This window comes from Pelecanus crispus, chromosome 3, assembly GCF_030463565.1.
Source record: "Pelecanus crispus isolate bPelCri1 chromosome 3, bPelCri1.pri, whole genome shotgun sequence".
Lineage (NCBI taxonomy): Eukaryota > Metazoa > Chordata > Aves > Pelecaniformes > Pelecanidae > Pelecanus > Pelecanus crispus.
Genome location: NC_134645.1, coordinates 105671547 through 105743485, shown reverse-complemented (window position 1 = coordinate 105743485; position 71939 = coordinate 105671547). Strand labels below are relative to the sequence as shown.

The window sequence follows — 71939 nt, the reverse complement described above, 5'->3', positions numbered from 1 at the left end:
CCTAGAAGGTGCCTAGGATTACAACTCTCATTTCCACCTCTAGTTTCAAGCAGACTTTTGAAAACATTGACTTCTTTTTCTGCTTTAATTGTTTGCAGTCTCTCAAAACCAGACACTTAATACATTTTCTGATTTTATTCTTTTGTGTTTTTTTTTGTTTTTCCCCAAAGGTTTATTTCCCTGCATTAGCTCCTTCTTCTTTGGCTGAATTTGCAAGGAGGAAGAAAACCATGCTGTCAGATCTTATACAACTAGAGCTGAAAGCAAGCAGGTCTACAATAGCATGTATTGACTGAACCTCTCTCAGTTCAATCATTTTTTCTATTTGTCAGTGAAGCCTTAGAGCAAATGAGTGCTGCGACTGGCCCCTGCAAATTGCAGCATGTCCACAGGCGGTGGGAGCGATGGCTCCGCTTCCCAGCGTCTCAGGAATGTCCCTGAAGCTTGTTAGGATGCACAGGGTAAGAGCTCCCAAAGTCACACAGCTATGAAGAACCATCACCTACACTAAAGCTGTCCAGTCCTATGTACTTTGGGAAATTCACATACAGTTGCTGAAATGCCACATATCCAGCTCTATGGATAATATGATATAAAGGAAACATTTCAGTCAGAAGCGTGAAATACTTTTTGAAACCTCTTTAGAAACATATATTTAGAAGAGAGGGAAACTTAACATGATAGGTTTCCTGGGTTTCTTTTTTAAAAAAGAGGAGGACCAAGAGGGAAAGTTCTGGTTTACATTTTCACAGAACCAGGGCCCAGCTTCTTCTTAAACTTAAATTGCCATTGATTTTAACAGCAGAAGGAATGAGCCTCGCATTGATTTAGACAACAAGTAAAAATTGGATTTCATGTGGCAAACTGTCCTTGGATCATGACTAATTACATCACTTTGGGTAAAAGCTATTAAACCCCCTATATTTATCATGCTCCCCTTTTAAATGCCCTTATATCTGAAAAACATCTCTTGTGAAGGGGAAAAAAACAAATTCTGTATTCAATTCAGTTTTATCTACTGGACAACACTTCTGCATTCTGTAAAAACTGTAAGCAGAGGAGTGAAATTGCAACTAGCAGAAACGATGGCTGGAGAGCACGGTCACCCTGGCTTTGTCGGTCAGTGCTCAGCAGCTGAATCGCGAGGCAGGGAGCGGCGCTCCCGTCGCGGTGTCCGCTCGGAGGGCGGCCGCCGCGTCTCAGGTGCGGGCGTTCGGCCCAGCCCTTGCCAGGAACTCGTGTTTTTATTTTCCGTGGCCTTAGTCAGCACTGCCTCTTGGCCTCTTGCCTCAGGATGTGCTGTTGCGGGCCACTCCCTGAGGTACTTCAAGGCATGTTTTTTGGCGGTGAGGCCAAGAGGTTTTGGTTAAATCCAGGGACAAGCTGGGCTTGGCTTGGTTCAAGCTCCCTGCTCTCCTGGGAGTGCCCTGGGGAACAGCTTGAGCTGCTGGTAACATCCCAGGTGGAGGTTACAGCAGATCTGGAGGGACTAATTATTTGTGCCATGCCCTCTTGACATTGCGTTAGCCTTGGCAGAGGTGCAAATGTGCCCTGCCCTGCCTCCGGGCAAGCGGTACCGGGCCACTGCAAGCATCTCTTTGGGGTGCGTGGTGGGGGCGGGAAGGCAGTGCAGGCGTCCCTGAACAAACAGGAGGGGTGAAGTCCTGAACATGGTTTTGCCAAGGGAAATACGGACTGGAAAGGAGGTATCTTATGAGGCTTCTGCTGCAAACCATGGACCTTAAGGAAGGAAATTAATTGGCATTATTCAGAGCCCCCCCTCTGTTGAGCACACTATTTGTACAGTAGGTATCATTAGCAGAAGCTTTGGTTGGTGAGAGCGCTACAGGTCTCTTCTTGTGTTTAAATGGTCCAGATTTTTATTAAAAATTACATTTAATTATTTTAATTCTAGCAGCCAGTGCTAGACGTGGCTGTCCTGATGCCACACCTGGCGCAACATCGCAGCCTGCATCATTACAGAGTCTTGCTCGTACCTGTCGGGAAGGGTAGTGGGCTGGGGATGAATGGAGATGAGCTAAACAGAAGTTTGGGACCCAAATTGCCTCCATCCTTGTCTAGTATCTGATCTGTTGGTCCTCACCCATTTGCAGGGCAGTTTTGTGTTAGTAACATGAATCTCCGCTTGGGATTTTCTACCCGGACTGACTGTCCCACTGACGAATGTCTCTTCCAGGTTGTCAGTCTGTACTCTTCAAACTATGGCTGTTGAGTGCAACCATACAGCCCAGCACGGGGGTATTTGGGCCTCGTTCACCAGAGGAACAAAGAAGTCTCTTTCTTCACACTAAATTTGTGTGGTCATGTTGTCATCTTAAATTAAGAACAGACTGATCCCTGTGGTCAGGACCAAAAGTTCCTCCATCAGGCCAGGATTAATCCCTCAGACAAATCCAGGTCATAAAAGCATTCACCCATTGCATACGCAATTTTTTCAACACTGGTACCAGCATTGCTGGCCTCTCTCTGCAGATACTTTCAGAACATCCTCTTTTTCTTCTAAAAGTATGTGCTTCCTTCCTGTGCCTCCCTCCTCTTTACATTATATAGTATCACTAAAATCACAAATATTTATGGTGGTGGCTGTTCATTTTAGTTAGCTAAGAAGAAGAATCAAAAAAGAAGCTTGGAAAGTAAAACTGAAAGCTGGTGGAAATGATGCAGAACACTGGAAAGAAAATAAAGGGAAGTTATCTTAAGAACAAAGCTGAGGAGCAGAAAGAAATCAGATAAGGTTTGAAGAGATAGTAACAAGGAAATGCTGCCTGGAAAAGAAGATGACATTTGAATAGGCTAACTAAACTGTAAAACTATAAAGAATACACCCATTCATATTAAATCTATTTTAACATTCTCCTTTTGAAATACCAGTGGCAAACCCCAGAACCATAAATACCTTATTTTAAAACAGCAATAGAAACTGTAAGCTTAGCTTTCTTGGAAATATTTACTAGCGCCAGCAGTCCAGCCAGCTGAAGGCAAACGGTCTCCCTGGCTTCACCAAGCACCTGAATCCTCCTCCTCCCAAAGAAAGGCAAAAGACCAGAAGGAAAAGATGCCAGGGACTGTCACCACTTCTGCTCAGCTCTCCAGCTGGTCACAGTGCAAAGGGCAAATGGTGGGAGAGCTGCTGAGCACGGTGGCAAACGCAGTGCCCCGCACTCAGAGCCCAGCTAATCAAATAGCCCTCATCATTACTGATCCCCGGCGACTTTTTTGTAGGGTGCTAATCAGTGGTTTGGCTGTTTTCCAGCCCATGTGATTGCATACTGCCTGCTGAAATTGCCTTCAGCAGTTTGAACCGAATTTGGTATCTTTCTGCATGTCCTAGGTGCTAGGAGTGCTAGGGAGACGTGTTGGTGCCATGGCACGACTGCAGCTCCCGACTGACGGGGTGTAGGCAATGCCCTCCTCCCTCTGTCATTTCTTTGACGTCTTAGAGCAAGGCGGTTAATAATTTTGCAACGGTTTCAGGTCACACAACTGGAAATTGCTCTCAAGGTCCAAAATATGGCCCCAGCCTTATTAGGGCCTACGTGCTTCCAGTCAGAAGAGACATATAAGTGTTACCTAGTATTTAAGGAAGTTTATGTGCAGGCGATCGGACGTAAGTGCCTTGACAGCTTCCCAGGTGACAGCTGTCCCCCATTACCCAGCTGTTTGCTGTCAGCCCATGGGGTGATCATGTAAAACCTGTTAGGTGCAGGGATTTAAATAACAAGTCTTCCCTCACAACTGCTACAGGCTGAGAAGACAAGGCAGAACTTGCCGATGCTACAAGCAGGGTGGGCAGCTGCCCGTGGGAGCAAGCCAGGGGAGCCATGGGCTGTCTGCCTTGGCTGCACTCACTCCCAAAATCCTGGCGCCTGCCTGTGCTGGTCCCACTTTGCTCTTCCACCTCTTCCCAGGACCATAAGCAGAGTGGCTACATACTTGATTTTTCCTTACGCCGCTGAGAAACGTGGAGCCAGCTGTCACGCATCCAGTTACCGCACCTCGGTTGACAAACAGCAACTCATTAATCATGGTAATTTACCCTTAGCACACCACTGCAAGAAAATGGATCGAATTCTTCTCCCAGCTCTGGGCAGTTGCACGACCTGCAGGAGCTTAAGTGAGGGGAGGATCTGGACCCTAACCTCCCAGGGGAGTCACAGTTGCTGCTTGGAGCTCCTCCGCCCAAATCCTCTGAGCTCTTGGGCAGTTTTCCTGTTGCAAATTGCCCTGAAAGTATTAAAAAAAAAAGATCTGTTGAGGCAAGCTTGGCTGAATGTTTCATTGTTCCTTTGTTTCTAAACACGTGGAAGCTGATTTACTTCTGTTGCCGTCCAGTTAGAGAGGAACAACTGCTTTAAAAAAAAAAAAAAACCACCTCTGGAAACACAAGGGAAAACAATTGGGGTTTGAACATGAATGGCCATAAGCCCACAGAGAACCATGTATGACAAAGAAGAAAAACTAAATAGATTTATTCCTGCTATATATAAAACAAACGGTGTGCTTTTAAACCCGTAAGAACAAATACCCTTTGTTTTTAATGCATGTTCGAAAATGGTGGCATCGATAGCAGGGAGAAACAGTTTTAATGCCTTGCTGGGGGAAAATGGCATCAGCGCTTCCCGTCTTTGTCAGTGAAACGTTCCCCAACCTTGGCAAACAGCCAGGCCCCTCCACTGCGTGGCCAGAGCACGCTCGCACTTCTCCCGAAAGCCGTGTTTCCCTCTTTCCCCTCCCAGCTGTTGAGTTCAGCGTTTTCTCCGAGGTCCCCGAATAAACCTGTTCGATAAGCACAAGGTATGATTAACATTGAAATGTTCCTAAGCTGATCTTTTTACAATACTACCAAGGATATGCTAGCACAATATTTCTTGCCAGGCAGCAACTACAAAAGCCAAACATATGACGATAGCTACAAATGTATTTTCGTGGTCCACGGAGGGCTTTACTGGAAGGACAAGAATGAGCTCTAATGTCTGCATGCTACTTTGCTTGATTTCTTACTCATTCTACCAGGATCCACAAGAAATTTAGCTTGCAGCAGGAGACTGTTTTGGTTTTGCTATGAAAACAGCACAAATGAATAGTCTTCACCTTCAAATCTTAAATTGTTTGCTGATTTTAACTACCAAAAGATGAGAATAGTTCAAGAGAAACCACTTAAAGACTTTGCGACGTAATTATGCTTTTGTGTCCTCTGGCAGCAGGAAAAGGCTTTAAAATGGGGATACATTGCAGGCTGTTTTACCTTGCCAGAAAGATGTGTGTAAGTGCATGTGTCAGTAGTGCAATAACCACTGTCTTCTGTTGCAGTAATTTGAAATGATAAGCCATTCTCTTACACCTCCTGCAAAAGGGACAATTAAGGACAAGGTCTAAATGCAGCAAAGTCACCTACCATACCTTCTCGATTTTGTAAAGGATGACACTTTTATCAAAGTTCAGCTTTTTGTGACTTCTGTGTTACTGGCCCTGTTCCTGTAAAATGCGCAATTCAAATGCAACGTTCAAAAGGGGAAAACGCTCCTCAGGAACAGCTTTCTCTACGCATTTGATGCTAATATCTGCTGTAGTGGAAACGACTGGGCAGCAGGCAAGCACGCGGTACTCCTGGTCTCCCTTCCTCGTATAAAAATGTTAATCATTTTTCCCAAAATAAATTCAGTGTATTTGCAAAGGACTTTAAGGATGTTGCCTTTATATGTTTAAACAAACCCTGAGTGCAGGCGTAGGTTATATAACATTACCAGTGAATGGATAAGCAGGCAAGAACAACAAAAGTTAATCTGTTTACCCATTCCAATTGCAAAGCCCTCCTGCTGGATGACTTTCTGCTGTCACTTGTTGTTGTTGTAATGTTGAGGTAATCTCAGTGCTGTAACTCCACATCTATGCCAACACAGGTGAGAAAACCAAAATTTGGCTGCCAACCTCATTTTGATATAAAATGCTCTGGGCATCCATTACCATCAGGCAATGGTTTGCATGGCTGTGCACAGCCTTCACAGGTAACACATCTCCACGTTGAGGTGTGATCTTTTTCAGACAAATGCCATACAACCAATAGAAGTTGAGGAGTGAACCGTGAAGTCAGTAGCATTGGAAACATGACTTGCACTGGAAATCTGTATGAACGATGCGAACTTGAAGGAAGAGGGGACAAGTGTTTGTGCTTAAAAGACCAGGAAAGTTTCTCCAAGCACTGAAAATGGTCTAGGGAAAGGGTACCAAGTTGGAAGGTGAAAGCAAGCATCTGGGAGTATTTGGGAGGGAGGACGTGAAGCCATCATTCGTCACAAGGTGGGCATATAAGGCGATATACTCAGTTCTGAAACGACTAAAACCAAACTGTTGATGTGACTACCTATCTGGCATCTGACACAGGTAAAGGCCCTGCAAATCGTTCATGGATACAATCAGGTTTGTCGCTACAAATTTGAGGAAGTGTGAGAACTCCTATTAAAACTCCTTTGTCTTCTGTCCTTTCTCCTCCCCTCTGTGCTCCTCCCTCTCTCTCTGTTCCTTCTTTCTACCACTCTTTCCATCTCAGGCCTTCAGAGGAAGAAAGATCTTCTTTTCTGCTGCCAGAAGCAGCCTTACCCCTGGGTGCAGGTTGGTACCAGAGGTAAAAGGTGTGAACTGCTCACAGCCCTGCGGCTTTCCAGAGGTGCTGCATTTCTGTATGGGTCCTGGGTATGCCCAGAAACAGAGGAGTGGGGAGTCAGGGAGGAGGGACACCCATGGTATCCAGCTTCTGAAGATCAGGACATGCTCCTTACATTCTGTCCAAACTTCCTGATGCAGTATTTAGGCCCCAACAAAACTTTCTCTTGGAGAAGATCCCTTACTGCTTTGCCTTAAAACATTCTAGTCTGCAATACTCAGAGCAGACCTATGATGTTCCATCACACACAGCAGTGTTCTGGCTGCCTAATCTCAAAAAGCAACATAGAATCATAGAATCGTTTAGGTTGGAAAAGACCTTTAAGATCATCCAGTCCAACCATCAACCTAACACTACCAAGTCCACCACTAAACCAATTAAGGGTAGAGTAGTAATTTCGTGTTTCCTGGCTTGGTGGCTGGATTATTTTTAATGAAAGTAAAAACTAAGAACATCACCCTCTGCACCACCATGAGACACCATTTTCTGCTCTTTTCTTCTCTCTGTTTGGGTGTGTCTCTGCCATAACTCAGTCATAGAATCATAGAATCATAGAATAGAATCATAGAAACGTTTAGGTTGGAAAAGACCTTTAAGATCATCCAGTTCAACCATTAACCTACACTACCAAGTCCACTCTAAACCAGTCAAGGGTAGACTAGACTAAACCATGTCCCAAAGTGCCACATCTACCCATTTTGGTCATTGACCATTTGACTAGATTGGAAGCCTGCATGAAGCTGAATGATCATTTGTTTCATAGTAGTAGACAGACCAACATGGGTTATGTTGTTGTGGGTCTCTTGTACAGATCATCAGATTGGGAAGAAGTAGCAGATGAGGTCTTCTTCAGATAACTAGAAGAAGCCTCATGTGATCAGAGTGATTTGGAGTAGTTAACATGGATTTATGAAGGGAAAATTGTGCTTAACCAACCTGATAGCCTTCTATGATGAGATGAGTGGCTTGGTGGATGAGTGGATGTTTTTTATCTTGACATTAGCTAGGCTTTCAGCACTGTCTCCCATAACATCCTCATAGACAAGCAGAGAAGTATGGGCTCAATAAGCAGAGAGTGAGGTGGACTGAAAACTGGCTGAATTGCAAGGCTCAAAGGGTTGTGCTCAGTGGCACAAAGTCCATCTGGAGGCCAGTCACTAGTGGTGTACCCAGAGGTTGATACTCTGATTGTTGATATTGATAAGGCCAATATGACTTAACATCTTCATTAATAACTTGGATGATGGGACAGAGTGCTCCCCAGCAAGTTTGTAGATGATGAAAAACTGGGAGGAGTGGCTGATGCACCAGATGGTCATGCTGTCATTCAGAGGGACCTGGACAGGCTGGAGAAATGGGCAGAGAGGAATCTCATGAAGCTTGGTAAAGAAAAATACAAAGTCCTGCACCTGGGGAGGAATAAATCCATGCTCCAGTACAGGCTGGGGGCCAACTGGCTGAAAAGCAGATTTGCGGAAAAAGGCCCTGGGTGTCCTGGTGGACAAGTTGACCATGAGCCAGCAATGCTCCCTCATGGTGAAGAAGGCCAGCAGTATCCTGGGCTGCATTAGGCAAAGCATTGCCAGCAGGTCGAAGGAAGTGACCCTTCCCATCCGCTCAGCACTGGTGAGGCCACACCTGGAGTGCTGTGTCCAGTGCTGGGCTCCCCTGTACAAGAAAGATATGAACTTACTGGAGGGGGTCCCACGAACTGTCAGAGAGAAGGGACTGGAGCTTAAGGGAGGTCAGCAACTGTCAGATGAGGAGAGGCTGAGGGAGCTGAGATTGTTCAGGCTGGAGGAGAGGAGGTTCAGGGGGGATCTTGGCAGTGTGTATAAATACCTGATGGGAGGGTGTGAAGAAGGCAGAGCCTCTTCTCAGTGGTGCCCACTGACAGGACGAGAGGCAGTGGGCACAAACTGAAACACAGGAGGTTCTGTCTGAAATAAGAAAACACTTTTTTACTTTGAAGGTGGTCAAACACAGGCACAGGTTGCCTGGAAAGACTGTGGAGTCTCCATCTTTGGAGATATTCAAAAGCTGTCGGGACGCCGTGGTGGTGCAGCCCACCTGTTTGTGTGTGTGCGTGTGCGCGATTTGATTTAGAGCTGTTTGTCGTTCTGTCTGCCTCTGTGTGTGTGATTTGATTTAAACCCCATCTGTGTGTGCAACCCTGCTGTAAGTTTCAGGTGACCCTTGCCATTCTTGAACCTTTAACTAAGTCACTATTTTGATTGTAACAAATTCCGTTGAAGTTGCTCTGTTAAATTGTTTGATGCTTAAGTGCTGTTAAGAGTTATATAACCTAATTTTGTGATCTATCTCAAAAATATTAATAAATCTTAAAATGCTGCTAAGCCAAAGCTGTGTAAAAAATCATATTTGCGACACACACTGTGCTGGGTGACCTGCTCTAGCAGACCCTGCCTTGAGGTCAGGGGGGTTGGACTAAATGATCTCCAGAGGTACCTTCCAACCTCAGCTGTTATGTACTTCTGTTCTGTAATTTCTGAATTGCTATGCAGTTGAACTGCACTTTCTTTTATCAGTAAAGTAAATCAGTTACTGCTTACCCTACAGAGAACAGGCAGTGATATTAGACCCTCTCCATGCATGAGAACATCTGTTTGCTATTTCACACACAAAGTCTGGACGTAGCTTTTCAGATGTTTTACAAAAAGTTGGACTTGAAGACTGTGTAAAAAGAACATTTGTTATATGATACTCAAATGCTGCTTGATTTTCAGAAGGTTGAGTCATAAATATCTGAGGCTTTGCTGTTGCCTGGAGCTGCAGTACTTGACCAGCCTCCTCATCTGTGAAGGACTCCTTGGGTCCTGTATAGTATGTGATGTGCCATCAAGTACTGCTGGATGTAACCACAAAGGCATAACATTCCCCTAGTTCTGTAGAGAGCCTGGTGGCAAAACCAAGAAAAGATTTGGGTACATGAAAGTTAGATGTCATTATGCCTAATTTACAGATACAGCGTGTTCTCAGTGGAAGTTGGTGGGAGGTACATATGCTACATCTGTACTAGCAAATGAAACAGTCTAAGGGGGCTGACTCACCTTGAGGCCAGTGCAACTTGTGTCCATACAGCTAAAATCTCTCCCCCTCTGAGCAGTGTGGCCGCATCCTGCCTGCCTGCGTAACTCCTGAGCCATGCCTGCAGAGTGCTGGGCAGCTCGGGCTAGGACCGTGCAGGGAACAAGCTAACCATATGTTTTCTGTGCATATATGGCCAGCCAGGACTGTTTGCTTTCCTAGGACTGTATATGAGCCCCAAACTCTTTTTCCACCTCATGGGTAGGGTTAGGTATCGCCATGATTCAAAGCACCCAGTACTTCCATCAAAGGGGCTAGTTAATGTTAGTTAACAGGCTGTTAGAGCGGTGTTTCCCAAGATGTGGGCTGTACCCATTAATCAGGTTATAAGACACGATTGGGAAGGTAGTTGGGGCATGAGAAAGAGCAACTAGAGGTAGATTAATACATTACTTGTGTAGTTAGGGAGAAGGGTATGAATGACTAAGTTCACCTAGAGCAGAAGCATGGAGCAAAACAGTTGAAAATGCAGCTGTATAGCAAAGTCAATAGGAAACACTGAGGTTTGCCTCACATCCCACTGAGCCAAGGTTGTTAGAGAGGCAGCCCCACAAGAACCCTGACTCCTTCCAGGAGAGGAAGCACCTACCCGTTCTGTGTGACCGCTGAGAAGGCTGGGCAGGCTTCACCCTTCTCTCAAGGAACATGGCAACATGGCTGCAGCTGGTCTAGTTGTCTCTGTGCAGTACTATTGAGTTTGGAGGGCTCACCCAGAAAGCTGAAGACTTTAACTCGGTTGCATGCTCAGCCACTAACCACCACCTCACAGGAGGAGCCACCAGGCATGGTCAAGGCTCCCACCATAGGAGGGCATGGGTAGGCCTGGTGATTGGGAGTTCACCTGCTAGGGGAGAGGTCTGAGTAGTCCATATTCTCTTTTTGTGTACTCTACTAGTGACTGCTTGAATACTGATCTAGCTCCTAAAACCCAGGACTCCTAACCCAATGCCTGCCTCCTAGGCTTCAGTCCTTCCTTTCTCCTACACCCTCTTCTTAATTAACATTGAATTGTGCAAGAACGTAACTCAGTCAGACCAGACAGCCAATGTTTTCTCCCTGGCAGATGTGGATGATCAGGGAAAGAACATGAGGAGCAGCCAGTACAAAATGATCCTTCCCTGACATGTTTTCCACATTCCAGCAGCCTGTGGCTGGGGGATTTTCTCAGACAGAGATGGCACCCAGACCACGGGAACCAGAATGCTGAATATTAAACGAGATAATAACAATACTAGTAATGACAATGATGATGATGCCACTATCTAGCTACTGTAGCTACATCTTCTCCATTAATTTGGCAAATCACCTGCTGAGCCCTTCCATATTTTGGCCTCCATAACATCTTGCAGTGATCAGTTCCACAATTTACTTAGATGATTTAATTTTATGTACCCCTATCATGTTACGCCCCCCTGGATGCCTATTTTCCAAGAGAACAAGTTCGAACTTACTTTATCTCCCTCGTTATGAAAGACCTTCTGTTTTTTCTGAAAATCCCATTTGGCCTTGGCCATCTCCTGCTCTGTTTTATGCTTTTTGAGATTAGGCAGGAAGAACACTGCACAGTGATCAAGATGTCAGCATACTGCAGATTTATACAGAGGTTTAAAAAAATCTTCTGGTTTGTTCTCTGTGGTAGCAAAGTCCAATAAGGAGGATGGAGAATTTCCATCCTTTCCAGAGACCCCTTAGAAAGTATGTTAAGGAATTGGTTTAGGTACTCTGTGTGGAGATGATGTGTATCGGAACCCTCTGAGGCAGCAAAGCATCTGACCTTCCACTTTCTGAGAAGTGCCTTAACCACAAGGGTCTCATATGAACTTTGAGACAACATCTTTTTCTGCTAAAAAGAAAGTGGTCACTTCATGAAAAAAAGAAAGTGGCCACTATTGCAATTTGTGGCTTGCCATTGCCTGTTGCTTACCTTCCAAACTGAGTCCCTCTGGGACGTGGGCATTGCTGGTTTGAGCAGTGACTGGACCTACACAGGTCTCTTGGTGCTCCCCTCTGTCTGGAGAGGCGTGTGCTGAGACACCTGAGAAATTTGAGGTCAAATGTGAGAGGAGTCTGGAGCTCAGACCCTTGTAGAAGACAAGAAATGAGCAAGGGTCTGACGCCTCAACCCATCTTGGAAAAGAAATGTTGACATAAATGGACTTTTATCACTCCTGATCTAGACAAAAAAACTGCTGTAAGCCTGCAAAAGCCAAAGTTTGTATTAGGATCACTGCCATGAGTGACATAAACCTTCAGCCACTGTCCCATGGCAGCAGGACACAGCTGTTGTCACAGTGCTGCGTCAGTTGTGTTGGACCCAGCTGCTCTCCAGCCTCACCCACAAGAAGCTCCCTCTCCTCAGTGACAAGTCCTGACATTTCGACTGAGGCATGGCCAGCAACCTGGTCTCCCTGTAAAATTACCATTTTACCCCAGAAATGCTTCATTCCTTTTCAGTTTCTGTCTGCCACACAGAAAGAAGCAGAGGGAGGATGGAAACCCCAGCTTTTCTCAGGAGGAAAGGATTGCTAGGATTTCTGGAAAAGAGTTGCCAGTTGCATGTCGAAAACCAGTTCCATGGTAGCCAGACGCAGAGGAGTTCCTGCCTGCCTCACCGTGTGCCAAAGCTAATGAGGTGAGAATACAAAAGCATTCCTTGGCAATCATTTGAGGATGTCTAAGTTGCAAGGAGTGGCTCAAAATTAGAGAAGCTTTTCTTTTCTTTTCTTTTCCTTTAAATTTTCTTTTTAAGGTAAAATTTTGCAAACAAAAAGGCCTTCCATCCCAAATAATATGCCAGCCTTATGCCTCTTGGACCATCAGGCTTCACAGACACTGCTGAACTCTCCCCATGTTCTAATCTTCCCTGCCTTTCTCCTGTTCTGCCCACTCTCGGGTTCCCTCCTGTCTATCTCCTTGCTTTATCAGGTTGCCTTTGGTGGGTTCCCCTCATCTTCTCACCTCTCTTACATGGCCTGCAGGTCTGCATTTCTGCTGTCTGTTCTCCTGTCTCTGGATAAAAGAAGAATTTCATTTGCCTGTCTCCTTGTAGACAATTTACAGCTCACTCTCTATGCCAGACCTGCCTTCTGCCCACACTGAAATCTCGGTTTGTTTCTTTGAGATTAGCTGCCAGATAAGCTGAGCGTGGCCAGACTGGAGCTCTTCAGCATCTCCCTCTTTTCCTTCTTCCTTCTTTTTTTTCTGGTTAACGATGGATAAAAAAGACAGACCGAGGCTTGTAGCCTGCGCACTTGGTCCCCATGTCCAGGCTGCCTAAACCTTGCAGTGTCTTCCTTCGTAATGACAAGTAATGAGGCATTTTAAGAGGACTACTGGGTGGCTCGTGCCTGTGTCTGGCTGCACAGGTTTTTCTGTCTCTTCCACCGCTTGGGCAGTGGGAAGCAGGCAGAGTCTCCCACTTTGCATCCTTAGGGTGGATGCAGCTGCAGAGCGGCAGGCAGCTGCCTTGCTCTGAGGTGCGCGGGCAGGGTAAAATCAGGAGGCAGAGCTTATGCCGGAGCAAAAGAAGCATTTGTACAGCAGACTCAACCATGGAGATGTCCTACCTGGGTAGAGAGAGAGAGATAGAAGGGGGGTGGGGGGGTCCTGAAGGAGAAGGTAAGGCTGGCAAAGAGGGAAGTAATGATGAAACTAGCCTTTTTCCCGGAAAGCCATCTTCACAGTTCCTCTCAACTAGGTTCAACTTTGCTTCTTGAAGAGGGCAGAGCTCATGGGAGAGCTAAGACAAAGCGGCTGGGATTTGCTGCGTACAGAGGAATTCAGATTTTTTCCTCATTCTTATCCAGACAGAAATCATCAAGCAGGTCACAAAACTGGGAACTTTGTGTTATGTCAGTGTTTCCTACCCCATTGAAAGAGCTTTTGAAAGAGACGGCTAAATCACCAGCTCCTCTTGTAGGGCCTGTCATAGCGGCTGATCGCCAGCTGGAGGTATGCCATGAAGACACAGCACTAGTCTTCAGTGATTTCAGCGCTATCTGTAATGTCCCCTGGGAGGCACATGCAGCCTGTGGTGTCCCAGGGCACAGCCTACAGATGCCTTCTCACAGCAGGTATCAGATAAAATCTGACTGATTATGAGTCCTGACTGCCAGTGGGCTCCACCAGTAAAAGTTGTTTGCAAGGAAGTAGCTAGTACAGACCAAATTTATACGCGCTCTGTATTTGTTTGTAATAAAAGATAGGAAATGGGTGTGCGAGGCTGTCACTGTGTCATCTCTCTCAAACTCTGGGCACAGCCAGGAAAATGTAAAGACAGAGAAGTTTGATGATAAAATTGATCATAATGCTTTTCACTTTAATTGCAATTAGAGCATCGGACTCACTATGCTACATCATCCCACGGGCTCTTCTAGACCAGCATCCAGACCACCGCCCGTTAAAATGTGTGGATCTAACTGCGCGGTGCTGTAGCATGTCGTTGCAACAGCAAACGTGTTTGGCACCAAAGTTTTCACGCTACAAAACTCTGTTGGCTGCATTAGGACAAAAGGGAGATAAAACCTCCCTTTCAGGATGGAAGCAGAGCTGGAAACAGAAGACAGCTGTGCTGACGTCCTGACCGGGGATGCCCCTTGGCAGATTGTCCCTCCTCTGGACAGCATAGTCCTGGAGGAAGCGTTCTTCTCCCCCAGAGAACAGCTTGCCCTGGTATATCTTGAAAACCGTGACAAAGCGTTGTAAAAACACACAAGCACAGAAGGCAGCCAGCGAGAAACACAGCAGCCTGCAGACCTTTTCCCTGGATACTCTTGTTGCACAGTTTGAATCTTCCAAGTTTCCTTTCTCTTGTATGGATTTTGCTTTTCCAAGGTAGGATGAGAAATAACATCTTGTCCTAGTGCTGGGTTTGGATTCAGGGCAAGCATCACGTTTTATCAGCTCACGGCAAGGCCAAACACGCTGGAAGCCGGAGTCACAGCCGGAGGGACTGAAGCGGGCTGCGGGGCTGCCCTCTCCCCTCCTGGCCACGCCACGTCTTTGAACCCTTGCAGCCTGAGTGGGAATGGGCAGACACCGACGACACCACGTGCGCTGGGATGACTGGGAAGTGGAAAGTTGGAATGAGTTTCCAGGAACACATGGACACTCCCTTCCGGAGCTCTGCTTTTCACATGTGCCCCTGGAAACGGCCCCGTCCCTCACCCGGGAGAAGCGGTGGGACTTGTGCCAGTCAGGCCGCACCGTAAATAAAGGGGAAAAGACAAAAATCTGAAATACGTTACTTTGTGCCGTTCGCTGAGGAGGCTCAGTGTTTTGTAAAACAGCGAGTGAAGCTTGTCTAGAAGTGACTATTTTAAGACCAAGACCTAACTGCATCTGAAAGGTGAATCCTCCTGTTCACCTCACAGGGCTGGTCAGGGTGCATCATGTCCAGAACCACTTGGACGTTACACATTTTAATTCAGACAGTGGCAATTTTGCTCTCAGCAGTGCAATTGTGCAGCTGAACTGGGTGTCTGGAAGGGACAGGCCGGCCTATTTTCCAGGCTATGCTACAGCATACCCTTTAAAAACACGCACCGGGGCTGCCCTGCTCGTAGGAGATTTACACAGCACGTCTGCCGGGAGGGCTCCTGGCAGCCCCGCCACCAGCCTCAGCTCCGCTCCACCCTTTCCCTGGGGAAAAGAAGCAAAATCCCCGTAGCTGCTCTGACCTCCTGTCAGAGCTCTGACAGCTCTGAGCTGCTCTGACAATCTCCCTGAGCTGTGCCCGGCACACCGGGACGTGAAGAGGTTTGCACCAGGCGTGTGGGCTGGGGCCAAAATCCGCAGAGGATTTGGACCTGAAATACTGTTGTGGCTCTGGCTCCTTTTTTTCTTTATTCCCCAGGAAGAGTTATTTTCTCTCTCTGGCTCGCTGCATTGCCTCTTAACTTAGGAGGCCACCTAGGGCTGGCCCTGGGCTTAGCAATGAGCTTTCTCCCCCTCATCCCTGCCTGCGCCATGAGCACAGCCCAGCGAGGACCCTGGCTGGTTTTCCACTCTCCGTGCCGGCGTTATTTCGCTTTGCTGGCGAGGTTAACGCTGTCGTAGCTCAGGGATCACATCAGAGTTTATATTGCATTGCTCTAGTTCACCCTGCCGGGGTGAGAAATCACAGGCAGAAGTGGTTTGTGTTCAGTAGTCCAGTTTGTGTCTGAGACAAAGTATTATACAGCCGTATCTCCGGCTCACCAAAATCAGAGGGGGTCTGGAGGGCTGGCTGCTGGCTGAGCCTCCCTCCGGTAACACCCCTGGCGATCCTCTGTCCTACTGCTATCTAAAATCAGCCCCGCTGTAGCTGATGCCGGAGGGATGAGTAACGCACAGGAGTGCTGCAGGGTGGGGTGAAGGGTATGAAATGTGGGTGATGCCGAGCCTTGCTTCCCCTCGGTGGAGACGGTTTTTTTCTGGAAGGCTTTCCTGTTTTTCATTAGGCAGCTGTGTCACAGTCTCTGGGCAAGGCGTCCTTTACACCGCCAAGGAAAATACTGCAAGTTCTTGGCCTCTGAATGCCCATGTTGTGAGTAAGCTGGCAGGGATTAGACGTGCAGCGCTGCCTGTGCATGCACGCATGGGAGCGGATGGGAAGGCGTATAGTCCAACCTAGCAAAGGGTTTAAGGGAAAGAAGAAACCTAACTGAAAAATGCTGGAGAGCTCAAGGTCATCTTCGCACAGCTGCTTCCCCAGCACAAATCAAAGAGCGTGGAGAAAGCGGGACGTTTCAGAGACGCCAATGCTAATGGGCCTCACTCCTTTGCACTTTCTTCCCTGCTGCCCCCAGCCTCTTCTTCTGAACATGACCTGCCATAGCAACATGCCCGAAGTGACTCCTTGCTTCCGCACGGACTGGCTCTAGTCAGGTAACAAGGCACTCTTTAAGATGCCTCATCAAAACCTGTACCCTCATCCTCATAAAAACCTGCTTTCTTTTCATCTAATTGCATTCAATAGGCGCTTGGACTTTCTCCAAGGTAAGAACAGTTGTTGTTGCTTAAATATTTTATAAACTAGCATTTTTCCAGCCAGAACACAAACTCTTGGAAGTCAATGACGAGGACCCATCATGCACCGACACTTTCATTTGTGATTTTTGAGCACAACATGTCTCTGGGTATTACCCTCACTTTGCTTCACTGGGGTCAGTTTTACCTTCTCACTGCCAGCGTGATTACAGCTTTCCCTTTAGGTCATGTAACAGGGATAGTTTTTGGAATATCTTTGAGATACTTAACTAAATTCAAGGGCTAAATTAACAGTTAGACTGTTTTCTATGTTAGTCTTAGAAAAGACCATATAGACATTTCTTGATTCACATAAGCCGTAGGATTTCACCCAGTTGTTCAATTTGTAGCCAGCATTTATGGACAGTTACACTTTTCTTCTGGAACGACATTGTGTTGGTTAAAGGCTTTGGGACTGGAGATGCTGTCGCCCCCATCTCTAAGCCCTTGCAGCGGGGATGGCAGGGTGAGCGGTGCAGGCAGCAGGAAACCTCCCTCAGCCGCAGGGCACTCGGTGGGGCTGCTGCCAAGGCTTGTAACCTGTCAGCAGCTCCGGTGAAGTACGATGCTGGTGGATACCACCTTATTTCTGCCCGGAATGGTGGTATCTCAGTGAGGAGAAACACCCAAAAGTGGAGTGTGGCTCAGCAGCACTGCCTGCAGCAAGGTTCACCTTTATGGCTACCCACCTTACAGCCTTTACACTCCCCAAGCTGATTTGGGAGGGTATAAATAATCAGGGACATTTTCAGGAAACAATTTCCATTATAATGTGCCAATATGATTGGAATAAATATTGCATCTGTCAACTCTGATAAAGTCCTACCAGAAACCAGGTGGGCTTCTGCCTGGAAATGTGCTTGCCGACGGGGCGCTGTTAGCTGCACGGCAGGCATCTTTTTAATTTGGGCTGCAGGCAAAGCGGTGGGAGGAGAGCATGTCTGGGACCTACAGCTAGGCAAGCTGTAGAAACTTGCATTTACGTCTCTCATTGCTTTACAGAATGAATCCTCCTACCTGAGAGGGAATAGACAAAGAGCCCTGAAGCCTGCAAAGCCTTCCTGATTTCAGCTTTTTAGGAGAATCTTGTAAGAAGGAGAGTCTCCTGTCTAGGAGAATTTTGTTCCAGGGAACAGTTATTATATGTGGTGTTCCCACTTTAAATACTGGCCTCAAATGTCTTTTTTACTAGGCTCTGCAGAGTGCTGCTAGCTACAAAACTGTGAGTTGGGGGGTCACTCACTGCCCAGTATCCACAGACGTTTATTAGAGCTGCTGTTCTCCTCAAGCTCAGAAGGACCACAGGGATAAACACTAAATATAGTGGCCACCTTAAAGAAACCAAGAAATTGCCCCTGAGATGACAGGAGGTAGGTTCACTAAGGCACAGCAGTGCAAACGTTATATTCCATGCAAATTTATGTAGCAGAAAAGGAGGAAATTTGCATTCACTTCAGTAGATTTTCTAATAAATAATATGAGCAAATTGCAGATTTCTAAATGAAACACGTTTTCCTGTGTAATTTCAATGTTTGTTTATTAGGGATACAATGTGGGAAGCCAGCTCTCTGGGGATGCCTGGGAAACGTTGCTACCTGCGTTTGGAAAAGCTGGGCTGTGCTGCCACCAAATCATAGTGATAGCTGGAAAAGGAGGAGTGTTTGTAAAGTGCGGGGAGCGGCGTCTCAGCCGTGGCTGGTGACACCGCAGCCCTGAGAGAATCACAGCCAAAATGATGCACGGGCACCTGCAGAAGGAGCCCGCGGCGGTGCTCAGCCTGACCCTCCCTGCACAAACAGACCTGCTCTGGGACCGGGGCCTTGGGACATTACAGCTTGATGGCAAACATCACAAGGCGCCTTCAACTTCCAGACTCCTGGGAAGAGCACAGCAGAGCAGAGCTCTGTGGGTTTTAGCACCAGCGGCAGAGGTACGAGCTCTGCTGCTGCCATCTCCAGGGCTTTGCTGAACGGCCACGGGAGCCGCCGCCGAGAGGCACCGAGGGCGTGCACCCACACGCCGAAACCCGGGGAGATCTCACTACCTGCCCGCAGCAGTCAGTAAAAGCAATGCTGTGGCAATCACAAGGATTTGAGAATCACTGAGTTGTTTTATCCAGTACATGCAGGAATTGTTATGGCCTTCAAAAGAAAATACAGTTATTTTTATATACAGTTATTTCTATATACAGAAAATACTAAATTTTTCCTCAATGAAGTGATGGAAAAAAGCGATGGAAATTCCCCTTGCAGTTACGCCTACATACGTGGAGCACTGCACAAAGAGGGAGAAAAGGCTGGATCAAAACCAGAGAAATCCTTAGGTCAGATGCTCTTATTGGAGATTACTGCTCTAAACTTGCCATCCGCAGCCCCTGGAGCTCTAGCTCTGCCTAGGCTTTAAGCAGCCATGGCTCTCCTTGCAGCCCTCCGAAGCCAGTCCCATCCAGCACCAAATCCTTGCACCACCTCTGCCAGTGTCAGCCCCGTGGTTCCAGTATGTTTCCGCAAAGGACAAGATTTTCAGAAGGATTTGCAGAGGGATTTTCACTTCTCTGGTACTGCATAACCTTAAACGAGCTGTTTTATTTCTCTTTGCTTCATTACCCCTTCCTCCTTCCTGATCTCTCTGGGAGAATTCAGAAAGCACTTTGCTATCTCATGATGCTGTGGAGTGGTTCACTTCTTTGGCATCAGTACAGTATTTTGATTATAAGATGTTTTACATAAGAAAATGCTAAGCACCACTTTCCCCTCACCTGAGGAGTGGGGGATGCAGGAGGTGGCCATCCCGGGGGGATACACCCAGGACTGCCAGCATCCTCTCCCACCTGATCTGCATGCCGAGGACACCGCAATTCAGTCCTTAATTTGCAGCTCACTGAATCCTGATAGAGAAAACATTAAGCACACATGGTCAGAGCGGGGAAACCCAGTATCCCATCTTCTTGCTCACAGTGCTGCTGTGCGGGCTGCAGGAGGACAGACGAGGGAACCGGGAAGTAACGTGGCCGCAGAAGACCGCCGCTGGCTGGGACGGCCTTCCCTGTCCTCGCAGCAGCCTGCGCGGTGCTGTGCCTTGCACTTGCGGCTAAACCAGCATCGATAACCCGCCGGGGCTGGGGCTGTTGCTGAGCAGTGCTTGCACAGCATCAAGGCCACCGCTGTTTCCCACTCTGTCCCCCCGCGAGTAGGCTGGGGGTGGGCACGAGGTCAGGAGGGGACACAGCTGGGCCAGCTGACCCCAGCTGGCCCAAGGGATGCCCCGTACCATATGGCGCCCGCGATCCGCTATAAAACTGGGGTAGCAGAGGAAGGTGGGGGTTTTGTCTTCCAGGGCGGCTGTTGCTCAGAGATGGGCTGAGCATCGGGCTGCTGGTGGGTGGTTGCCTTTGCATCACTTGTTCTTTTCCTCTTTCCTTCCCTTGTTAAACCGCCCTTATCCTAACCCACATGCTGTGTTGCTTTTGCTCTTCCTGCTCTCCCCTGTCCCACTGGGAGGAAGCAAGCGAGTGGGTGCCGTGGGTGTCTGGCTGGGGTCAACCCACCACACAGAGAAAGAGAGGAATCAAACCTCATTTATTAATCCCTTCACATCTATCTTTTTTTTTTTTTTCAAGTATTTGAAATGGGGCCCTTGACTCCTTTTGGTGTTAGCGGTTCAGAGTTACAGGTAAGAGACATTGCGGATCAGCTCTCCTTTAATTTAAACCAGACCTCATTCCTGTAAAACACTCCCGATTGCACGCACTCTGGTGCCCTTCAGTGCAAGGGCACGACAAAGAGGGTATAGCAAGACTGACGATGCTGTGAGGACAGGTTTGGTTTAGCTCACATGACGAGAATCACAAAACTTGCTACTCTGCCACCTGCCCACCCCAGGAGCCGCACTGTCCCCCTCCTCCATCAGGGTGCAAGTACGCTCATCGCAAAGGTCACTGTTTGTAAAATGTTGTTTCTGTTTCTCCCCAAAGTGGCTTCAAGAAAACTCCAACGAAGCATCAGGTCTTTCAGACTTTGAGACAGCCAGGGTTTCCGCTCCAATGCTCAAATTGCACGTTCTTGCTTCTATTCTCTCATAAATCACAGGTTCTTGTGCTGCTCAGCATTAGTCAACTGCCATCTTCTGATACCCACTGCAGCAAGGGGAACTATTGCATTGCTGTCTCTTCATCTGCTCTCCTGGAGTAGAGAACATCCTTACTAGCATATTTTTGCATGCACATGTGTTGCTGTTTATCCTTAAGACGCAGTTAGAAGGAAGGGCCTGGCTCTTGGGAAGGGATTGCAGCAATGCTTGTCCTGCTGAAACCCAGCTCCCGCCATCCAGATAGCTGCTGAAAGAACCTCAGCTCTCACCGCTCCTGTGACCAGCTTCCCACGTAGCAGGAGGTCTCTCTCAAATTTGCTGCAAAACCCTATCAGCGCACCGAATATAATCCGCTTAAAAATATTAAACAGAATGACTGCAAGCAAAAGATGAGGTCATTTTTCAAGAAACCTCAGTGCAGCTTCTACAAGCTGCATGCCGCTTGTTTCGCAGAGGTCAGGTTGCTTTTGCAGGATCACAGTGTTGTACCAAGCTGCTGATGCACCACTCCCAGAAAGGCAAACTGCTTGCAGAGCTCTGTGCACACACAAAAGGAGCCACATTTTGAAGATTTAGGCCATGATAAAAGCATAGCTAAAGTAATCCAGAAATAAAGACACTTGTACTCAAGCAGTTTGACTTTCAAGACAAAACTGGGCATCAGGGTATTGTTTATAGCATTGAGACCTCTGGAGCAGGATCTTCTAGCTGAAAACTGAGTGGAAAACGTGAAGCAAACTACTGGGGTTGAACTGGGGCCAACCCATTAGCGATCATGGGAAGTGCCATGACTGACGCATTACTAAGGTCTTTGGGCAAGGAATCAATGACGTTTCACCTCAGGTACTCGGTGCTTTTTCCCCTCCCTTTGCTCAGGTAGCTGTTGGAAAGGTTATTTCCATGAAAGCGCTTCATGACTGCGTGTCCTGGTTTCGGCTGGGATAGAGTTAATTTTCTTCCTAGCAGCAGGCATAGTGCTGTGGTTTGGATTTAGTAGGAGAAGAATGTTGATAACACACTGATGTTTTTAGTTGTTGCTGAGTACTGCTTATGCTAGTCAAGGACTTTTCAGCTTCCCATGCTCTGCCAGGTGCACAAGAAACTGGAAGGGGGCACAGCCAGGATAGTTGATCCAGACTGACCAAAGGGCTATTCCATACCATATGATGTCATGCTCAGTATATAAACTGGGGGGGGTTGGCCGGGGAGCAGCGATCGCTGCTCGGGAACTGTCTGGGTATTGGTTGGCGGGTGGTGAGCAATTGCATTGTGCATCACTTGCTTTGTATATTATTATTACTATTATTATTATATTGTTATTATTATTATTTTACTTTATTTTATTTCAATTATCAAACTGTTCTTATCTCAACCCAAGAGTGTTTCTCACTCTTACTCCTCCAATTCTCTCCCCCATCCCATTGGGGTAGGGGGAGTGAGCGAGCGGCTGCGTGGTGTTTAGTTGCTGGCTGGGGCTAAACCACGACACTGCGAGACCAAAAATCCTGAATACGTAGCCTAAGGGAGTTTCTCATGCTCTCTGCAAAAGGTCAGCCAGAGCTTGAGGCTTGGCCTAGGGCTTGCTTTGGCACCTCAGAGCAGGTGCAGACACCACACAGCCGCCTCTAAGGTATATTCAAAACTAGTGGCAAAGCTTGCCCCCTCCCTGGAGCAACTCTGGTTTACCCTGTGAGAAGCTTTCACCGTGCCACACCATCAAGAACAGGCTGGAGCACATACCTTAACTCTTCATCTAGGGAACGCAAGCTGCTTCGATACCGCAACCATGGACACCTCCACAAACAAGCAGCAGCTTTGTGTTTGACCTTTCTCACCCTTTCTGAAAACATGCATACAAGAACTCACGAGGGAAAGTTCCAGCCACAGCTTGTAGGCATCATGACAAAATTTGCTCTCACTTACAGGAGAGCATCCACCTACTAGGCCAGAAGAGTGATTTAATGTCAACTGAAAGGGAAAAAGGACATGTGTTGATGCAGTACCAGCAGGAAGACATTCCAACTTTTTTTTAGGGGTCTTCCGAGCATAGCACATGATGCTGTGCGGTCAGACAGAGTTTCCTGTTGCAGGGGTGGTAGACCATTTGCCACGAGTCCACAGAAGTTTCATCATGAACAAAGTGAGTCTGGATAAGCAGGTACGCAACTCCTCCTTCTTTGAATCTGAAAATGTGGGTTCAAGTCATGCAAGCGACCAACACGTACCGCAAATTTTATTTTTATGTCTTTATTACGGAAACTAAATTAACGTATGTCTACATCTTGATTAAAACAAATTCACCACTGCAGGAAAAGAAAAACCCATTCTTTTTATTCTCTAAAGCACACCTATGAACACAGAACAAAGTCTAATGTCAGTACATAAAAGCTTCTTCTTAGTGCACCTCTTCATTGCAGTTTCTCCATTAGTTCTTTTTAAAAAAAATCATTACACCTTAGGTATTTATATATGCTTACATTAAGCTTTGCATAATCTACCCATAATGCAATTCACTTCTAGAAGTCAGTTAAGAAGCTAAATCAAAAAGGCCCCTTTAAGTTTGCTTTATTTACAGTTGCAATGGCTAAATTTTAAATACTTTACAGTCACTCCCAGCACTGGCTCCCAATTCAAAGGATTAGTGCATTCCATGATTTCTTTATGACTATTTTCTGGAGGGGATAAAGTTGTCCATACCTACACCTATGTAGGTGCCTCAGCTATCTACATAAAGTACCTTATAAGGAATAAACATGCTGACAAAAATATTTATAATAATGAATGACAAATGAGAAACTCAACCTTTAGGAAGAATGGACAGGTGTTTGGTTTTGCGCCACAGTCACTGTCAACTGTGGGAGCAGCAGCAGCGTGGGAGAAAGAGCAGTTAAGGAGCGCTAAAGTCCAGAGCAGGTCTCTCTTGGTTCCTCTGTGGACAGCACTTTACGTTCAGCTCTCATTTCCTCCTCTCTTTCACCACATCTCCCCCGGTACTGCTTTTTTGTTAAATCATCAGGCAAATTTCTGAACTGCGGTAGCATACAAATTTACTTCAGAGCGGGAAAACCTCCCCCACCAAGATGCACCTGCAGACAGGCAGACTCGCGTTATCTGAATAAAGACAGATCTGTTCCTCTAAGTTTTACAGTTTATGAGAGGATGCAGGTCTTGTGGCAACTGAGAAACTGCTGTAAAGATTAACAAATGCGATGCACATGCATTTATCTGTTCTTACATACTTTCAAAACCCAAATGGAAGGAAGAAGTATCTGTGATTCAGGTAGGTCCAGAAGATTTTTTTTTTTTTTTCTTACACAATAAGGTAAATTACTTAGCACATTCCAGGTTAAAAAAAACATTACAGTAAACATTCAGTAACTGGAATGAATATAATATACAAGTACCATTACATTTACAAAGCTGTTCAGGACGATTTTTCCTTCTAGAATAAGCATAAAAAAGTTACAAGCTAATTCACAATAACTTTAGATACAATGTTATTAAAATACATTGATGTTAATCATAAAAATATTTTACTATTTACATGTACATTGTATAAACCTTAACAATAAGAATATGCCCATTTTAGGATGCCTTAAATGAATATTTAGGCAGATTGGCCCATTTTATAGTGCAGTATCCCTGTTTTGGTCTTCACACCATGAAACTGTACCAGATTCACAGTATCATTACTAGTGCTTTACTAAAAGGCTTAAACTTTCTATTATTTAAGAAACATTCATTCATTACAAAGAGCCAGTTTTATTTCCACTTTGCTTCTTATTAAATCCTACCCCCAATAGTTCAGGACACTCTGCCTGGCCTTGTGCGATTTGGTTGCATTTCCAAATAAGGCTGTAATTCATTTCATCAGTTATCACGCTATCTTGCTTGTAGTCTGGATGCTGTGCGATAAATTCCCTCATCCATCGAGCAACTGTCATTAATTCTCCTGTGGGCAAGGGGAAGTCAAATTTCACAGTTTATACATCTAATTTAACAGTACGACACCTAAAGTTCTATGCATTATATACACAATTAACGAATAGTCCATGCTTTCATGAGAAAGACATTCCTATATGGATATTTTTTGTGTTAAACATGGCTAAACTGCAGGCACAATTAAGCTGACGTATCGCTGATAGTCTAAAACCTACTCATCTGGTGTGATCTTCAAACTCTCAGATGTTGTAACAAGACAGCGCAGAGAGAAGTAGCTACTGGAACAGGAGTTACCAACAGACTGTATAGCAAGAGGTCTTAAACATGTAATTTAACAGAGAATCTGGCTGAAACAAACCAATAGACACCTCTACAACAACTATAAAATAATTTTGTAGTTGATCCATCCAACTCAGCTGCTAGCTTTACTCTGTCTGCCTTGACTTACTATTCTTTCTCCATCTGGCAGCTTCCCTAGCAAAAATAGGCAGGTTCTTCATTGTACCAACTCCTGGTTTGCACACCCTGCCTCTGCCTCACTATGCAGTCCATGGTGCAGTCAGCAGGTGCCTAAGGGTCCCTGACATTTCTATACAGGGTCATCAAATGGCACACACCACTTGCAGGAGAGCTGCATCCCTATAAAGTAGCAGCTGGAGGCCAGCTGGACACCAGTGTTTAGGCCATTGAATCTCACTCCTGAATGCAGCATATGCAAGCAAACCTTAACTAGTACAAGTTTAAGGTAACTCTGACAGTGAGACATTAAGGTAGGCTGATGGGATGCTCAAAGAGCCTAGCAAAACTTTCATTGCTAGCTACTGGAACCTCAGCTTCTTTGTAAGAGTGGGAAGAGTTAAGGGCTTCCACTACAGAAATCTTTGGTTAAGAATAGTATAAAAAGCAAGAGGACTCAAGTTCGGGAAAGCAAGGAGGAACTCGCAAATGAAAAGTAAAAAGCATCCCAGACTGTTTAAAGATCAGTGGTTTTGAACAGAGGTACACGAACACAAATCAGAAAAATTTTGAAAAGTACAGGAAAGAAAAGCAGAATAAAAAAAGGTTATGAGAAATAAAAATGTCCCTCAAAAACCAGAAGTCACGTTTTAAAGAAATGAGGCCAGAGTTTACACTTCCATATAAAAAGAAGGCAGAAAAAAAATACCCAAGAAGAATTATTTGTTGAAAGCACTCAAAACTCACATGAAAACTTTCTTAAACCAACAGGAAGCAGGGGGCCTGCAACAAAATCAGTGGGGCCAGGAGATGAGCAGAGCGGACCATAAAAAAAGACCCATTTTTGGACTAAAAGCCACTGCAGGCCGTCAGTGCAGGAGGAGATGGGAGAGCAGCCCCGCTCGCACGACCACAGACACCGAGAGGTGAGGCAGCCCAGTTGCCCCAAATCCTTTGTACCCGTGTAAGTCTGCAGCCCCTTTGTCATGAACACAGCGTGCAGCTCTCAAAGAACACTGGAGTATCGGGAAAAGGCACCACAGACTGACAAAAGGTGTGAGACAACTTCCAAGCGAGGAGAGACAAGACAAAGGGAATTGCAAGGTCAGAAGCAACAATATACTCAAAAAGTTTGCAAAATTATGAATGTTGATGAGAAGGGAATAGAGAAACGTCATCCTACAACGCAGGAACTAGAGGCCATATCAGGAGATAACTGGGAAGAGCATTTAAACATGCATAACTACAGGAATTACATTTTTCAAAGAACATATAACAGAACTGTGGCATTTCTTATTGTATGACTTTATGGGGACCAAAAGTGTAACTGCTTCAAGAAGGGTAAGGTAACAATCATGGAAATCCTGTTTGCAAATGGTCATCAAGCACCACGATTACTGCACCACCTTTGGCTGAGAAAGCACCTATGCTGCAGACAGCCAGGAACCAGGAGAACACGTCAGGACAAGGATCACTTGATGCTGCTATCTTAATACTGCTTTCATTCAGATTTGGGGGTGGTGAGCAGCTGCTGCCTGCCTAGCAAATCTGTAGCCTCACTGAGCGGCGACAGTCACACACCAGCTGGACGGAGACCGGGAGGGCAATACCTAGCTGTGCTGCAAGAGAAGATGCGACTGAAGCACAGATAAAGTATGTCAGGTCAAGGTTAAAGACACAGCAGCTAAAGGTGCCAGCGTTCAACTCTCATGAGTGCTCAGTGTTCACCATTTGAGGAGAGAAATTTGAAAAACGACCACTCTTTGTGGACACGTCTCATGCTAGACAGGCTGCAGTTCAGGAACATTTGATTCAAGGTTGAGAGTAAACTGGAATAATCCAAAGCTCGCAACCGAGAAACATCATGGCACAGTAATACAGCGCATAATGCTTTCTATTCTGTGAATTCTGGTTCTTAAGACACGCCATTTGTAAAACATTTCCATTCATCAGAGTTAAGATATAAACCCTAAACTATCTACCTCACTCTCACACCTTTTAGGTCTGTGTAAATACATGAGCTGACTTTTGCAATGCCTGCAGCTTCGCACCAGGTAGCAAAGTTACTCTTTGGAAGGGGAACACCTGGCTCCAGGGGCTCAAGCCCAGGTCATTAGCTCTTGGGAAAAAACCTCTAAAAGACTTACACATTCCTTGGTTTTTTTAACAGCATTTTTCTGAAGGGAAAAAGCCCAACAACAAACAATGGGATATTTTGAAAGCATTGCTATTTTGAGGGCTGATGTGCCTCAGACATTTTCTTCCTGCCAGTTTCTCTTCTCTTCTCTCTCTCAGTTAAGCCAAGCATCAAATCCCTGTATGTGTTACCTGAGGGACAGAAGCCTCCTACAAACAAGCAGCCTTAGGAAAGAACATTTACAATGAAAGCTGTAATTAATTAAAACTTGTTACCATTCTGAAGTACTGCCAAAGTACTGAATTACCAGGCAAGAGAAAGTCCTGATATCCACCTCAGCTTTAAAAAGGTCTTTATCTAGAAGCTTCTAGAGCAATTTTCAAGAATTGAAAAGGAATGCAAAACTTTAGTTTAAAATTGGTGAGGGGGGGGGGGGGGGGAAATGTTTTTAGTCATGAGACTAAAATTAACTGTCTAGCTAAATTTACAGCAAGGGAGGCATACAAGGGATTTGCACATAGAAAAGTATAAAGCAGCTGCAGGCTGTGCTACGTGCCCAGTTCTGAATTAAAGTTTAGCCTGCATCTTTTACTCATTACACTGCTGCATTTCAAAAAGGAGCAGAAAGAGTCATTATACTGCGGGTCTTTGAAAACACTACAACATAGGGAAGACAGGGGAAGAGCCTGGTTTGCTCTGCCTTGAAAGAGTTTTGCTACTTACAGAAGGACTTTCTTATCAGGGGCCTAAAGACAAGGTTCCGTGCTCTAGCATACCAGAATTTAGACTTATGAATGCTTTGGAGCAGCACGCTTTGGAGTCACACCAATAACACCAGGCTATCAGGCCCAGCCTCACATATGCTTACAACACTTAAGTGACAGGCAAAGGGGGTTAGTACATGTGCAAACTACTACAAAGTGGACAATACACTGGCAAAAGCAGCAGTTAAGTGGTGCTGAAAAGAGAAATCTTGGCTTGGGGATACAGTTACAGCTTAGGGGGTAGCGTGACTGTACCAACTGCTCCTAATTACAGTTCTAAAATGGATCACGAAACATAATCAGAATTAGACAGGACCAGATTTAAGCCAGAGAACGTACTCTGGTCCTTTGCTCCTATGATTCGACACTTAACCAGACAGCCACAGCTGCCACCAGTTTTACCCAACTGAAAACTAGAGAACAGCCCAATTACTGTCGAAGTAGAAAAATGGCAGGAAAATCAACATTGAAAAGTGTCAAACATACCAGATGCTCTCTTTTTTATTAGCTTCAAGTAGTTTAGGATGGTGCACCTTGTGTCCACATCCACTTCCATGTTTTCAAGATAGGAATTCAAAATTGGGATCAAACCAGGAAAGACTCCTTCCTGTGTAAGAGAACAGAGTCAGCATAAAATACGCTCGATCTGGTTTCTGGGAGGGCGAAATGGAGGGGAAAGTTGCGTGTTCCAGGTAGAAGAGGCTATGACCTTCCCATTGATAATTGTATCAATGCTCATTAAGGTGTACTCTTCCGTGTCGGTGCCTGTCCCGTTCTGTGCAGAGCCACATCCATCCACAACAGCGTTTCCAGCTTCATGGGTGACAAAGGGAAAGGAAGAAACAGTTAGAAGGCAAGAGATGCACTAAATATCCACAACAGCGTTAATCAGATTGCTTGTTGTGATACCTTTGCAAATATCTTTTCTGAAGTAAAACATTCCCTGCCGGACAGCATCTCTTTTCTGGGCCATCTTCATGTTTTCATCCACCTGGCAAAAGAAGCATTTCAGAGATATGCGACATCTTCGAAAATTAGGATTCTCCCAAACCCTCATGTTTTGGTCTCATTAGTTGAAACATCTACCGTGTTTCTTATTATTTCATTACACAAGGCCAAGCCGTGGAGATAAGTTTTATTTCATTCTTCAGGGGTCCCGGGCAAAACCACAGAGATGATGTTCTATGAAATTAGGTCTCCAGCAGAAAATGTAACGGTATTCTGTTAGAACACGCTACGCTAATCTTTTAAGTTTGGATGAAAACACAGGAACAGCTGTGATTAACAGGTTGCATCCCATCTGGAGGACTTTTTTGCATATTTAGATGCAATTTACATGAGTACAGAAGAAGAAAATTGCCATTTCCCTAGCCATAGTTTGCTGCTTTTATTAACAAAATCATTGACATCTTTAGAAGAGTTACCACTGCATTAAACAAACTTTCAGAAACAGAATTCCAGTAACTTCGTATGGGAATTGTATCTATTCCATACCCAAATACGTGTTAAGAGAGTTAGATAAACTTAGACTACTAGCAAAGAAGTTTTAAATTGCAGGCTTCTCAAAGTCTACAAAATACAAAGCTCTGCTCATACACTCTGCAAATGACATAAGCATTGCTCTGTCTTTCTGGATGGGAGATTTGGCCCAAGTTCTTTGGTCAGTATGTTCTCAGGGAATTAACATCACAGCTTTCGGACATTAGCTTTACTGTATTGTCTTCAGAAGAAGGGATATGATTTGCTGAATTCTTTGTTCGACCTTTAATTAAGGGCAATGCAAAATCTTCACTTCTTACCTTTCAAAGCTTTGTTTTCAAAAGTCTGTTTTCGTTCATTTTATATTATGAAACCTATTTACACAACAGGCTGTTTTAAAACTCCAGTCCTAGCTGATGGGAGTGCAACTGCACTCAGACAGCAAAGATTATTGTGAGATTAGCCCCATAAACCTGTATTATTTTACTTGAAAGAGGCAGGCTTACTAATGGTTGTGCAATTCGGTGCTGCATTACCAGCCAAATTGCTTGGGAAGCTCAAGCAATTTTATGCCTCCGCAGCCCCCCAACTCTGTTCAGGTTCTTTCAGCACCTGATCTCTTTTTTTCAGTCTTAACTGGTATTCATTAGTTAAAAATTCTGCACTTTTGAGACATTCCAAAAAACAATGTAATTATGCACTGTAAGTGCTAAATTGCTGCATTATTTATGAATTCTGAACTCCTTGACATCAGGAAGATAATTTCTCCTTTTAAAAATCATACCGAATGTATGGTATGATTACTGTTAATTTACAACTTCAGTGTTTTTCTCCATTTTAATTAAAAACACTAAGAAAAGCCGCAGGATACTACTGCTATGCTGCAGCCAGCGCTGGCAGTATTTTCTAGTATACAGTCTGTCAAAAGCCTTCTGCACTACAAGACCTTTTTTGAAGTTACCTATAACATTGCAAGACTATCCATTTAAAAAGACATTTTCTGGTCAAGCGCCTCAGAAAGAAGATGTGCGAGGACAGTTTCACCCAAAACAGTTCAACAATCTGAGGACAAGATTCAGGAAAAAGCACATTTTGCATGGCTCTTCTGTCTAAAACCAAGTCACAGTTGTGACCAGAATCAGCAGTATTTGTTTTCACTCAAATACTGTGTAACACTAAGCATGCTGAACTCATCCTTTCCCTCTCCACCAGATGCAAACAAAATAGAGAATAAGAACACAAGACATAGGCAACAGCCATATTAAAATAAGTATCTAACATTTTTATTTTGACACAGGTTATTTTCCCCACATGTAAAGTGGTAGAAACATTCCCTTTCCCAGTCTCAAAACAGTCTTGTGACAATGGTATTTCTCAACATTTCTGCAGTAGTCAGACACTGTTAGGCACCACAGAAATTCTCACAGTATTTGTCTGTAAACTTAATTCCATAAGACAACAGTAAAATATTTGTTTAATACTGTACAACTGAAGTTGATTCAAAGTACTGGTATAGATGAAAACTGAAAGAAAGATAAAAATGACCGTTCTGTAAGTGCACAAATGTTAGCTCCTAGCTTGCAGAGGATAAAAATCAGACTTGATGCAAATACGTTGCCTTTGGCTCTAATAGATCTGATCTTTCACACCTACCTTGGACAAAGGAATGAGAAAATCCAGTTTATATGACAGAATCACTCGGGTTAGCAATACCACAAACACAACATATGCAGAGTTTTCAAAGTCTGTTAACTGGACCTAGACATAAAAGGATTAGAGATTAAATTACTTTAGTGGGAACACACTCATGGAAGTAGATCGGTATCTGGGAGAGTTTAAAACAGCCTGACTCGAACGTTCGTGTTGGTACTTGTATTCACACACGCTCTACAAGCAGAGATGTCAATGCACGACCTACAATCATCAGCAGTGACTTCAAATGCACAATGCATGCACACACTTCAAACTCAACCCTTTAATCCAATGCCAAAACACACTTGCGTTTCAAAAGACTATCTAATAACCTGCACCTTCAGGCTCTCTGTGTAATTACAAATGTGTAACAGCTTTTAAATTTCCACTTTAAAGGGATTAAATTCAGAGAGCTCAGAGATAGACAGCTATAAAAGTGCTTGTGAAAAACAAAACAATGACAGTGGAATTGTTCAGTACCAGGAAAAGTACTGGAGAAATACCGTCCCTAGAAGCTAAATGGGGCTTTGTTTACTGTTGCTTTAATACAAGCCTAATTCCTTTCCCATCACCCCAAATCCATTAGCATGCTTTGCTGTGCTGCAGTGGATTCTCCTGTCAGTTACATTCCCACAGTCCATGTCTGATTAAACACTGCTGTCCACTTCACTTGCATCTAGCAATTCAGAGGGGGGAAAACACAGCATCAGTAGTAAGGGTTTGATACTGGATGGCAGCATGACTGGTACTTTTCCACTTAAAAAGGAAACATGCTTTTGTGCACACTGACGCTTTCCTTACCTCCATAGGTCTGAATTCCACTCTCCATCCAATATCTGAATTTGGAGGAGGTGGCTTAAACCTCATTGTCTGCCAGTTTGTAGACTGGATATTCTGCAAAGCACATGAAATAATCTGTCACAATCACGATACGCATCATTCTATAATATAATCAAAGCAGTAGATACTAGAGTCCTAATATTTTCCCTGGAACAGCCCATCAAGTTAGAGAAGCGCTTCCAAACTAAGTGGCATGACTTCCTAAAAACCACAGTATAACAACCCATCCTAGGAGCAAATACTTTACACTTTCTCATGCTATTTTGTTTGAGGATTACGTATAAGATACTCAGGCTGAGATTTAGCTGACTTATTTTTTTATGAGCAGTTGATGCAGCACAAACTAAAAATACCTAATATTACCATAGCTATTATTTCATAAAGCTGTATAAGAGAGACATTTATACCTAAGTGTCATGCAAAACAGTTTGTAGGAAGCCATAAAAATAGACAGTTCCCCATAACACTTATATACATAGCTATACTTTGGGCTCTTCATATTTTATTTGGTTTAAAGTCTAAGCCACCACCTTCTCCTAAAAAAACGATAAAACAAAGAAACAAGCGTGCTTATAACTGCAAAGTCATATGCTACTCAATTTTTCAGTAAGTGAAAAATTCAGGAAAAAAAAGATTCTTAGCTAATATACCCATCCTTCAATTAAGCAGTACTACCGAGAATAAGCAATTTTATGTATATATTTATTAAATTCCTCTAAATCAGACACAACCTCAAAATGGTCGGATTCATTTGCATCATCTAGATGTATTTTCTCCTCAAACAAAGTCAACGGGTCTCGAATGAACAAGTGTGCAATATGCTGTGCCAAAAGGTGGTCAATACCTACAAAATGAAAATTCAAATAAACAATTCACACATAGCAAAGCAGGCTCTAGGAAACGATTTGTTTTACAAAACTGAAAACATCCAACTCTGCAATGCTACCTCAGCCCACCACATCCTGTTAAAGTTTAAATGATGACTTCGGGAAGGAAGCAAATGATTAAAGAGAAGGGGCGGGGGACGGGGACCAAAACCCAAAAAACAACAGGTTCTTGTCTGGAAATGGCAGCTGAATATTGGTGTGGCTGCCATTCTTCCTGTTTTCTGATGCACCTCTGTGCCATGTTTCCTAAAGCAGTTCTGCTCTCTCCACAAAGCTAAAACATTAATGCATCAAACACTGAGCTTCTCAAGCTGGAAGGGACAGTTTCCATTACAAACAAGTACTTTTTAAAAAACTCTCAAGACCACGCTACACAGATACTTCCTGAGTAAGAGCCACTCTGAGGAGTGCACAGTGATTGAAACAAACAAGAACGAAAATGTAAAATAACCCCACACACTGCAAGCATAATTCTTAACCTGCTCGTAATGAAGCAAACACTTACCTTCCTTTATTAGGTGCTCGTAGATATCTTTGTCTATTGTCAAATCAATGTCATTGTATTTCTCACCACATTCAGATAGATAACTGTCTATGGAATCATATCTGGATTTACTGATTCTATAATGGTTGTTCTTCAGTGGCTATATAATTTAAGAATACAATATTTTAACAGCTTGTTAACAATGTTACCTAAGTTTCGCTCACTAATGACACTTATGTGAGAATTATTATCCTGTTTAAAAAACCCTACAGACTCAATTAAAATTATTCAAAGCACGAGTCTTAAATAGGCTTAATAGAAAGCGATCCTGGAATTATGACTATTTTGTTTGCAGATGTATGTATCTGAGTGAAAAAACGGTAATCACACATTGACCAGAATTCTCTAAAAGTGGAAACATTTTCCTGATGTAATATACCATTACCCCAAGTACCTGGAAATCATTATTATACCTATTGCAACACATGCCCAGTACAGTTTCACTATGCACACATTGTTAGAGATGCTCTTAAAATGGGTAGTTCAAGAAATATTTCAAGTAAATTTTTTTAAATTATTTTTTTATTTTCTGTAATTTTCTAAGTGCCTTGAATGCCAATTCCTGCTTAGAGAAACTCCTTAAGTTCAAGTTCTGACAACTGGCTCTTTTCACATAGTTCTAGTTTATACTACTGGATTACTCTGCAGCACCTGCTATTTAATCCAAAGCAATTTTTGCTTTTTGGGCTCAATCACAAGACTGGAAAGTTTCATCGCAGGGTGACCTTTTCAGCAAGCTGTGGAGGAGTGACAAGTTCTACTGGGATTCCATTCCTAACTAAAAAAATGTATTTGCTAATGTAAACCATACAACCAAGGCGAAAGTTTATACCATCTCTCCTATATTTACCACAAAGACTGCCACGTTCCCTTGTTGGGGATTCTGATGAGCACAAACAGAATTCGATACTAAAGGAGATTTAACTTTCTCACCTGAAAAAAACCAGACATCTACTACCTAACATTACTTACCTCTAGCCCCCTCTCTTCTCGCGTTCGATCATCTACAGATGCAGAGATTACTCCCCAGCGACAGTCAATATCAGACACGTAACCTCTGTAGAATGGCGATGCAGCACTTAACGCCATCTAAAATAAAGCAGCCTGATATGAAACCGAAGGACAAGCCAAGGAACCAAAAGCAAAATACAACCCCGCTGGTTCGGAAGTAACTGAAGTATATACTTCCATTTAACGTATGGCCAAAGTCCATACAACCACAAATCTCTCAACTGCTATCTCCAGAAAATGTCCAGATGAAGGTATTAGTATTATTGAAGTGGCATCTCACATTCTCCAAATTTATTACCTCTACAGATCAGCATTTAAGGAACACAAAGATGATACAGGCAGAAGCAATTTTGTGAAAAACCAGCAAGTATTGTGCTCACAGACTTCCAAACTCCAAAAGTTCAGCTGACAATCATTTTATTTTGTTTATTTTTGTTTGGCCAAGCACCTTAGCAACACAACTGCTCACCACCTAGACCACACCAATACTTTGTTTTTGTAACATTTGTTATAAACACCTGTTTATACTTACAAACAGGACAGATTTAAACAACTTAAGCTGAAACCCTCTGTAACACCAGACCAGAGCTGAAAAATTAAAAACTGTTTTAAGGTGTGAGCTTGTCTTGTTTTCGTGAAAAAACACCCCAAATGTATTTCTAGAACTATTCAAGAGGAGTCTCGTGCATGCGGGAAGGAGGGCAGAGGAGAAGAAGCAGACATCATCCGTTCTGTGGTGTCATCTGGACATTAAATAAGTCACACTGCTCCTGTGACAACCTAGCAAGAGACTGACACTTCTCCCAGAGTAGCAAATTTCTGAGTAGCATTCAAAGGGTTTTTTTTTAATTTAGTTTTTTTACATGTAGTGGCTTTTGCACAACAAAGAGCTGAGTGATAGAAGTCCATTACTTACCACAATGGGACAGATCGTGGCTAGCTGATCATAGAGATACCTTGCCTCAGAAATGCTGCAAGCCTGGAATGTTACCTGTTGGAAGAAGTACAATTGCCATCACAGTTTCTATAATCACAGCGCAAGCACAGTCTTAGATTTAGAATCAATGATATAATAAAACGATTTAAAACCCAAGAATTTTATGGGTTTTTTTTTTTGTTTGGTTGGTTTTGGGTGGGGTCTTTTGTGTAGGTCATGCCCCCCCTCCCCAATTCTTGGACAAATGTTTGCCCCATCTATCAGCAGCATTTATATCACAAGCTTATTTCCACACTATTTCCATGTTCATTAAAAGATTTCAGACCACAATACTTTGGCTGTGAGGCTAAATATACGAACACTTGCCAGAACCAAAGAAAACTGAGTTAACATCTACAATACGCATGGGTTGGTAATGCACCTTCAGGAAATAAGCCAGGAATCTACCTACTTAGAGCAACAGTCAGAAACTATTGTAGATGTAACAATTGTTTTATGTGACAGCTAATTCTGTTTTGAAGAACATTTCAAGACACCTTTCTTTGATCCTGGAAAACTGTGAAAAATAAGTATTGTCATGTTTACTGTAACTTTTATTAAAAAAAAAAAAAAAGGTCCAGTTTTGCCTGTATTAGATGCCAGGACACAGCAGAAGATGGAAAAGAAGTGTTATTTGCAGAAGCCCTACCACACATAGGCCACTGAAAATACAACTTCTTTGCAACTTTTGGTGAAATTTGCTCAGAGCAGCATCAAACACGAGATGCATTTCTAGCAGCAGACCTTGCCCTTTAGGAAGTCTGCCCTCAGACTTCCTAAACCAACACTTATGCATTTTAAAAATGCAGAGGGGGATCAATCATGGCAAAACTGTTAAAAGACACTAAACAGATTAAAAGCCTCTCTCTCCTTCTTTGCAGTTTACATATTCATAGATCAGAGGGTAACTTAGATGGGAGTGTACCCCTGTAGCACTACCACAACATCGCACAACAGGCTTCGGCTCTAAATCACCATCGCAGCTTGTCCTGAAGAATGCCAGCCGAATACAGATCTTCCTCTTCAACAGATTACAAATAGAGAGTCCCACAAAACATACAGGTTCATCTCAGTCTGCCTCTGTAGCCCAATCCAACCCCAAGTAAGCCTTAAAAAAAACCAACCAACCAAGCAAAAAAAAAAAAAAAAAACAAAAAACCCAAAAATACCCCACCCCAAAATGCCCAGGTTCACTGGTGGGCTTAGTGGTGGATTGATTTTTTTTTTTTTTTTTTTTTTTAGGGGGAAGGGGGCAGGGGGATGTAGGAGGAATATAGGATTTGTTTGTGTTCATTTGTCCTTTTAAATCTTCAGCTGACATTCATGAAAACATCCCAAGTTAGAAAAGGGGTGTGAGGTAGAGAAAGTTTTTCTTCCATGTCTATCAGAAAAAAACCCCCAAAAACCAAACCAAAACAGACTTTGAAAATACAAGATTATTTAATTCTCTCGCAAAGAAGCAGCTAAGTATGATTTCTCATCACTAATTTTGGACTTCCAGCACTAGGGAGCCTACACTCTTTTCCCTGACACAGTGCCTTCCCTACCTTCCCTTCACTTTTATGTTTATTCTAAATCACATTAAATCTGGGATTCAACCTGGTTTGTAGACAAACATCCCATTACAGAGGAAAAGGACACAGCGGTCTTCTCCCGAGGAGGGCTACAGGCACGGCAAGAGCTGCCGAAAGCAGCTGCCGGGGCACAGGGCTCGGCAGGCGTAGGGACGTGAAGCCTCCGGAGGGGCAGGAACGCCGCGCTTTGCCTTGCCGCTCGCAGGGGCAGCGCCTCCCACCCCACCGCTGCCGCGGGCTGTCCCAGCCGACCTCATCGCGACGTTATTTTTAACCTTGGAAACGTATCGAGCCACGCTGTAGCTTGGTGTATTGTCAGAAAAAAACAGAAGGAAGTATGCATACTGCAAAGTACCTTACAGAAAATAGGTGGGGAATACACATTTTCTTCTAGTTGGTTATCAAGAATTATCAGTTGATACACAAACAGCTGCTTATAGCACCTGCCAACCTCGTTTTCCTTCTCCCTTTGATGATAACAAGGCCACCAAATTTGAATTTGACCACTGATTACGAGAATGGGGAAGAGTAAAATGGTATTCCTTAAAAAGGTATTCCTTAAAAAAATGTCTGAAGAGTAAGGCTGTATTTCTTTTATTGATCTAAAATAAGAAAGAGATGGTAGAAAATAGACCATATCAAACTTAACACCTTGTGAAACCACGCAGTATTATGTACACTTTACTGCTTCATCAGATTCTCCCTAGTTTACCCTTAGTGACAAGAAATCATACTTATCTGCCGTCAAGAACATTTTATTTATTCAGCTTTTGTAGTTTCTCAATCTCAAAGGGAAGTGCTTTGAATGGGGTTATTTCTGCCACTGCTGTGAAACAAGAGCTTAGAGAATTTCCTTTAATCCCTTAGAGACTTAACACTAGCCTCCTCTTAGCTCTGCTTCCAAGACGGCGGTGGCAACAGGCAGATTTTATCAACAGTCAAATACATCGCTACTACCTAAGGCATCAGTCCCTAGCATCAGGTTACTATGCTAGAGAAACATTTAAAACAAACAGATATTGAAAGGATTAAAGCACTCCCAAGATACAACACCTGGATTTAAACGGAGGATACTGTAAAAGAGTAGTCTCAGGCAAATGAATGAAAACGATAAAAAGCGGGCATGTGTTAACAGAGGAAAACAGAACCAAGAACGTCTCCCAGCATGTAGTAGCAGAAGACAGCTACCCATGTGCATTTGGTAGGTTCATGGTACAAGCAGTGAGAAGACGACTTCCTGGCAGATAGCTAAAAACATTTAAGAATGAGAAATTTTATACAGGAGTTCATACCGTTTGTAAATAAAGTACAATTACACAGCAGGAGAAAGCTACTTATTTCTGAAGATATTCCAATGACTTCTTGTCACTCCCTGCTTTTGCTGTTCTAAGAATGGGGAAGAGGGGAAAAAACGCAAAATGAATAACCAAAAAACCCCAGACATTCCTACAAGACAGCTCAGTTTCCATTCCTTTGGTCATGCCTGAAAGAAGGCCACAGTGGAAGATGATCTTTCAACTTCTAAAGTGCTACAGTTCCAGAAGCAGGTGCTTGATCAAACAGGGTTTGACCAGTTCAAGAAACCCTTTCAGCAAGGCATCCAACTACATTTGAATATTAGCAGAAAATAAACATAATGGAAGCAAACAAACCTGGATTTTAAGACTAGATCACCAGGTATAAGAGTAAATTTGTTGTTTTATTCCCCCTGTTGCCACTCTGAAAATGCATCAGTTGAATTAAGCTAGAGAAATTAGACATAAGGCAAGTCTTAAAAAGGGAAGCGTTTAGGGAAGACAACATTCAGTAACATCTTGAAAGCAGACGCATTTTACCTGAAGACAACAGTTTCCCATTCCAAAACCCATAGCATCCATGTATATATAGTCCGGCTTAGCTGCCTTTGCTGCTTCTCCATCATCATTAGGAAACGTTTCGATAAACGGTGATGGCGTGTTCTTATCTTTAAATACTGGGTGGAAAATGCAGGTACTCAGTAACTCAGAGCATTAGACTGAACAATTATTTTGAAAAAGAAAAAAAGATAGATTGAATTTACTCACTTGGTACATTTATCACAACCTTCTCTCCTCTTCGGTGCCGAATGTTTCTGGTCAGTGTACTACAAGAAAAAAAAAGTTTGCTGAAACATCTGAAAGTTTATCTCTATGCAAGTGTTTTTGCAGTTCGTTTCTCAGCAATTCTCAGGGTTTCAGAATGTCAACTTTTTATTTATTTTGAGCATTTTCCTTCAGGATGCTTCTTTTCCTAGTTTAAGATAGACTATAACAGATACAACACTGAATTTTTCTTCAGTAAAGACAGTCTTATTTTGACGGACTTCACAGTACTATGCTGATACAACAGGCAGAAGTAGAAGGCTACTAACCTGCAGAATGCAAAGGCAAGTGAAAAGGTACGCTTAGTTTTTAAATAGAATGATCTTCATTCTCTGAAGTCTCGCCTTACAATGAAAACCCCTCTCAGACTACACAAGTAGTTTGACAGCATGCACCGTTTCGGAGTAACTAGTGCAAGTTACTGAGTACACTGAGATGTTGCTGTGACACACCTGAGCAAGTGCTGGATTAACTGTGATGGAAGCAGTTAGCCATGGGACTTCAAACTGCAAACAGTTTTGCAGTAGCACAATCAACACCTTTTGCCCCGTAACGGCATGAACTACTACATAAAGTTACTTGAACTTAACAGTTTACTTTCTTAAATCACTTTGACAGAAAATACATGTCATCACAACCATCTCTGTCAAAGTCCTTGTGATATCTGCAGCAATTAGCCCCATAGCTCTCTATTCCAGTAAAGAAGTTGCAGGTATACCTATGATATTTAGGCACAGAAAAATATTCAGCTTCTCATTCACACTCCCCAAATACTCTTACCTAAATCTAGGATGTTTATTGATGGCTTCATCTGGAAAAAAGAGGGATTTTGAAGCTCCTCCTTCTACTGGCGTTGGCTTATGTTCCGGCACTGTAAACCCAGGACACCCTAACCTATGTAACACAACAATGAGATCCAAGCTGTAATGAAAACAGACTGCAATTTTAAAATGGTCAGATGATCGGAGATTAGGATTCTAGTAGACAAAGGAATAAAAAGAGATTTTTTTAAAAACTTGCATCTGCCATGAGTATTGCTGAAGTGCTTTTCCAGACTGTTGCCTAAGTATGTGGAATTGCCGGAAAGACATCTTAAAACAGTTGCCATTAAAAGGTCAGCACTTGGCAACAACCACCTTCCATGGTGGTTAAAACAGACTTTTTTTTTTTTTTAAAAAAAAAAAACCACTATCATTAGACAGTAAATATTTTTTTTCAGTGGCTGAAGCAGGAAACTTCACAGTATTATGCAGAGTACACACACATTTTAGGGTGTTAGCACCTGTCATTAATACTGACATGCAGCTGCAATCTGTGCAGAAGAAAAATTACAGCTATTAGGTGTAAAATGCTGAGAGATATGCAAGTAAATCAGAATACAACCCTCCCTCTTTGAAGCCTCCATTGTAAGTTTAAGAGTCATCTGAAACAAGAATAAGTAGGTTTTTCGTACAGCTGAGACAAAGAAGCATTGGAGAAGTTGGAGGTAAAGTTGCAGAAGATTAATTTCTCCATGCTGCACAGTGTAAAGCACAGAGACTGCGCTGTCTTGAGAAGCTCTAGTATTTGGATGTATGAAAAAGGGTTAGCTGATACAACTACAAGCAAACTACTCAAAATACAAGGAAACACATTTCTGGAAATATTATTTTTGCTCAACATGTATTTCACTATTGGTTTCTTCTTCCTGGTTTAAGTATACAAGTTGTCCTACAGTATCTAAACCCAACTTCATCACTTATGTAAGTGCAACACTGTAAACTGCATCACTCCAGTCCTCAATAAGGAAAAAAAATTTCTGGTCCAGTAGCGAGGGCTCATAAATTTAAGAACTAGGGATACTCATTTAGCTTCTAAGCTAGTATTTTTTAATATTTAAGCATCTTCAGGTTTGTTCATTTTTAGCTGAGTTATTTTAATTTGAATAAGCCTACTTCTTTACCTTTCTTCTGTCAGCACTAACAATTCTTTTTGTCTGTTCAGATGCAGAGATTTCTTTTTTTATTATACACACATGTATATATGCACAGGCGCACACAGGCATATGTACATGCTATGGTAGAGAGAATGTAGCAAAAAACCCCAAACCCACAAAATTTCAGAAATATACATTAGCAAGACTCCAGGCAAACCAACACGGACTTGAATGGCAGGACAGCAAAAGGCAGAAATAAGAAACTAAACAGCCTAGGGAGAGCAATCTCTGAAGTATGAAACTATGTTTGGGATAATCCATAAGTAATAAACTACATTTTACTATTTACTGGCTTTCATTGAAGTCCAATGCACTGCTCCTGCAGTGACGTAAAAAGTGTTTCTCTGTATCTACAAAGTGACAAAGAACTCCTCTCCCTTTATTCCTTGCACAACTGGGTCTGAAGTGTTTGCATACAAAATTTATTAAATGACATAACCTATTTGTAAGATTGCAGGGGAAAAAAAAAATCTGTAATACACCGAGAACTACTTAACCACTGTACTTTAAATAAGCTCTTTTTACTTTAAAGATATCTAGTACAGCTCCCATGAAGAGGAAGCGTATTTTGTCAACAGAGTGTTCTTAGAACAGCATTCATGGGGCATAACACCTGAACTTCACTGCTCAGTCACATTTTATACCATTCCTGCTCTCAGCAAGAATTTAGGACCATTGCATTCTGTACTACTGTACTGGGGTTGCGTGGCAAGGTTTTGGTAGCAGGAGCGCTACAGCGGTGGCTTCTGTGAGAAGCTGCTGGAAGCTTCCCCTGTGTCCAACAGAGCCAACGCCAGCCGGCTCCAAGACGGACCCACCACTGGCCAAGGTCAGCCCATCAGCAACGGTGGTAGCACCTCTGGGATAACATAATTAAGAAGGGGAGAAAAAAACGAAAGGGGGGGACGCAAACTGCATCTGGAGAGAGGACTGAGAGTATGTGAGAGGAACAGCCCTGCAGACACCCAGGTCAGTGAAGAAGGAGGGGGAGGAGGTGCTCCAGGCACCGCAGCAGAGATTCCCCTGCAGCCCCTGGTGCAGCCCATGGTGAGGCAGCTGTGCCCCTGCAGCCCAGGGAGGTCCACGGGGGAGCAGATATCCACCTGCAGCCCTGGGAGGACCCCACACCGGAGCAGGTGGATGTGCCTGAAGGAGGCTGTCACCCCATGGGAAGCCCACGCTGGAGCAGGCTCCTGGCAGGACCTGTGGACCCGTGGAGAGAGGAGCCCACGCTGGAGCAGGTTTGCTGGCAGGGCTTGTGACCCCATGGGGGACCCATGCTGGAGCAGTCTGCTCCTGAAGGACTGCACCCCGTGGAAGGGACCCACGCTGGAGCAGTTTGTGAAGAGCTGTAGCCCATGGGAAGGACCCGCATTGGAGAATTTCATGGAGGACTGTCTCCATGGGAGGGACCCCACGCTGGAGCAGGGAAAGAGTGTGAAGAGTCCTTCTCTGAGGAGGAAGGAGCAGCAGAGAAAACGTGTGATGAACTGACCACAACCCCCATTCCCTGTCCCCTTGTGCAGCTCTGGGGCAGGAGGTAGAGAAAATGGGGAGTGAAATTGATCCTGGGAAGAAGGGAGGGGTGGGGGAAAGTGTTTTAAAATTTGGTTTTATTTCTCATTACCCTACTGTTTTGACTGGCAATAAATTAAACTGATTTCCCCAAGTCGAGTCTGTTTTGCCCATGATGATAATTGCTGAGTGATCTCCCTGTCCTTATCTCAACATGAGCTTTTTCTTTTATTTTCTCTCCCCTGTCCAGTTGAGGAGAGTGACAGAGTAGCTTTGGTGGGCACTTGGCATCCAGCCAGGGTCAACTCACCACATCTAGACAAGAAACCAGCCAGTATGGCCAGCTGCTCCTTTTCTACTGCAGTGCAATTTTTTTTACTATTTTAAGCATAACTATCCTTATTCATCTGACTGACCAGGCTAATTAGAATGAACATGATAAATCCCTGCCTAGAATTATGTTTGAAAGGAAGGTCACAAAGTACAGTTTCTCCTAGGTAATGAAGTACATCCTGAATTTAATTTCAAGAGTCTCTTTACAACAATAACAAGGACAAAATTGACCCTTTGCAAGGGTGTTATGAACACAGGAGAGGTGCACTCCTTTCTAGACTCAGTAAGTACAGTATTGTAACAGTTTTAAGTCTTCATTTTGTAAGGATAATGACATTCCTGTTCTACTGTGTGCCCGAAGCCACCAAAAGAAGTTTGCATGTGCTTTCGTGAAAAAGTAGCGTTAAAAAATAGGTTAGCCATGTTTTACAAAACTGCTACTTATAAAGATCAAAGGTTGCAAAATAGGTAAAGAGAAACCTTTTATATATGATTTCCAAATCAATTCAAGATGGCAGACTACATACAATACTTTATGTTATGAATATTCAGGCATTCTAATCTGTGACTATTTTATATTAGGAGAGAAGTAACCTAAAAATGTAAAATATGCTTATTTGTTTGTCTCACTGCAATAAAAATTTTAGGAAACACAACCGGATCATTAAGTCAAAGTACTTTAACTGAAGCATATTTTGCTCAGTTTCATTGTACTGTTTAGCTATATGCAATAAGGAGAAGAAACGTCTAAGGAGAATAGCAAACAGCATTACACTTCAGCAACCATCTCACCTTGGAAATGATGTCACAGTGCAAACAGCCTCATTTTCTTTGAGCACAGAAGCGGCCTCTTGCCGTCTTTTCCTCATGTTGTCTTGCACAGTGTTGAATTCAGACATGGTTCCCCCATACGGCTGTCCGGGCGTCCCTTCAATCATATAGCTTCCATATTCGGGTCGCCAGAGTGTTGGGTGGCTAAAAGAAAAGAATAGCCTCGTTTAAATATTTCTGCAACTTCAAAAAAGATGGATTATTTGCAAGAATTTCAGAGTTGAATGCAACTTGCAGGAAGAATGTCCTGAAGCTGATTATTTGGTAGAGTAACACAAGGTACTGGTAGAGTAATCACACTGTACCTCACCGCCTGGAGGCGGTGAAAAGACATTAAGGCACAGTTTGGCATTAGGAAGTGTTGCTGTATAGTGCAATAAGTTGCAATTTGACATAGGCAAATCCTATCACCTTTAGTATCTGTCTCAAGCTTTGTTTCTTGGGGTTTTAACTGAAACTGGAAAATACAGAACATTCAACTGCTTCCACAGTACAAGGCAAGGCAAAATTAATGCTCAATTTCTTTTTCCTACTGCCTGTGAATACCTGGTCCTGCTTCACAAATTTATCAGGTTAAGAAACAAAATGAAGTTTGAGTGCGCCTAGTCACCCTTAAAAAGTAACACCCCCCCATCCCCTTGCGAAGCCATGCCGTCTCTATGGAGCACACTCTACCAGAGGCAGAGCCGCCATCTCCCCTACAGTCCCCATCTCCCATCTCCCCTCTTCTGGCAGTAGCAGTTTTGAGTCTAAAAGCAAAGGGATTCCTTCTTGCAGGCTTTCAGCAGTCCCTCTACCGAGGCAGGCAGACAGGGAAGCCTTACTGGAAGATGAGGTTAAGGGACCCAGAAAGAAGCAGGCAGGCCCAGGGCACAAAAGCCTTTCATCGCCACAGCAGAGTTTCTCCACCTTCCTGTAAGCTGTGACCTGCTTTTGGCTCTCTTCAGCCAAAACGCTTTCCCGTCTCTGGTCTCGTTTCCCTGCTGCCATCAATTAAAAGGCAATTCACGCCTCTCTGGCTAGTTGAAGTAGGAATACGATCCAGTTATTCCTGCAAACTCCATGGCAGAAGATGGGGAAGAACTGCCCTGCCATCCTTACACCTACCTTCCTAATTCTGCCAAAAATGGGAGAGTGCTCCTACAGACAAGAGGCTTCCCAATACAGCCCTCGCTCGCTCCTGTAGTCAGGGATACGGGAGTGCACACACACACACACGCTTTACGGGGCAGGGGAGGTGCCGTACGCAATTACTGCGTACACACAGACACAAAACCAGAGCAAGACAAAAAAAACCCCACCCCAAACTGCAACTTCTGTGGGCTCACCATTACACCTTCCTTTTTTCCAAGTCGTAACACAAAAGGTGCAGGGACTGCCTGCAAGTGTGCTCAAAATCTTTCACTTCCTGTACCTCAGCTTTATCTGAAAATACTGGTATCTGTGGCTTACAGTTTTACTGACAGCAGACTTGAAAGTTAAGCCAGGTCTACAAAATTCTGTACAGGACAGAAGAAAAAAAAAAAGAAAAAAGAGAAACCAGAAACAGCTACTCACTTGGGGTTTACCTTCTCCCCTTTGTCTTGCAGCGTTTGAAGAACTTCTTCACCGCAGAGCACCAAACGCACTTTCTTATTCTCATGGTCAAATTTTACTAACATATATTCCACCTTGTAAATAATAAAAACAAAATAAACAATTAAATGGTAAGATTTTGGTCATACACCAACACACTGGCACATACTTTTAAGCATCAAGTGGGAAAAAAAAAAAAGAGAGGGACATCAGACCGATCTTTATCTCTACAGAAGCTTAAAAACCATCACTGACTATGAACACAGTCAACAATACCGCAAAAGATAGCTGCATGCTTATTTCACCTTGAATTAAAGAACTGAAATTCCCTGAAATCGTCCTTGAAGTGTTTTTCCCTCCATTTCTAATTGTGGGTATTTCACAAAAAGATTCCTGAATTTACATTTGCTTTCACACTATTTTTCAGACCAAAAAATTAAAACCCTATGCAAGCTATTAACCACAAACATCTCTCTGTCATCCCATGAGTTACAGTCTCTGCTGCTGACAAAAAACAACCAACCAACCAAAAAAGAGTCATTTTACAAACAAGCCACCCATTTACACCCATGACTTGTTGGAGCTACTTAAGACTAGCACGACAGAGCCTCATTTACACCACGGAAAGCCCACGGTTGTTACAGACAGCATCGGTCCTGCTATTAACATGCTCCAGCTCTTGGCACAGCACAGGGGTTTCCACCCCTTCTTGCTTCAGCTTTGCTGCCACCTTTTCTTCCTCTCCTGGCCCCCAGGACCTCTGCCTCCTCGCCCCGTCCCTACCCCGGGGTGCGACCCACACTCCATCCAACAAGCCACCACCGACAGCGGTGCTGTGTCCCAGCACTGGAGAATATTGTTTCCCTAACAGAGATTATCTGAAAGCAGCCAAACCTCCAACACCCTCATGTCAAACTTTCTAATCTCCATGCATACTTGCTATCAAAGCTCCCGTAAGGCCTTTTAGAGCGCCACAGAGTATAGCAACCTAACAGCTGCCTGGACCTTATAGCCCTTCAATACTCACCGAACCAATCTATTCCTGACGCCTACTTGGCAGGGGATGCTTTGTGCTTTCTAGGAAGTGTGAAAACCAAAAGAGTCTCCAAGGGTGGTGTGTCGCCTGCCACGTAAAAGCAGAAGTCACGCGTGGAAATGCAACACGAGGGTATTGGCTTTGAAAACCCCTGGCTGGACCGGCGGCGATATGCAGAGCCTTTTGTTGGAGGCTCTCAAACTGCTGCCTCTGAGATTTTCACAACTCCATCAACCTGTAGTTGAAAATTCAGACTACACTTCCACAGCTAGAACTTATGATGTGTCGCACCATTTTGTTTTCCAACACTGCCTAGAGCTGCATCCACTGGTACTTACCAAACACCGCTGCTCCAGATTCATGCAAGATGCTGATGATAAAGTTGCAGCATACCAAACCATGGAAACTTGTATTTTGCTCAGAAGTCTGACAGTATAGGAAAAGAGCTTGCCAAACACAGGGAACTTGTGTTTTCCAGCACACCATAAGTGGATTTGTGGGCTTCATGTTCTTTGGTTGCTTCAGTGTTCATGAGTGAGTTATTGCTAGCTACTGTGACAACAAATATAATCCTCTGTTGTGATCTGCGATTAAGTCACAAGCAGCATTATCCAAGAGTGTGTGTAATTCTACACAAACTGATTAGACACAAACTCTGGAGGGATTCATTCAGCAATTATACACGTTCTCGATATGTTTTAGGATCAAATTTTAATCTCCCAAAGAAAAGTAATGATTCCTAGTTTCTGTGCAAAACAGCACTTCTTTGTGTGGTACATTTTGTGATTTGTGTGTGTTATACCACAATAACTACAAACTATAGTCAACCAGAATGCACTCCAGCACTGATTTAGTTATTATCTAGTACCAGTAGATCCAGTATCTCTCCAGTGACACTTGACCCATGGCTATTGGCAATAGGAAGGGACTCCTCACACCTTCCAGTTTCCTACCACATTCAACATCATCTCCTCCTGCTTTGGAAAAGCGTCATCCTCACTCGGACCCAGCCTAAACTAGAGGAGGTACACAAGCACACAGCTCTGCGAGTCGTACAGATGGATGCGTGAATGGACATCAAGCCCACCGCACGCCTGGCCCCCCCACCGCACAGCCCACGTGGGCTGGTAGCAAAAGGGAAGGTAAAGGAACTGCAGCTACCTCTGAGAGACCCCAAAGCTGAACACTTGTCCACCATTACATGAATGCCACTATGATTAGCCTCCTGTCCTAAAAATCCCTCTCCAAATGCAACTGCAAGGAGCTGGTGGTGTGAACACTGTACTTCTCTATAAACCGCATGACAAGTTTCACAAAAGAAAATAAGCCAAAAGTGTAAAGAAACATTAAGCCAAGGCAGCAAAACCAAAGAAACCAAAATGTTTTATAATCCGAGTGCAGTACTGACTATATTGCATTTATGCATCTAGCTTCAGAAACAACTACTCCTCTTGCCTCCAGCAACATTGACTAAATCTTCAAAGCTGTCTTAACACAGAGAAGATCTGCCATTAATTTTAATGAGAAAAGAAAAAAAACTTCAGACAGCTGCCAACAATTCCAAGTAACCCACAGAGTATCTTGCCAACAGAGGGACTGACTGAATGGGCATCCTTAAAGAATTTAATTTAAGCTCATCAAAAGATTTAGCCTACAGCTAGAAAGACAGAAACAAATTCAGAGTTCACACATTTTTACATTTAACTCCAGCTCATCATTCACACACTTGTCACATGTTTTCTATCCACAATAAAGTTCAGAGAATTGCAGCCAAGCTGAAAGCATCAGCACGCCTGGAAGAGCTTCGAGTCCGAAAGCCAAATGTGTGGGGTTTCACCCAACATTCATAATTCATCATTTTGCTGAGCTCTTTAGAGTTCACTTTTCTCTCTAATTTTAACTAGTCTCACTAGCAAGCAGCAAAATACATGTCAGGTCAAATTACCGATGCAGACGGCTGACAAGCAGCCTTGCCAAGAGCTGGCCAGGAAAGCACACCCTGCCATGGTAAGAAAGGTGGCCGCTTTGGACCCACGTGCCCAGCCGATGCTCTCACCCTGCAGCAAACCCTTTGCATCTCTATCCTCCGGCCGGCACGTGCTGCAAGGCTGCCGAGGACAAGAGATGGCCTCCCAGCTTCTCCCTGTAGACAGACATGCACAGCACTGCTTCAAAGGATGAGCTTCTCCAACCAGCCCAGGTCTGTCTGGCTTGCAGAAGTGCTGTGGCACCTTACCAGGAGAAAGAACAACAGCTCGACCAGCAAGGTTGCAAAGCAGAAGATGTAAATACACACACACGAGCAAGCCTAAAAAAATTGCTCAAAGTTAAATGCATTAAAAAAGCAAATAAATTCTCAGTTAAAGCAAATAATCTGACTATAACAGATCTACCCACGAGCCAACACAAAGAAAAACTATTCTTTACAGGCTTTCTTCCTCTCAACTACTGACTTGCAACATACTGCATCTACAGAGTACTCCCGCTCCAGCTCCACTCCACCACCGTTATCTCCTAGGGAAGGAGTATGCACCATCACCTTTGCCGGCAGGACAGCACCCAGAATGGCGTTACTTCACTTGTCATGATTATTTCTCAGTCAGCTACCAAGGAAGTTTTGGGCTTCTGAAAATTCTTGGATGTCGCCCCTGTAAATACAACCATGAGCGAGACCTTAAAGCACCTCCGCTGGGGAGGAGCCAAACCACTCCCCATGCATTAAGCCAAACAGTTGTGCTGGACTTGCCTGGTGGCAAAGTGAAAGATCATCATTGTCTGGAAATGGGTAAGCATGTCTGAAATTGCGTCTGAATGCCTGAATTATTTCACCATAATTGCACATATTATTTCTGCATAAAGCACACTACTTAAAAATGAAGAAATATCAGTCAAGCAACTCTTCAGCAGCAACTCTAAGGAACAAGGAGAACCCAAGTCAACACATGTCCCACATAGTATCACCATCCAAATACTTGCCTTGGCAGTGGTCTGCTTTCCAATATCAAAACCCCTCCTCACGCACTCAATTTAACACCATCATGCTAAGTACACTGGGGACAAAACCTATCTAACAGTTGAGAGTAAGGCCTCTGCTCAAGAGTTAATGTTAAAATCCTTTTAACATTCAAAGTATTTGCCACAAGGTTATTTCTGCATATGAAAACACAGGTAAGCATACAGTCTGGACTTTGGTAAGCGCAGAAGTAAGGTGCTGAGAAGATTATATAACAGAGGAAAATAGTTTAAGAAGAGTGATCTGACCAGAAGCTTTTTTGAGGAAAGCAATGCAAGTCTGTACGTTCTGCACCAGTGAAAAACAGTTCCCTGCATTTGCCTTTTACCACGCTCCTGATCATCCATCTCAGCTGTGGATGCCCCATCACTGGAAGTGTTCAGGGTCAGGTTGGATGGGGCTTTGAGCAACCTGATCTAGTGGAAGATGTCCCTGCCCATGGCAGGGGGGCTGGACTAGCTCACCTTTGAAGGCCCCTTCCAACCCAAACCATTCTGTGATTCTAAAGTCATGGGTGACTCACGGACCACTGCTGTCCTCAAGGACAATCTTACTGACAGTTTCTTTCTTCTTCCACTGGGCAACTATTGCCACATGTACTTGGAGCAATTGTTAGCAGTCTCTTCATATGTACCTTCCCTCAGGCCTGGAGCTTTAAGAGAAATTAGAAATTTTTCCTAAACACCCAATGAGGTCTCATGGCTTTTGTTTACTATTACCAAAAGCCACTACAACACTTAATATAAATACTTTCATGCAGTATGCCTCATATATTTATGTATACAGTAGAAAATAAAACAGAGGTAAACTTTCTTCTCAAGTACATCAAAGAAAAAAAAAAAACAAAAAACATTTCACTAGTTATTAAGCTCCGTTACGGCACAAAAAAAAGTAGTTCCCCTATACATTTATTGGTCAGCTAACGCATCATTAAAATACCATGCATCATTAAAATGACAGTCTACAGGAGAACAAAATTGTAATAACCTGGCTGTTCATTAGAGGACCTCTGCCACAAGTTTTCAGTGTTAAGATGGCAAAAGCATTTTTTCTGTAGGTACACATGCTTCTGATGGATGTAGAGCATAATACTCAAGAATTTTTTTAATACAGTTATTTTCTCACCACTGTTGTGATAAAACATGGAGCCACAGTAATAACAAGCTGGTAACATACCTTTAATTAAAGGTTTGCTGGCCCACAAAGGCAAGTCTAAGCCCTGAGGGAGCAAATTTCGGAAGAAAACAAGTCTGTAAGTGCCACAGAGGCTGGTTACCCCGTTTCTAGCCAGCAAGCCCCCAAACCACGCACCGGCATGAGGCAGAGCACTTCCACACTCATGAGATTATCATGGGTGTTTTCTGCCACAGAAATAATTTAAAAAATCTGCCACAAACAGCAAAACCAATATACAAATGTATTTCCCCAAATGCTTAATTTTGAGCAAGCAGATTGGAAGTGGCCAATCCAACGAACAAAGCACCATTTCCAGCTCTATACGAAACCAATTCGCAGAAACCATGCCCTAAAACCAAAACACAACTGATGTTTTATATTACATTGGCAATAAGCAAAGAATGAAGAACCTCTACGCCACATTAAAGATGATCATGGATGCAGAAAACAAAGAGAATGCAGGGGCTCTCATCTCAGTCAACACAGCCAGCCCCAGCTAAGTGCTCCTGCCTCTTCGCCCTCCCACTCGCCAGCATCAGGGCTGCAGATTTTCTTCTGCACGTGATACGACGTTAACTAGAGGATGTCCTGTGCTGTGCATACCACAAACAAGGAAGCTGCGTTATTGAGAACTAAAATCTAGAGGTTATAACCATTTGTGTGCTTCTAAAGAACAAGATGGGGCGCATTAGAGAACAAAGTGTCTCTTCTTAAACTGCTGTACTATGTAACACCCGAGGTTAACACTATTAAAAAAAAAAAAAGGCTAGGATAATCATAGAATCATAGAATGCTTTGGGTTGGAAGGGACCTTCAGAGATCATCTAGCCCAACCCATGTTAACTTTAGATTTCTGCATCAAAGACAGCTTTAAAACACTGACTTATTAATTTTTAGATTTAAACCAGGACAGAACAAGGTTTTTTTTTGGCACAGCTACATTTTCTGCTCTACACAGGCTATAATTTTTATATGGACTAGTAAAAGACCATTAACTCAACTGTCAAACAAGACGCTGCAAGCTTTTAAATTGCCTCGCATCAGAAAGCAAGAAGGAAAAAAAAAGCACAACATCAACAACAAAATCTTTCCTGTACTCATCCTTCCGACTCACTGGCATACTGTTAACCAAAATAAGGTGTCTGCACAGCAAGAAAAGGAAGTCCTGTGGCAAAAGAAGAATTACAATAGACAACAATCCCATGACAAGTCCATGGCATTTCACTTGACATCCACAGAAGGAAATACGCTGTGAACAGAATATTTCTTTATCAGAAATACACAAAGAGCAGATAATTTAAGCTTCTCTTGTTAAGATCCGAGACTGGGAAGGAGGAAATCAATGCATATCATGGGGGTTCATCACTATTTATGACAAACTGCAGCTTGTTTGGGGGGGGGGGGGGGGGGGGGGGAACACCACCAAAAAAAACCCTCCAAACTGTTTTCCACAAATTGCAAAATTAGTCTTTGAAAAAGCATCTCACTATAAACTAGTGAGTCCTGCACTGTCACATGCACAATGCATCCAGTGGCAAAGCTCACAGGTAGGTCAGCGGTGCTGCACTACAACCTACATGTCTCTTATCACCTGGCCACAGAAGAATTGAGCAAAATTATCAGTCATCAGGGAGGTTAACATATCATGCACATTGAGAGCTAGAGGGTTTAGATGTAATTCAGGTTAGGCTTTCCCAGACACGAGGATTAAAGCCAGGCAGAAGAAGTAGTTTCATGACCATCAGCCAAAGCATCCAGGGAAGGAATAAACACTGAGACTCTTCAGGGGCACCTATGTTGTTCAAGTCAAGATTTAAGGAGTTACATTTGCATGCATTAGTGTACTCATTTTAGAGGCTGCACATATACACTCAAGCCTGTCAAGCAGCGTGAGCTGATGCATTAACATCATGCCTTCAGACCCTGCCCCAGAAACGCCACTGTGATAAATAGCAGGTGCAGCTACAAAACATCTTAAGGAAGCTCTAAATCTATTTATAAACAAATAATGCCGCTGTCCCTTTATTTAGCCAAATAAAGCTCAGAGAGAAAGGATGAACAAGCAGACACGTGACAGAACCAAATCATTCCCGAGTGCCGCTTCCCCCCACGCGGCAAGCGGGCGAGTACATTGATTAAGACAGCTCCCATTCAGATGCATCCACACATGCCGCGCTTGGCAGGGGGCCATCATGAGGAATTTCTGCATGAAAGAAATTCAAAAACACATTCTGTTCAGGGAATTTTGCTGAGGAGGGGGAAACTAAAAGCGATTGTCTTAAAATGACAAGCGCTCAAATGTAAAAAAACAATTTTGTAAGACTTCAGGCTACCTTAGCTTTATTATAAGCATGAGATTCCCAGGAAAAGCTTTAAAACAAAGCAATTTCTGCGCACCGGTATATTGCAGCAGTTTGTACAAAGTGAGAATGTGAGATCATCATAATATTGATCATGAGTCTGTATGACTTGGCTGAATTTTTTTTAAAGATGTATTATTGACAGCCAGGAAAACACAACAACTATTTTTTGTAATTCTGTTTTATTTATATGCAGTAAAAACCTAGTTAGAAAGTTTCTGATGAACATTAAAGAAGCCCCACGAGTCACTTGACAATTATCTAAGTGGTTTGGATAGAGGGACATATATTTTGCAGCACATGGAGTTTAAAGAAACCATAATAAACTGTCTATTCTTGTCATCCATCTCGGCTTCAAAGGTACCACGTGGCATCTTGTTCCACAGGACATCTAGGCTTTGTAAAGTAAGTAATTATCTTAAAAGGACCTCTGCTGCTTTTCTGTTCTATTAGGTTAGCCAAATTTCTTGTAAAATGAGAAAAGAACACCACCTTTCCTGTACACTGTGATACTCTGAACCTACAGCTTCTTTTATCCACCACAGTCCTTTCTTATCTCTATTTGAACATTTCCATGTGCACATGTGTGTCTCTCACCAAGCCTCACTGTTGTCTTTTGGTGAAGAGATGACCAAAACTTCACCTGTGTATTTCAGGGATAGCAGCTGTACTCTTTTTTTTTTACTCAGCTGGTAAGCTAGATTCACTGTTGTTAAAAAACACCCTAGACTTTGTTCCTGGTTTTAAATGTGTGACAAACAGGAGCCTCACACTGTGCACATCTGAACCCAAATCCATTTCCTGAAGATGTAGCAATTATTTTACCAGTCTGAAGTTCTGCAGACTGTGATGCAATGTCACTGATCATCATTTACACATTGCTACTGCCCTGAAAAAAACCAAAAACATACAGGCTGTAAACCACAGCAAGACATCAATGCAATAGCTAGGTCCCTGGGAAGAACCATTCAAAAGGAAAAGCATCTCTTTCCACAGCCTTTCATTAGGAAAAAGGAGAAAGCTTTAAAGAGAGTCATGCATCTTCTAATCAGAAGCAACACCTTTGGGACATTCTGGTAAGAAACCTCTGGCCTCTCGCTGCATCTGAGAAGGGCTGTTTCGCTTCTTGCACGAGGAAGTCCTGAGCAGCAAATGTTCATTTTCATTTGTTAAATGTTCATTTAACTTATTTACAAGGTCGAATTAAAAAACTAATGGGTAAGGAGGGGATGAATCAAAAGTACGAAGAAAGACCAAAAGAAGATTAAAAAAAAGACCGAGAAAAAGATAACATGGGGGGAGGGGGAATTAAGTTGGGAAGACTTCAACTTGCAAGCAGTGCGGTGGCACATTCTTCACACCGCCTCATACCATTCGTTATCAAACCTATTTTAAAGGCCTCCAAATTTCACTTCAAGTTTCCATGAAGAAAACAACCTTTTAAAAACTGAAGATGCTTCTTGTGTGCTATGTCCCAACACTGACAGGAACAAGACTCATACACAACAAAAGGGTCATTATGTCCAATTTCACTAAACAAGGCTGGGCAAGTCAGATTGCCATTTCATTCACATATACTTTCAAATAAAACTGTCATGTTTTGCCCACGCTTGCTTTATTCTGAGTGGGTCTTCCTCCAGCAGGCCCTTCTTGACCTTTCCTTATGCTGAAGCAGCTCCTCCTTACTCTTCATTGTTCCTTTGTCCCAGTCATTTTCCTTTTCCAGCTCTTCTTGCTTATATTGTTTCTTCCCAGTCCAGATAGGTGTTCAGCCTCGAGAACAACCAACCTGTCCTATTTAGCAGCAAAACAGACCGCAGAAGACAAGTATTACATCCATGCACGAATACATACGTATACGTAGCTACGCACAAAGTGCCGTGATTTGTACACTTGTGTGCATGCTCATCACAAAGCAATGGCAGTGAGCCTAGCCAAGGGCCAGCCATTCCACTTGTCTGATCCGAGTGTCCGCATTAAGCTGCAAAGTGAAATTTAAGCAACATCCGTCAGCTAGAGGAATGCAATCAGCCGACGAGAGGCACTGAACAGCACAGGAGATTGGTAATGCGCTGGCACAGAAGAGAGCTTTTTGGGACAAAAGCTAGGAAGCAGCAGAATAAGCTCTGCCTTACTCTCAAAAAACCTTTAAACTCTTTTGGTACCACTAACGTCTGCCAGGCTGCACAAACGAATTGTTTCACGTAGTACCTACTAACTCTACTGGAGTTTTAAAACACAGTACTGAAAAGTTGCGGGTTTTTGCATCTGCCGCACAAAAAAAACCCCAAAACACCTTAATGACCACTACTCTGCAAACCCAAAGATAAGCATACACTGTTGGATGGGAGAGGAAGATGAAAACACAAGGAGACCATAAGGCCATACTGGTTAGCGTGACAGGGTCTCATCAGCAGATATAATTGCTGCCCAACTTTTGTGGGCATTAAGGCAAAGATAATAAGGAGGGGTTTGACGAGGGATAATGAGATAGTTCAGTGTTTTGTATTTTCCACAGTCAGGAGAAACCAAGCATAAACAAGGAGGCCAACTGCCAGTTTTAAATGAGGCAGAAAGACAATTAAGAGGCAAAGGACTTTTACCTGCAAATGCTGGTTCAAAGAGACTTTTAGAAAGATTTTTTTTTAGGCAAGTCTAATTCTCTATTACACTCACATTTGTAGTTTGTTTTTTGGTTTTTTTTTTACCATTGCAAAGACTTCATGATTGTGGAAAACAGTGAAAAAGAGCTGCCCCCAAAAGAGACAACAGCTGTTTGGTAAACCCCTTGGTTCTACTAACCTTGCAAGCAAGATCGATGACTTTTCAAGAGGTAGCAGAACCAGTGTTTTGACCTTTCCAGCTCTTTACTCAGGGGAGGATGGGAGCACTAGGGAACACTACCCTGCAATGTAAGTTGTGATGCTGCCTCACTTCCTTCGAAACAAGTACCACCATCCTGCTCTGTTAGTGCTTTTGTCTGGCACCCAAGAAACAGAAAGCATATGCCGATTCCCCACAGTTTCATTCCCTGCGACCACAGGGAGTGGAGTCCCTAGGAGGTTACAAGCACCCCGAAGGACCACCACAGCTCTCTGAGTCTTACAACACACACTGCAAAGTGGGGTCCTGTTGAAAACAGATCCAAAGCAAAGGTTCTATACGCACGAGCAAACACAGGATTTCCTTCTCAAAATGGCATCAGCTAAATGGGGACAATCTTTTAAAGTATTCACGTCTGCCCTGAAAGACAAACTCAGCATGCACTAAGAAAGCTGCCTTTTTCCTCATAAGCATTCCTTAAAAATGAGTAAAAACAAACAAACAAAAAAAACCCCTCTTTGGCCAAACATGGTCTCAGAAACATCTCTCAAACACAAAAGTAATTTTGTTTATTCTGATTTCATCTCTACCATTACATGAGAGCTGTCATCTTCATTCTTGATTTCTATCTTCAAGAGGTTTTTAAGACAATAAAACACCCTCAGGCTATGACTTTATACATGAAGGTCAAAGTGCACAAAAAGCTTTTTATGAAAATTGTCCAATTAGTCAGTTGATTCATCTAACCTGCTCGTAAATGTGGCGCCACTTTCTAATAACTAGGTATTTGAGAAGAAAAACGGAAAGGAACTTTACTGCTTTCCCCACTAGTCTATCTACAGCACAGCTGAAATAAATTATGGAGACAGGCGTGTTTTTGTTTGCACACAAGTGCAGACTGGCAACAAGTATCTGGTATGTTAACATACTCCTAAATGCTATGTTATGTAAAAAAAAAAAAAAATTGCATAATACAGTAAAATAAAGATAAATTGCCACACCTGAGTTTATTACAATTTGCTAAACTCAGAGGTAGATGATGAGGCGGGTTAGCTGACCTTCTCTGAATGTTCACAGGCATTTCAAATATGGCTCTTACCTCCATATCAGAACCATGGCTGTAATCATACTGCTCTTAAAATTCTGCCTCTTGCCACGCTGGGCATGACGGAAGAAAATTGTGAATCTCCTTAAACATAACGCACCACCATTTACCAAGCATAAACACTTTCTTCAGTACGGTTGCCAAGGCAAAGGAAGAATGAGGCTCCTGGGGTGCAGTCTCACCGTACAGCTACGCTTACCAAGGGACCAGCTGCAGGTGCTGGTTTCTGCTTGCCCCTTTCCTCCACACGCTCCTGCTACTTTCCTCACATTAAGCAGAGCTTGTTGGATCTCACAGTGAAACAGCAAAAGCTCTGCTGAGAAAACGAACCACCCTAGAACACTGAATCGGAGAAGAGTCTTCTGCTGGGTTAACTTCTTGAACTTGCATAGCCAGTAACAATGCAAGGAAGGCAGAAGAAACACGAGCCTGGAGCGAGGGGAGGAAAGCTGAACCAACTGGCTAGCGGATCAACCTCAGCTATCTTGTGAAATCTCACCCTGAGAAAGGAAGGACAAATAAAATGTAACACCCATTGAGGAATGAGTACCCCATCTTAAAGATTAATGAGAAAACCATCAAGCAATAGGGAAGCTCTGCTCTGTCTATATTCCTGAACTTAAGACTGCGAGGCTCTTCTGTCAGCACAACTTCAGTCATACAAGAGATGTAGGAACACAGGGACGTCAGAGAGGGATAGATGTATTTAAATTCCCTGAGTCCACACCACTCTGGCTGCAAAACCCTGCAGTGTACACTAGACATGCTGGTAGCATCATTCCCTTCACTGGACAGATCTTAGTAGCCAAGCCCCCACTCACTCCTCTTGAAAGCAGCTCCTGCGCTCCGATGCTTGCCTCGCTCAGTTATGTGAAGTATGACAGCAATTCCTTAAAAGAAGAACAGACAGGCTTTAGGAGACAAGGTCACAAGGGGAACAGCATTTTCCTGTGGCAAAGAGCATCTATGAACAGCTACTGTTAGCACCCGGACAAAGTTTTCTCACAAATGCCTTTGCCATTCAGAAAGGAAAGGGAGCACGAGGCCGAGATGTGATGGCCAAGCCCCCACATCGCTTGCTTCCTACCCTGCTCTTCCCACTTCCCTGCAGTCACATCACAGACACCTCCAGGTGACAAACGCTGGACCACACCAACACCACGATCACGGATAGCTTCTAGCGCAGCACACGCGAAGGTGCTCCCTGTCTCTGGGGAAAGTCGGGACTCTCAGGCGATCCTACTGATCAATACAGGAGAGAGACTCTGCTCCTCGCAGGGCGCCGTCAGGCCGGGACACAACTCCGCGCAGGTTTGCACGGCAAGACGCGCGAGACCTGCGGATAAAGCCAGGGTCCCCGGGCACAAAGCACCTGTAACAAAGCTGCAGTCACGACCTGAGCGACCATCCTCATCCTTGTTCGGAAGGCAGCCTGACTCGCGCGGGATGCCTGGAAGACTGCGGGATAAGGCAAGGCTTGGCGGGTCCCTTTCCGCGGGGGCACGCCAGGACCACGGAGGGACCCGGTGCTGCCACGGCTGAGCCCACCCGCCCGCCTACAGCCCCCGCATCCCTCGCTCCCCTCCCAAAAACAGATTCTGAGGGCGAGCTGGCACTGCCTTGGAGTTCAGACACACGCGTGCTTTAACCAGACCTCGCTCCAGAGAAAATAAATAAGCAAACTGGCGGGAATGAGCAAGTGCTGCCAGGCATCGCCGCTCCCGGGAATACGCCTCCCGAGGGGCTGCTCAGGCGGATGCACAGATGCCCGGCGGAGGCACCGAAAGTTGCTTTAGCGTTTAAAAACCACAAGGCAATACCGGGGCAACCGTGCTGCGCGACGGGAAGCGGCGAGGGAGGGAGACCGCGCGTGGGGGGGGGGGGGGGCAGCCTGAACTTTCCCCTCTCGCCCAGCAACCGCGGCCGAGCCACCGGAGCCGCTCCCGGGCACGGCGGCGGGCAGGCCCCGGGCCCCACCGGAGCGGGGCCGGGGCGGAGCGGGGCCGCGCAGCGCCCACCCCGCCGCGGCGGCACCTGCGCCCGGGCGGCGGAGGCCGCGGCAGGCCGCGCCGGTCCGTGCCGTGCCGTGCCGCGCCGGGGTCTCACCTCGTCGCCCCACTTGAGGACGTCCTTGTGGCGGTCGCGCAGGGCGCGGTAGATGTGGAGGAACTGGAGGATGCCGTGCTTCCGCACGTGCTCGGCGTGCCGCCGCGTCTCCTCCCAGCTCAGCGGCGAGCCCTGCGACAGCAGCCCCATGCCGGCCCGCGGCGGAGCGGAGGGGAAGAGGGGAGGGGAGGGGAGCGGAGCCTGCGCGGCGCAGCCTGCGCTCTGCTCTGCTCTGCGCCGCGGCGGCGGCGGCGGCGGCGGGAGCCGAGCCCGGCGCCACACGTGACGGCGGCGGCGCGTCAGGGCGTGACTCAGCACTTTCCGCCGGCAGGACCCGCCCCCCGGGCAGGCTCGCGGCGGAGGCGCTGCCTGGCGGCCGGGCGGCCCCGGCAGGGAGCGGGGCCGAGGCCAAGGCCAAGGCCGGGGCAGCGGCAGCCTGTGGCGGCTTCCCCTCGCAGCCGGCGTGGGAGGAAGCGCCTCTGGAAAAGCAAACGCCGGGGACACGGCGGCTCCGCCAGAGGCAGCGGGGAGGAGGCGCCCCTGCCCTGCGGAAGGCCTGCGGAAATGGCGGCGGGAAAGCGGCCCTCCCGCTGCCGAGTGCCGCCCTCGCCGCGGCCCTGGGTGCGCGGGCAGAGGGGCGGGCGCCCCGCCCGCTGGCCCGGCCGGGCCCGTGTTCCTGCAAGGGAACCTTGGGTGGCGAAAGTCTGACTGAAAGTGCCCAAGTACAGGCTGTCACCGAAAGGTCCTACAGCGCGGACGGCCGACGGAAAGCCGCTGTGTGTTTGTGACGGATCGGAGCACGCATCGCAAAAAAATTAGGTGCCTACGGATGCTGCGGGTGGGTAGAGCGAGGCTCCAGAGAGAGCGCCTCATCTCCCCGAGGCATCTGGCCAGGCCGCAGAGCCCGCATCCTGCTGTGCCAAGAAAAGGCCCAGCTAATGCCGGTGTTAAAAATGAGCTCGTTACCTGGGAATTGTCCTGGAGGGAATTGGAACAGCATTCATCTTGGGAAAGAGGAAGCAGGGGCAGGTCAGGGTGTGTATTTTACGTTTGATACAAAATAGAGGGAAGGCCTATCAGTGCTACTTAAAAGTGTTTTCTAAATGAAGAGACAAAAATCAGGAACTGAACATTAACATGATGTTGTGGTTTAACCCCAGCTGGCAGCTAAGCACCACACGGCTGCTCGCTCACCCTCCCCCCTGCCCCTGGTGGGATGGGGGAGAGAATTGGGGGAAAAAAAAAAAAGTAAAACCCGTGGGTTGAGATAAAGGTGGTTTAATAGGACAGCAGAGGAAGAGATAGTAATAATGATGATAAAAGAATATACAAAGCAAGTGATGCACAAGGCAATTGCTCACCACCCGCTGACCGATGCCCAGTCTGTCCCCAGGCAGCGATCGCTGCCCCCCAGCCAACCCCCCCCAGTTTCTATACTGAGCATGACATCATATGGTATGGAATAGCCCTTTGGTCAGTTTGGGTCAGCTGTCCTGGCTGTGCCCCCTCCCAGCTTCTTGTGCACCTGGCAGAGCATGGGAAGCTGCAAAGTCCTTGACTAGCATAAGCAGTACTTAGCAACAACTAAACCATCAGCGTGTTATCAACATTCTTCTCCTACTAAATCCAAACCACAGCACTATGCCTGCTGCTAGGAAGAAAATTAACTCTATCCCAGCCAAAACCGGGACACATGAAGAGAAAGGCTCTCACTTCTGAGAAGCTGAAATTCATTATGCCTGGACCCTTGTTTTCGTTACAGTCACAGAGCTCTTTCTTCGTAGGCCTCGTGGACAATCACGGCTGGTATGCAGAAGAAGGATTGCATAGCTAAGGGTTTGAGAATTAGTAGAATATTTAAACTGTGGTACAGCCCACTAATGGAAGACTGTATTATTAGGTATTTCATTAATTGAATGACTACACTGACAAGAACTGCCTAATTGTCTTTCTTCCAGGATATGAGGTGCCTCAAGGATTGCACAAGCTCCCAACATATTAGAATAATAAATCTAAAGTGCATTAGTGGAAAATATCAAATATTAAAGTAAACCCACTCAAATGTAAAATGTTTTATATCTTAGTTATTTTTTTAATGACCTAAGTTTGTACACAAAGGACAGCATTGACAGAACAAGAACAAGCAGTGACCATTATAATTAAAATTACAAACAGTTTATAATGTGCTGTTTTTAGGGACTCATGGCTTTCTTAAAACTCATGGTTTTGGCTGAAATTGTAGTGGCTGATCTAATTGAAAGCAATGCTGTTGTTGGTACTGTCGTAGATCTGGAGAAGGCCTCTGGGTTAGTTTGAGGGAGGAGAAAAGAATCTTTTCTTTTAGTTAAAAGAATCCCACAGCCTTTTTCATTTTTGAAAAATCAGGAGGTCAAAAAATCTCATGCTTGGCAACAGAAGTCTGATGAGGCGTATCCCTCATGTGAAAGCCGAGTTGTACTTTATTTCAGATCAGAGAGGACAAAGAGGCTTCGTGCACCACCCTGCACATTTGAGGACAGTTGCACCAAAAGATCAAGATTCAACAATTGGTGCCACCATGCTGCCACCCAGCCTCAGCTTTTCCACAGCTTTAAGTTCGAGCTGGAGCACCTGAGGAGCTCCAGCAGTGACAAATGTGGCCAAGTAGTACCTAATGGCTTTTCTGCCAGCTGTGTTAGCCCCTTTCCTTCCCTTGAGGCAGTCGAGCCTGGTTTTGGAGCAAACATTATTATATCAGAGCAAACTTAACACTGTCGTCTTACGCATCTGGGCAAAGCTGTCTCTGTTATTTAGGATCTGTGCTCCCAGTTCAGTTGGCTGATAGGGAGAGCACTGTGTTGCTGAGAGATGTTTTTGAAAGAATTGGGTATTGGGTATTTGGTATGATGCCAGCTGCTTTGAGCGTGCTGCTGTGTATACTTGACCGTAAACATTTCCAGCAACATACACAAAATTTCCAAACTACTGCTATTACACAGTCCATACTCTTTAGCTGACCACTAATGCTACTCTTTGACCTGAAATTCAAGAGCACATTTTCAGTGTCTTTCTCCACGTTTAAACTCAGCTCATTTCTGTGCTATTTCAGTGCCCCGGTCTGCTCTATTTCCACTCCTGTGTGCTTAGTCCTATCAACTATAGAGCTAGTACGCTGTAACAGAAATCCAAGATACGTTCCTTCTGCACCAGTAAAATTGATGAAAATGTAAACTCTGTTTTCTCACACCGTAATCTGCAGCATAAGAGCGTGACAAGTCAGCTCTTGTTTATGAGGTGATTACCGTCTTCAGCTGAAGCCTTTTTCCCTTCAGTTCTAATGTATGTGTTCTGGCAGTGCAGGGCTATCTATAGTCTTTTTCCTTTGCAGGGAACTGTGGCAGGGAGGAGGAGTATAAGCCTTTCTAAGGCTGACAGCATCACATGCAGAAGCGTTCATTTACACATCACATAAAATATGACTTCAAGACAAACCACCATTGTATAATATCTGCCTACATGCATAATGTTGTATAATTATTTCCAGTACACTTAGTATCATGTATAATTACTTCCAGGACACTTAATATGAAAAAAAGCTTCTCTAAACATACAGGCAGTACTTCGGATGATGTTATTAGTTTAGCTCCGTACCAATATCTCCAGCCCCAAGACTTGACTAGTTTCTCTGGACAGTCCAAAGGAAAATCTTCTGGATTCAACTTGGAAAAAAAGAAATGTTTGCTAGAAAAGCATTTTGTGGAGAAGAAATATCTCTTCCTGAAAAACATCCTTTGCCTAAACTTAGCAACATTGAACTGTTGTAAGAGTAGACTCATGCTAAATTCCCCTTAAACTCTCCCATTGCTCCAGCAAGATCTGTTTTATAACTAGGCCATTTTATTATTTCCTTATCTCTTGAGTAGCTGCTTTTCAGTCCCAGGTAGGGACTATTCCCCATTCCTGAAGCAGTATCCACCAATCACAGAACAAATTAGCATTTATTTTGGAAATGTGATGAGGGAGTGTGACTTCAGTACATTTCCAATCTATTGGGGTTTTTTTTTTGGTTGGTTTTGGTTTTTTTAACCTTTGTGTTCAGTTGAAGCAATTAGAATAATTGCTTTAATTAAATTGTATGTCCAGTTAACCGAATACCAGCTTTTCTTTTTTGTTCTCTTCCCTGCTCTGTTTTAGAACAGAAACTTAATGAAGGAGCCTTGCCTTGTATGAAAAGGAACACAAATTGTTTGCATCAAGTTGTAAAAAGGAAGCATTAGTTATTTTTTATGGAGATGGAAAAATTGTTTCCAGGTGAGATTCAGCTATTTGTTTACAACAGTGTTGATGCAGCCTGACAACACCCAGAAATGTCTGTGCTAGGAAACAAAAATATTTTAAGAAATAAAGACGTACTGAAGTTACAAAATCATAGGAGATCTTACTGATCCATTACTTGAAAACCATTAGAAAGCCATCAGCTGTTAGAATTTGGGTAAGGATCTGGAAATGCCTTACAGTTGGAATAGTCGAGGGAAAAGGCCCAGGTACTTTTAAGTTGGAGACAGTAAGTTGGTGGGAGGAGAATATATGATATCACACCTGCAGCCGTGAGGAGCTGCCCTTAAGGTTCACATGTTCCTGCCTTCCTAGAAATTCCACAGAGGACAATCCACTTCATCTTTTGTGTATCTGCAAAGCCGTTCAAATCAGCTGCCACTAAATCTAAATAGAGTAGCTTGGCACTTTGAGAGTATACCCACTGGGAGAGATGAAAGATGTGTAGACTCATGGGTGAGACCACTCCGACAGAATCCTTTCTTTTCTGGCTGTCATTAGAAGTAATAAGTAAAAAGTAGACGTCTTGTCATGAGGCTGTTATGACAGGGAGGAAAGAAAGGTTTGTTTTTCTTCATGAATCATCTACAAAAATTTTTAAAGCAGCATTGTTCGAGGTGATTGTCAAGTTGACATTGCTGAATATTGTGCTATTCTCTGAATAAAATGAAAAGACTTCAGATGGCATAATCTACTTTCAAAGTTTTGGAATGGTATGTTTGGTAGAAAAAAAGATCATTGTCTTTTTTTTGGATCAAATTTGTATGCTTCCAGGTCTATAATTTATGATGTGCACCTGTGTCCAGTGTAGTTGACTCAGGTGAGCAGCAGATGTGATAATTGCCTCCTTTTGAGTGAGGAGGCCTCCAGGCGTTTTCTGAGGTACTGGAGAGATATGTGCTCTGGCAATTATTTCTTGATGCAGAAAGTCTTGCCAAATAGTAACTTGGATTAAATAATCTCTTTGGGGGGAGAGGGGAGTCACAACACTGAAAAGATTCAAGTGAAGGATCTCTGGAAGGATCTTCAAGTGAAGGTCTGCTTGCACTGCAGTGAGGAAGATGACTAACAGACTTATTCCAGTCAAAGTTGTAATGCTGATTCCTCACCAAGCTAACTTCTCAATTAGTGTATGAAAGACACTGTTGTGACTTCTCAGTATTGCTTTAAAACTTCTTTTTCTTGCTCTCACCTGATGTGTGGAAACAGCTGCAGTAGGATTAAATTCTGTCATGAGTCGGAGTGGTGCATTTCTAGGGGTTTTTGTGGGATTTCTCATTCATACAATTGGTTTTGAGGGTTGGAGTTTTTTACTTACTTCAACAAGAATGAATTGTGCATTTCAGTCTATAAAGTTTCATACGTTTATATAAAAAGTGAAAATCATCACATTTTTTCATCACTTTGGTCTGCATCAGCATGTTCCTTTTGCAAAGAACTTGAATTTCTACTTTCTTAGTAGCCCACATATTCTTTTGCTGTGCACAATACGTGATTATGGTGCCTTGATTGAGTCTGGTGTATCGAATCATGTCATGAATGCTGCTAGTGGTAGAAACAGAGGTTGTAGTGTGTGAGTTATTCTGTGTGCAAAATGCTGAGCTGCTACCTCTCAGAGTAGCCTAGCTGGTGACTGATGCCCGTTGCATCTTGTTCACCTTTTCTCCTGCCGCAACCTGTTTCCTTGGAGACACCCTCTCCTACCAACTTAGCTGTCACCGTGTCCTGATCTCTGCTAAAGAGGCTCTTCTTTGGTGATGCCCACAAGATACAAAGTGCTTCCAAAGAAAGTAAGAACTTCCAAATTATTTCCCAGTTTATCTTCTTTCCAGCATCTTCTAAGCTGGAGAGCCTATACTAGAGGACTATCTTCATATTGTTTTCCACAGGCTGACCTCATTGCTTTTTTCTTAGTAAATAATAACTGTGTAAGATAAGATAAAAGAATGCCAGGTACTCTGTAACAAAGGAGGAGACTATCTTCTCATCCTCTCTGCATGACAAGTTGTTTTCTTTAGCATGTCATTTAATTTATCATCAATAGCAGAAAGAGTAAAATTTCTTTTTAGGCATAAGATAGGAGAAAAAATAGAGGCATGACCTGAAACACGGGCTGTGTGCAAAGCCCTTCCAAAGGCTTTGTTGACAGCTAAGCTTTACAAAGGACTGAATTTGGACATATGTGCAGCATATCAAGGAGACTGAATACCTGGATTATTTAGGTTCCCACCACAGGCAAGAATGTAGGTCTGTGCGCTTTTCTTGCACTGAAAGAGGATACACCAAGAAGTCCTAACTCCATGAGTAACTTCTCCTGAAAACAACCCGCAAATCCCTAAGTATTAGTTGAATATTAGTTGGAGCATTTGCAAGTTAGTTGAAAAGTAGAATAAATAAATCATATTTTTCCTCTTTAGCAACGGCCTCGTCTTTCCTGCCATACTCAAACTGTAGCATATTTATTTTATACAGAGAAGTTTAGCAGCTAAGACTAAAATACTGATCCATAGTGTAAAAAAGCAGAATTCCTAAGTAAGACGCATTAGTAGCAGGTCTTACCTTGGTTTTAACACCAATTTTCAGCCCTGAGTGTTTTCCAGACCTGGAAATAAAAGCAGAGCCTGTGAGCTGCTGTGCCAGGTACACCCCAGGCCACGGAGGGGCAAAGTGGCCGTAGCACCATGCTGCGCTCCTGCCTTGGGGTGGGCCATGGCAGGTGGCCCGGGCTCAATGGTCCCACTTGGAGGCATGTTCCTTTGCCAGACAGAAACCTAGAGCCACAAGCTTTTCCCATCCTGGGAGCAGTTTGATGTGTCCTCATGTAATGAAGTATCTGTGCCAGAGAAAGTGGACGTCTTGTATGTATGTAGGTACCTAATATGAATTTCCAATTCTTTTGTACCCACATGCATTCAGCTCAGGTACAGCTCAGCTACTGAACTGCCACAGTATTAGATCTGCAAAGCTGGAAATATCACAAATTTCCCAAGGCAGGATCTTTTTTTTCCCCGCTTTGTGTATTTGTTCATTGCCTGGCAGCTTTTTGTGTGTTGCAGTTCTGTCTCGTTTCATCCTTCAATATTGTTACTGTTGTGTAAGTTATGGTGGATTGATTCCTGGTGGGAGTAGTCAATATTTACAAGATCGCTCATTCTGTAGGCTTTTGGTCATGTAACAATGAACCAAATGGGAATAATCCTCTTGCATTTTAAATGGCCATACATACAGGTGTTCGTACCTTAGATAAAACAGCAGCAAGAAACAACCTAACCTTCAAGAAGAAAATGAGATAGCAGAGTAGGATTTGATAAGAGTTTTTCAAAAACTACAGTGAAAGCTTTTAAGTCCAGAGTCTCAAAAAACGATCTGATTTAAACACTTAAGCTTTTTGTCAATTTGAAGTAGGGATGGTCACAAAAAGATTACACCTAAGTTTTCTTCTACTGATTTTTGTCCAAAGTACTAACTCCCAGACAGTAGCTTAGTCTCAAAAATTGCATCTAGTTAGAAATACTGAGGCAGGCAGCAAATACCTTTTGGTATTTTTCTAATAACCAGGACATCGTTTTCCTTAAAGGCTAACCCACTCCTCACATGGCAAGAAAAATAATAACTTACAGACTTCTGTATGATAGTACTACTTAGCTATAGCCATTATAAAACTCTTGAAAAGCAATCTCAAATTTCTATTGAGTGCCATACCTTAGTTCCTCTGGCTTTTGATAGCTAGTGGAGACTAATCTCTTTTCAGACATAATATTACACCAAAGTATTTTTTTCAGGAATAAAGTGTAAAAACAGGATACATTAAGTAGCAGGAGAGGAGAAAATAGTCCACTAGTAACCACACACTGAATAGTCTCCAGAGATCAATTATGCCTTCCTCAGTTGCAAGTTTATCTCCAAATCTTTTTTCATCTCATCTACTTCATATTGTATATTCTGGATAATCTACTTTATATGGAATATAAAGTTCTTCTGAGAAGTTGAAAAATATTGGAAAAACATTCTCCTTGCCTCTGATGAAATTGATTGATTGGTGATTTTCTAAAGGTTTTAGGCAGAGATCAGTGCAAAATCAAAATAGTAAGAAGAAACCTTGAAAAAGGAGAACACTGAGAGGGAAACTCAGTATTTGTTGTATCATATTCTTTGTAGGTAGCTGTTATGACCATTAATACCTCCAAGGTGTTTCTGCCAGGCAAGTATGTCTCAGGGTCTCTCTTCCAGAGGGATGTTAGAAATGTTTTGGAGACCCCATTTCAAAGAGAAGTCAAATGGAAGATATTGAAAATACCTTTTGTGAAATTTCTCTAAGCGGACTAATTGATACAGTTTTAAAAGTTGGCCTAGTACTTAGAGTTACAGCACTTTGTGATACGTCGTTGTTATTTATAGCACCTCTGAGGAACTGGGAAGTGGTCTAGTGTGCAGGTAGACAACCGAGGAGCAGAGAAGTCAAGCCGCTTTGGGTGGGATCCGGGATGCTTAATTTAAGTACCTGGAATAATTGTTGCTTGCCTTAACTGTAGGCCCCCAGCTCCAGGGGATGATCCAGTTATCTTCGAGTAAGAGCCTCAGTTTCCCATAAGGTCTGCCACGAAATTACTGCGTAAGAAGGAGGAGTGGCAGCGCCCCGTGGACGCCGGCAGCGGAGGGTGACAAGCTTGCCCGCGAGGAGAGGCAGCCTGTGGGGTGCAGAGCGCTCGAAGGCAGGGCATGCAGCTTCCCTCCCCGCTGTGCCCCCACCACTGTGACCCCCTTTGAGCAGGGCCCTCCAGGCAGCGAATTGGGCAGTGGTTCAGCCGGCGTGGTTTCTCATCCCGTCCCCTCTGCTTGCATCTGTGTAGCTAACAGGAGTCAGGAACTGGTTAGTGGCATCCTTGCCTTATGCCAGCCTCTAAGCGCTCATGAAACTGTGTCCTTGGTGGGCTGTAACTCAGAAAGGAGTTTAAGACAGAAGCACCAGTGACTGGGAAGAGCAGGGGAGAGCACGGGGTCAAAGAGGGACCCGCTGGTCTGAGCTGTGTATTCCCTGGCAAACCCATGACGTGGGACTTGGAGAGGGCTGGTGACCCACTGACCTCCCCGTGCAGAAAGTCAGAGGAGTGGGTAGATGAAGTGTGTGCTGTGTCCTCACCCCTTCTCAGACTCGCTCCCTTGGGAGGGTTGACAAACCATATTTTCCCGGCCATTCAACAGCTGATACTAAAGCTGTAATCATAAAATAATAAAGATACGCAAAAAGCTTTTAAAATAGTGCTACAACTTCATGTAATCGAGTGTGTGTTTACAACCTTGCTTTGTGCAAGGTTCACATTTCAGTTGTTTATATCCCCTATTTCAGCTCAGGCTCTGTAATATATATATGCCTTTCAGGTGGCATTCGGGAAGATTTTTACTTAAAATATGACGAAATAGTTAAAGCTGAGCAGGTGAGGTAAGAGTTGGAACCCAAACCGTGCTTCGCGTTACTAAATCCCCCAAGGCTCCATTGTTCTAGTATTTGAGGTTTATAGAAAATAACTGCCTGGTTTCTGTGCTATGCCTGTAAATGATTATATGCCTCACATTTCTAACCCTTTCTAATACTGCCAGTAACAGTAATACAGCCTCCATGTGGTAACCCAGTTGTTCACATCCGTATCTTCTTTAATCTTTGTCCAAATCCCCATATCTGCCAAAGAATGCATCAGGCACCAAGATAAGACTAGGAGAAATGTAACCCTTGCTCCAAATAACCTGTAATGTACTGTAATGTTTTATCACAAGAACTGTACTTTGCACAGTTGTGTAAAAAAGCAACTCTCTGCCTGCCAAACCCGCAACACTCCCACGCTCCGTGGGGCTGACACCAGGATTCCCGGGTTTTGCCTGTGGGATTAGCTGCTGCCAACTGGTTCTTTCCAAAACGAGGGTCGTAGAGCAGCAGCGCCAAGGCAGTGTTGCTGGTGGGGTTTGTGCCCCGCACAGATCCATGCTCAGTGCAAAGGGGCAGAGAAGGCTGTAAGGTTTGCTCAGCGCAGGCTGCTCTAGTCGTATAGCAGTAGAACTAGAAGGAAGAACAGCAGATTCAGCCAAACACTCCATGCTCAAAATAATTCAGTCTAATGCTAGTTATTTTCTTCTCGGGCTTTGATACGGGAATTATGGTACTTTATAATCTCCCTTTTAGTGTAGGTATGTGGGCAGTTTTTGGTCATATGGGTCATCCTATGAAAAACCTTTGTTCTTTTCAAATTTCTCATGACTGCAGTTCCACCAGTCTGCTCTAATCTTCCTTTTCATAAGAGCTGTATAATTTTGTGGCACTCCACCAAGGAAAAGGCTTTAACTAAATCATGAAATAGTCATTCAAAATCCCAAGTAGAAACCTGTTTATTACTATATGTAACACAAGATTAAATTTATTAATAAGCCTAAGCATGTTCCAGGCATCTCAAGTGTAAAACACACTGTTAGCTAGCTCAGCAAATACTAATGAAGCTGAAATGCCAATTTGCAAATAGACCAACTATATCAAAAAAGGAAACACTGGCCTTCCATTGAGTAGTTCAGGTATTCAAATAATTTTATGTCCCACTTGTATCTTCCTTTGGCAGCTTGTATTCCTGGATGGAGCTTTACGTCCTGAAGAACGGGTGGAATATGAGCTCAATAGATCAGCTTTCTGCCTGTGAGAAACCGTGTTGTGTAAAGGAACAGCTCTGCCAGCTCCTGTCTCACCACTGCTCCCATACACTGCGTAAACACTGCTGTTGGAAGAAGTAGCCATGGACCATGGGCTGCAGGGTCTTTGGTGGTGTTACCACACTTGTTTCTCAGACTGTGCTGTAGAAAGCAAGACATGGTCCTAAATGACCAAGGAGGTTGTGTGGAGGTGAGGGCCAGGTTCTCAAAGACAAAGATGCTACAGCTAGAAAGACATGTGCAGCTCTCAAGGGATAGCTAAATGCTTTGGAGACACCTCAGTAGATGCTACTCTACATTTTAGGCCTCTAAACACATTTAATATGTGGTCTCCAAGATAGTTTTCTCTTGGACTTCTTTATGTACACCGTATGTCACATTATTGCTCAATCCTCTGAGCCAGGCTATATAATTACTGACAGGCTGCAGATGGCTGTTAAGACAAGCCTACAGGGCACATAACAAAGAATTAAGGTGTCTACAGCAAAGCTGCAACAGGTGACGTTGCATGTTTGGACTTGGGATGCTCTAGCAGCTCATTTCCACATAAAGGAATAGGCTCTGTGCCTTTCTCCCTGCTCTCCTCCTGCCTTGGCCCTCCTCTCCTCACATGCACTGGCTTGTGTTTTCTGACCCTGCACCAAGCCAACTCAATTTACTGGAATCAAGAAGAATATTAAACTGGAAAAAAGGCGAATCATTTGTGATGGCATATGGAGTTGACTCAAAGCATGAACGTGTTAAAGATCACCAAAACTAATGCAAAGGATGGGACAGGATTGTGTGACTGGGTCTGGGTCTAGGGAAAGGAAGAGGAGGAAAAGGAAACACAATATTTATAGCAGTGGCAAGCTGGTTAATCCGCTTTGTGGTAAAGTGCCACTACCCGTGAATAACAAATGACCAAGTTCTGTTCATGCACAGTCCACCTTCAGCATCATCCTGCACATACATGTTATTTTTATTTGTCATTATGGATCTGTCTTTCACAGAGTGGGTGTAAGTGGATAAAACTGGGACTGCAATATAACAGATTAGCCAGTGACACAGCAGCAATGAGGCTTTGCTCTAAGGGAAGATGGTCAATAAAATCTGCATATTTTGTAAGCTTGTCTTTCAGCTCCCTCCAAGAGATAACAGAAATCTCCCTTGCCACCTCCATAGGACGTAGGAAGGCTTTCTGTCTCCATTTTTTCTTTGCTTGTTTGTTTAGCTGGGGTTTTTCCTATCATAGATCCTGGAAACAGATCACCTTTTCATCTTCTCAAAACTCTGTAGAGAAAATATGAAGCTAGACAGCAAATAAATAAATGGTAATGGAATGTACTGCCCATGAAAGTTTTAAAGTCATTCAGTTGAAGGAAAAGGAGGAAAGCTAATGATTGGCAGAAACTAGTAATCACTCCAGTGTTTCAAAGTTTTTGCAGATTAACTCAAGACATTTTCTGTTTCTGTTGAAGTCAAAGACAATATTTCCATTGGCTGCAGTTGCAACTGCAGAGTTTTAATCTCTTAAGTTTTGAACAGTCCTGTTTTTCAATCTAAAATAATAAAGTACGATATTATTTCAAAACTGGGTCAGTTGTCCGATGTGTGGACTCATCATTTATTTTAACACTTACCTGACTGTTTCCTCATTCTTCTGCTGAGGTTAGTTTAAAAGAAAAGGCAACTCCCAAGCTATCCTCCCCTGAAAGGTCATCTAAGGCTTTTGTCATGGTTTAAGCACCACCCAGCGGCTTGCTCACTGCCTGCCCCACCCCCCGCCCCCCAGTGGG

General features: G+C 44.0%; 1 protein-coding gene across 7 annotated transcripts; it reads right to left on the bottom strand.

Moving 5' to 3' along the window:
• Positions 1–23195: 23195 nt before the first annotated feature.
• On the bottom strand, positions 23196–59307 carry GCLC (glutamate-cysteine ligase catalytic subunit). 7 transcript variants are annotated; one of them, XM_075708581.1, is made up of 17 exons: positions 59158–59187; positions 57873–57941; positions 45521–45633; positions 43925–44107; positions 40090–40203; positions 39253–39311; positions 39025–39161; positions 35556–35630; positions 34601–34717; positions 33590–33728; positions 32929–33041; positions 32159–32251; positions 31319–31423; positions 29096–29177; positions 28896–28999; positions 28673–28793; positions 23196–24839 (listed from the first exon to the last, which is right to left on the bottom strand). In XM_075708581.1, exons 3-17 carry the CDS (start codon positions 45622–45624, stop codon positions 24634–24636), a joined length of 1752 nt encoding a protein of 583 aa, XP_075564696.1. In that variant the 5' UTR covers positions 45625–45633; positions 57873–57941; positions 59158–59187; the 3' UTR covers positions 23196–24633. The 7 variants fall into 7 exon arrangements, with proteins under 7 accessions (XP_075564696.1, XP_075564697.1, XP_075564692.1 ...); XM_075708582.1 differs by lacking the exon at positions 59158–59187 and adding an exon at positions 57251–57551; XM_075708577.1 differs by lacking the exon at positions 57873–57941 and having other exon boundaries at positions 40090–40230; positions 59158–59307.
• Between the last annotated feature and the right edge of the window lie 12632 nt (positions 59308–71939).

What these genes read in the sequence shown, in the direction of transcription:
- GCLC (XM_075708577.1), bottom strand. Translation starts at nt 59,307, where the DNA reads ATGGGGCTGCTGTCGCAGGGCTCGCCGCTGAGCTGGGAGGAGACGCGG. An exon ending in TGGAATTCAGACCTATGGAG is followed by an intron (nt 31,424 to 32,158) that starts GTAAGGAAAGCG and finishes TTTTATGTCTAG; the next exon opens with GTCCAGTTAACAGACTTTGA. An exon ending in CAGAAAAGATATTTGCAAAG is followed by an intron (nt 29,000 to 29,095) that starts GTATCACAACAA and finishes TCACCCATGAAG; the next exon opens with CTGGAAACGCTGTTGTGGAT.